Source organism: Oryza glaberrima, chromosome 1, assembly GCF_000147395.1.
Source record: "Oryza glaberrima chromosome 1, OglaRS2, whole genome shotgun sequence".
NCBI classification, from domain to species: Eukaryota; Viridiplantae; Streptophyta; class Magnoliopsida; order Poales; family Poaceae; genus Oryza; species Oryza glaberrima.
This window is the reverse complement of record NC_068326.1, coordinates 14,314,564-14,375,511: the sequence shown is the minus strand read 5'-3', so window position 1 is coordinate 14,375,511 and position 60,948 is coordinate 14,314,564. Positions and strand designations below refer to the sequence as shown.

The window sequence follows — 60,948 nt, the reverse complement described above, 5'->3', positions numbered from 1 at the left end:
CTAAAGATAGCGATATTTAGTCTCGGATTCATAGTCCCGGTTGAAAAACCAGGACTACAAGGGGTTATAAACCGGGAGTAAAAACGATTTCTCCACCTGTGTATAAGAATAAGCGAAGGACATCTTAACCGTGAAAAATTAATCCAGTGTAACACAATGTATAGCGCTGGGAATTAAAATAGCCAAGATAGCAAGGGTGTGTGTTTATAAAGAAAGACGTCGTAATACCCGATCCACTGAAAAAAAACATTATTTAGTCATATTCGTAAATTGAATAACAAAAATTCCAAACTTACATGATAGAACGAAATGACTAACAATTACAAGATGACAAAATGCCTTCTTCCTTTTCAGCCAAACAAGGAAATAAAATAAACTAAACCACTAAATCAATGAACAAAATAAACAAATTTCTGCCTGCTTGTGTTTGCATTTTCCTTGAACCACGGTCGTTAGCACTCTGGCATGTTTGGAGGACGAGGTAGCATCTGAGCCTGCGGCGTCTTGCCATCCTTCACGATGAACACAGTGTCCATCCCCCACACCACGTGACGATCAAAATGGCAATGCATGAACCACACACCTGATCAATGAACAATCAAAATAAACACAAAAAGAATATTTAAAACTGTACATGAAGAGCTATAATTCGAAATTAATCTGAATAACTGATCTCACCTGGATTGTCTGCTCGGAAGCGGATTGCGGCCCAGCCGGACTTGGGCACGGAGACAGTGTTCTGGAATGGTGGGTCGATGAGGTTGTAGGTGGCTGGGTCCCTGCGCTCGTCGAAGGTTCCGGACCCTCGTCCCACGACGTAGAAGGTGAAGCCGTGCAGGTGCATAGGGTGGTTCTCGATGGACAAGTCCTGGAACACCACCTCCACCACAGTGCCATATTCCAGCACCTTCACCTTGGTGCCACGCTTCATTAGCAAGGGCCCGCCGCCGTTGATGTCGCCGGTGGGGTTGACGAAGACCGTCAGCTTGTTGGGGAAGTTCTCCTCGTACACGCCGCGGCCGGAGCCGTAGTAGTAGGCGTCGAGGACGTCGATAGCCGGGTTCTGGAAGCTAACATTATTGAGGCTCGCCGCGAACCGGTTGCCTTGGGGTCCCTCGCACAATTTATTTGTCGCATTGTTAGCGTCGCAAGGGAGAAAGTTGATGTCGATGTCGATGAGCATGTGCTCGTCCACCTGCATTGGTACGTGCACCGGGTGGTCCTGGTTGCCTAATGACCTGAGCTGCTTGACGAACGCCATCGCCGCGTCCTCGTCCTTGATGGCCGGCAGCAGGACGGGGAATTCTGGTGGCCCGACCGGCCTCGCCGCGGCACTGTCCGTGTACTCCACGATGGCCGTGGCGGTGCTATTGTTGAAACGGATGGTATCAACCGGTAACGTGATAAACGTCCTCGCGGCCATGTAATACCGGCTGTTGGATCCCAAGGTGCGGTTGGCCTTGAGGAGCACGTCCATGGTCTGGCCTGGCGCGATCATGATGTAGTCGACGGTGATCGGCTTGGTGTAGCGAGTGTCGATGCCGACCACGGTGAGACGGTGCCCCGCGATGGCGAAGAACATGTCGTTGGTGAGCCCCGCGTTGATGACCCTAAGCAGGTACGTGTTGCCCTGCTGCACGGCCACCTTGAACGTGTCGTCCCTGGAGCTGAGGGGGAACATGTCCCCGGGCTGGCCGTTGATGGTGTTCGCGTCGGACGGCTCCACATCTCCGCCGATGCGCTTCGCCTTGTCGAGCACGTGCTCGACGTCGTCATTCCACCACTCACCTGCACAACATCATATCATCATAAACGATTAAACGATGGTTCAGATCAAAACACGTACTTACGAAGCATTGCATCGCATCGCATTGCAGGATGGAACTAACATTGTTAAACAAAATTGATTACCGAGGATGACGGGTATCTCCTTGTCTAGCTTCCTGAAGGGGAAGGTGGTGCCGCGCTTGGGGTGGATGACGATGGCGCCGTGGACGGTTGCGCGGTCGAAGTCGCAGTGAGCGTGCCACCATAGCGTGCCTTCCTCCTCGAATAGGATCACCTGGTAGGTGAAGTTGCCGCCCGGCCGGATCGGGCACTGTGTGATGAACTCCGGCCCGTCAGACCACGGGTTCCGAGGCTAGTCCACATCGTGCCTGCGCCACAGTAAAATCATCCAGAACTTACACCGTAAGTTTAATTTCGAGCCAAGGATCAATATATAATGCTCTTCTTCTCTGCAGCAGGTGGGGCAACGGACCAGTGGATGGTGATGTTTTTGTTGCCGTTGTTGTGGACGTTGACGATGATGAGGTCGCCCTTGCGCGCGTAGATGGTCGGCCCGGGGAACTGCCCGTTCACGGTGAGGATGCTCTTCTCGTGGCAGAGCCGCGTATAGTTGGTCTCCGTAATCTGCAGATAGCATCACGCATGGTTAAAAGTTAAAACTTCTTGCATTCATGCCGCCTGTACATCAACATATCCATCACGCTAGAATTCATGTAGATAATCACTTACGAAGAAATCGTAGTGGTGAGTCTTGGCTCCATGAGCGGGGTTCAATGCAAGTGCTAACACCAGGCCTGCTAGTAGGAACCAAAGCAATGCAGGTATCTTGGCTGTTCCCATCTCGCCGAACGCACACAATTCAATCGCCAACCCAAGCGTAAGAACACACACAACTAATTGAGATTCGTGTGCGCAGTGCCGTAAGCTGCTGCTTTGCCTGAGCTGAGATGGCCATCTGGCCAATGTATTTATAGGAAACGCATGCATGCATGAATGTGGTAGTTGTATGTATGCATTGCATGCTGCTGTGATGATGGTGTCCAGCCTTTGGACCAGCCGCGGAAACTGACGACGACATCTTGAAGTTCAAAGTATCTCTCCAGTCTTTCCCGGACATGCGCATCCGTTTCCTGCCCTGCGTATTTACATAATCATCATTAGATGAGTTGGTTAACTTAATTAATTGGGCATATGGAGTAGTCGAGGTTGTTAACGAACTGACTAATTAATCAACGCGGAACGAAATTGACCTTGAGCAGAGCAGGCACTCATTCGTGTTTCGTCGTACCCTGAAGCACTCGATTAAAGGTCTCACTGGGCACGTTTGCATGCATTCGGCGGCTAGGAAGATTGTCGATTCGATTATCATATATTGAGTAGGTGGTTGTCGTGATTTCGTCGTAGCCTAGCGAGGTAAGTAATTAAGCACGCACTCGATCAAAGTCTCAAAGGGCACGGTTTGCATGCGTTCGGTGGCCAGTAAGCTTCTTTTTTTTAAAAAAAAGTTAAAGAAGGCCCGCCAGGAAGATTTTGAAATAGACTATATCAAACACAGAGGCTTTGGACATCCTGTTGGCCGGAGCCGATGTTGCTCTTTATTCACCATAATCACACCAGTACAATATGTAGGGTAGCCTATCTAACTGTTGTCGACATCGCGGTCTGAAGGTCTGACTCGTATTCGACAACAGGGTAGCCTTCCTCCTCAAATCCGTGTCCGGCGAGATCAGAGATAACGCTTTCGTATCTCCTGACGGTATCCGGAGACACCATAGGGGAATAGCCATGCCTATCCCTGAAGTCGATATCCGGCGGCGTGTCTTGGTGTATGTAGGCTTGTATGTTGATTGTGTTGGGTGTTGATGAGGTGGTCGTCCTGATCGTGGTGATCGTGTTGATCGTCTCATGGTGAGTGTGTGTCCTCCTGTCCTCCTAAGGGGCTTGTATTTATACCCATAGGTTCCCCCTTGTCCAAGTATAACTAGGGAAACCAATATGGATACAATCCGAGTAGTCCTTGTCGTTTCCATGTAGAACTCTGGTTCTTTCCTCATCGGAACTCCTCCTATATCCGAAGGTTGTTTCCGTATAGGACATGGTATGTGGTGGGTCCTGTCGAGATTTAGTCAACTACTATTAGGTATGTGGTATCCATAACCATGACAACTATAATTTAATATACAAACTTTAAATTTATCGTGGTTTTGAGATTTGAAGTTGTGCCAAACAAGATTTAAATATCTTTCTCATATTTATTTACAAGTTATTGGAAGGAAGTTTTCAAATTGATCTAGTGCAAAAGTGAAGATACACAACAATACAAACGCAAGATTTTTTTTTTGGATCGAATATATTTATGTTACTATAATATTATATTAAAAAATAATTCAAATTTTCAACACGCGTTTACACTTACACTAAAAAATCGTTTCTTGCACAGTGAACAAATCAAAAGCCCTAAAAATCAACTGTAATCCACTAAAAATATGTCAACGCAATTTTAGTTTTTCCTCACAAATAAACACCGAAATTTCTATACATCTATCGCAAGATTTTTTCATCTCGGCTAGTACACCATCTCTTCATTCCGTATTCCTTGTCGAGATCCAGCAACCGTTCTCGAGCGATCAAGAAGGCGTAGAGTCTGCGAAGGAGCTTTGTCAACATTTGTTGTACTCGCCTTAGTCGATCTTGGTGTAGAACCATAGAGACATGAGTTTTCAACAAATGTCGAATAGAATCTTCCTGAAATCAATATTCAGAAAAAAATATTAGATAGAAAGAGCCCCCGAGCGAATGCTCAAAGGGTGACATGTTATAATATGTATGGTAAATTGCAAATGAATTAAATTTACCGACCAATGTTTTGTGTATGAGCGTCTTCTCTCTTACCGACTTTGATCAGTCAGTTTGTAGAGTCATACACTCTCCCTAGCCCCCAGCCTTGTCATCGGAGAATCGTTCTCGGAGGATAAGGCTCTTGGACCCTTGACATGCTTTGGTTGAATAAGCACTGATCCTAGCCCCCAGCCATGAAGTTGGAAAAGTCAATTTCCGATTACACGGCTTGGTTAATACGCACGGCGAGAACTCTTACACGACCAAATCTTACATGGTCTTTCGTCTCTGAAGAATCCGACAAGGCCTTATCGGCTCTGGGCATCCCCAGCCGAAGATCCGTTAGGTTCCTCGGAGGCTTTGTCAAGACGGCGTAAAGGGACAGCAGGATAGGTTTCAACGCTAGGTGTCGTCGTGGTAAGGGATCTCTGGGTAAAACACTTGGCGATATTGTGTACCTGCTACCAACTTACCACTTGAAGCAAATGTACGAGAGATCACTACGATCAACTGGTTTAGGACCGGTGAGTAGGTGTCCCTCGATCACTTGGAGTCGTGGTACGAGGACCGCTATGCTGCCGTAGTCGTACCTTGACCATTTGAAGTAAATGTGCGAGAGATTGCTACGTACTGGTGCGAGAACCAGTGAGCGAGCAGAATTATCTCTCGAACACCAATGGAAGTTGCGGTGTGAGAGATTGCTGCGTACTGGTGTGAGAACCAGTGAGCGAGCGGAATTATCTCTCGAACACCAATGGACGCTGCGGTGTGAGAGATTGCTGCGTACTGGTGCGAGAACCACTGAGCGAGCGGAATTATCTCTCAAATACCAATGGACGCTGCGGTGCGAGAGATTGCTGCGTACTGGTGCGAGAACCAGTGAGCGAGCGGAATTATCTCTCGAACACCAATGGAAGGTGCGGTGCGAGAGATTGCTGCGTACTGGTGCGAGAACCAGTGAGCGAGTAGAATTATCTCTCGAACACCGATGGAAGGTGCGGTGCGAGAGATTGCTGCGTACTGGTGCGAGAACCAGTGAGCGAGCAGAATTATCTCTCGAACACTGATGGAAGTGATAGAGTTGGTTTATTGCAAGTGTATCTCATGTGGCCAGCATGACTCACGTACCCAACTTATAGCATATCCGGATGTCCGTTCGCAATCATGTCAGGTGATCAAGCCGACGACGTTCGCGAGGAATTATCCGTTAACAACCTTTTCTCGAGTAGTCCAACCATGGTCGGTGCTATGAGATAGGTCGTCGGTCTTCGTTGGTAGGTTGGGTGCGATAACTCCGCATTTGTCAAGAATGTTCTCGATAATGGAGTGTACTCGACCACAACCTACTCGAGTGCTCAGTTGTTCCTGAAAATTATTTTCTAGAAGGAAAGACATAGCAGATAATATCGAGTATGTACTCAAAAACTGTGTGGATCTTCTAGTATTATCAGGATATAACGAGCAGATATAATTATCAGGCATTATGTAAACCGTAAACAAGCATGATTTATACAAAAGAAAACGGAGTGAGCCCCCAGCGTTAGACCGTAGTCGATTTAACATCGGGGACACTCACGCAACAAATATTTGTATAAAGGACATGCTCTAGGTAAACGCAATAAATTATAGATCTGACAATGCTGTATGATCTGAATAGGTACGATAAATTGCATATAAAATATTTCTGTATAGATATATGCCGGATATATCTACGAAATTAGTAGATTAATTTAAAAAATTAATCTACTAACTACCTTTCGTTTGTCCGAATAGCATACATATACATATGCCATATGGATTCGGCTGATCTGTCCATGTATGCCTATAGGTGTTCGGATTCCACGTATATGTATGCGTAACTAGTGATCATGACTCGGACTCAGTCAGCAGCAGTGCATGCATAAACAGGAAATTAAACACCAGTCGAACATACAATTAGTAGCCAAAAGAAATAATACCGATATAAGTAAAATTAAAATTAGAACGGTAAACCTGGTCGTATCAGTAGTCGATTTTTGGCGACGGAAGTCAGTTCACCGTGTAGTCAGCACGAACCGAAGTCCCGTATCTGATGATATTGAATCATTATCCTTCGCGGTGACGGTATTTTGGAGCTTGTCCGATCTCGCCGGATCAAATAGTTGATGACGATTATCCAGTCTCGTCGGGAGAGATGTATTCTGGCCGAGTGGATCTCCTCACAGCCGAAGTCGTCGAGTAGCTTGTTGTCGGAGAATCCATCTTTTAAACCCATCTCGTCGAAATCCTGAAACACCAAAATCCCCCTACCTGGTGCGCCACTGTCGACGTTTGATGTCGTCATTCTGGTATTTGCATAGTATGGGGATCGTCGGTGCTAGGATATACGCGAGACTGAGGTAAAAGAGATGGAGACAGAGATTTTTATACAGGGGGCCCCTGAGTTGTCAGGTAATAACCCTACATCCTGTTGGCCGGAGCCGATGTTGCTTTTTATTCACCATAATCACACCAGTACAATATGTAGGGTAGCCTATCTAACTGTTGTCGACATGGCGGTCTGAAGGTCTAACTCGTATTCGACAACAGGGTAGCCTTCCTCCTCGAATCCGTGTCTGGCGAGATCAGAGATAGCACTTTCGTATCTCCTGACGGTATCCGGAGACACCGTAGGGGAATAGCCATGCCTATCCCTGAAGTCGATATCCGGCGGTGTGTCTTGGCGTATGTAGGCTTGTATGTTGATTGTGTTGGGTGTTGATGAGGTGGTCGTCCCGATCGTGGTGATCGTGTTGATCGTCTCATGGTGAGTGTGTGTCCTCCTGTTCTCCTAGGGGGCTTGTATTTATACCCATAGGTGCCCCCTTGTCCAAGTATAACTAAGGAAACCAATATGGATACAATCCGAGTAGTCCTTGTCGTTTCCATGTAGAACTCTGGTTCTTTCCTCATCGGAACTCCTCCTATATCCGAAGGATGTTTCCGTATAGGACATGGTATGTGGTGGGTCCTGTCGAGATTTAGTCAAATACTATTAGGTATGTGGTATCCATAACCATGACGACTATAATTTAATATACAAACTTTAAATTTATCGTGGTTTTGAGATTTGAAGTTGTGCCAAACAAGATTTAAATATCTTTCTCATATTTATTTACAAGTTATTGGAATGAAGTTTTCAAATTGATCTAGTGCAAAAGGCAAAAGTGAAGATACACAAAAATACAAACGCAAGATTTTTTTATCGAATATATTTATGTTACTATAATATTATATTAAAAAATAATTCAAATTTTCAACACGCGTTTACACTTACACTAAAAAAAATCGTTTCTTGCACAGTGAACAAATCAAAAGCCCTGAAAATTAACTGTAATCCACTAAAAATATGTCAACGCAATTTTAGTTTTTCCTCACAAATAAACACCGAAATTTCTATACATCTATCGCAAGATTTTTTCTTTAGAGATCTTGCAATTTTTTTGACCATTGGATTTTTATTGAGATTCATGCTAGGAACCTCCCAGAAAAATGCAAACGCACGAGAGAAGGGAGTCAACCTCATAACCTCAAGGTCACACGGGTTGTTTTCGTCGGATTTCTCCCGAGTTACAGTTACCAGCACGGGCTCTCGCTCACTACTAGGAGAACGGTTTTTTCCCTACAGTCAAATCCGATTTTTGTGTGCAGGTGGGCGGTCCGCACCCACCCAGGGGTCTGCGAAAATCGTAATTTTTGTGTGCGGCAACAAAAATCCAGAAAAAATGAAAAAAAAAATGAAAACCTAGAATTCGGTGGTGGCGCCGCCGCCTCTTCCTTGTCGTCGTCCTCCTCCTCGTCATCCTCGTCTTTGGCTGAGGACGCCACTCCCGTCCTCATCATCGTGGGCGGCGGCCTCCGCACCGCCCGCCATCGGCTCCGCGCTCCCCTCCGGCTGCACCGCTGCTGACGCCCCTCCCCTCCACCGGATCTAGGAAGGGGAGGGGAGGGGAGCGCTTGCCCGATCCCGCGTGGGGGAGAGCGGCCGGCCACCAAATCCGTGCTCCCGCTGGCCTCCGGGCTCCCCTTCGACCGCACCGCCGTCGACGCCCCTCCCCTCCACCGGATCTGGGGAGGGAAGGAAGAGGAGGCGAGGGGAGCCGGATCCCGCGGGGGAGAGGGGGGAGAGGGTGGCCGGCCGCCGCCACCGAATCCATGCGGGGACGGCCGTCATTGCCGAATTCGTGTGAGGGTTGGCCACCGCTCGCCAGATCCCCCGCGCCGTCGCCACGCTGCTGCTGCCGCCGCGCGCCGTCAAGACTCGGGAGGAGAGGAGAGGAGAGGAGAGGACGGGAAAAAAGTGATAGAGTGGAGAGAGGAGAGAGGAGATGAGAAAAAGAGGAGAGGAGAGAAGAAAAAGAGATAGAGAGGAGAGGAGAGAAAGAGGGAAAAATTTAAAGTGGGTAGGAGGGAAAGAGAGAGTGAGTATTTTTGCGTGCGGCTTTCTTAAAAGATCCGCACGTGAAAATAGGTTTATTTTCACGTGTGGTCCATTAATGGGAAAATAAGCTCATTTACGCGTGCAGTCCATTAAGAGAACCACACGGAAAAATCGATTTTTCCGTGCGGTTCTCTTAAATGGACTGCACGCGTAAATGAGCTTATTTTCCCAGACGGGAACACCGTTATGGTCCGTCTGAAATCTAAATGGGTCCATATCCAGGAAAATCATTTTTTAAGTAGTGTCAGCCTCAGATCGCTTGCCAGCCATCTATCCCATTCACTGGCGTCCGCCGCCGCCGCTATGCTCCTCCTCCCTGGCCCTGTGGTCCCGCCGTCCCTCTCAACCCTCGTCCTCCCCCACATCTCATCGGCATCTTCTTACGCCACCGTCGCCGCATCCACATCCTCGGACAACACCACAGCCTCGTCCTCATTCTCCGTGGAAGACTACCTCGTGAACAGGTGCAACCTCTACCTCAATGTGTCGTGTCACACCGGAGCTCTCCACCATCAGGTCACCTTCCAGGCCCGACGCCGTGCTTGCATTCCTCGCCGAAGAGCTCGGGCTCTCTCCGCCCCTCATCGCCATCACCGTGGCTCGCGACCCCAAGATTCTCACCTGCAGTGTCGCCAGTGATTGCGGTTTCAGTTCGAAATTTCTCTAATTTCGGACCCCACCAGCAAAATCAATATATCAATTAAAATTTTCGGACTTTATCAAATGTTTGTTGAATTCGGTCAAAGTTTATTCAAATCCAGTCAAAATATGTTATAATTTTAATAATTTCCGATCTAAAAAGTGCCGAAAATCATGAAATTTTTGTAAATTTCATCCTACCGAAATCACCGAAATTTTGGCTGAAATAAAAAATGCAAACCCCGAGCGTCCCCAAGATACTCAAGCCCTGCGCAGCCGTGCTCGGCTTCACCACATTACAGATGGACCTCATCGTGGCGCGCTGTAGCGCCGCCTTCTTCCACTCACCGACGCTCCTCGTTAATGTCCAGTTCTGGCTCGGGTACCTCCGCGGCTGCGTCGACTGGGAGGCCTCACCAACGACGACATCGGCTGGTTCTGCGTCTCCTACGCCTCCAAGCTGCTCGTGGCAGCACCAGATGTAGCCAAGGCTGTCCTAGTGATCGCCGACGAGTTCGGGGTGCCGCGCAGGATGCGACCATTCAAGGACGTCATTGTCGCAGCGTTCCTCTTGAAACCGGAGCATCTCGCCTGGAAGGCGGCCTTCTTCAGGGACGAGCAGAGCTCGGGTGGACGGAGGCGCAGGTGAAGACGGCGGCAGCCAAGATACCGACGGTGCTGATGCTGTCCGTGGAGCGGCTGAGGAAGAACTGGGAGTTCCTGACCAAGGAGGTCGGGATGGACGCCGAGCGCGTCGCCAACTTCCCGGTGATGCTCAGTTAATACCTGGACGGGAGGCTCGTGCCGCGCGCGGTTCCGGGTGGTCAGCGTGCTGCAGGGTGCAGGCTTGGCGGCTGTGGCGCGGCAGGGATTTCATCAACGTCGCCACCATAGTAGAGGAAGACTTCGTGGCCAAATTTATAAGGCCTTCCTTGGTTAAAGACTCCAACTTGGACAAGGTTTATGAATCAACCATCGCTGAGAAAGAATTGAAGAACAGCAAAAGCGTGTAACCATCAAAGGCTGGAGTGTAATACACTGTGAAGCCAAGGTATATGCAAGCTAGATAGCTACTGCTTGTAGGTGAATTTTGCTCCAATTTACTAACTGTTAATCTTCATGTGTGGTCATAAAACTCTCAAAGCTCAAAACGCTGCAATTGCTATTGCGTGACTGTGACCGTCACTAAATGCTGGCAAATGACAATACTAATCTTCCGGAATGACAGTACGTTGGCGTACTCTAATCGGCAGCGTCCTCCGTGTTGCTCGATCACAGCCTAAGTCAAATCAGCTTCCGCTTCGGCCTCGTTTTCCGATTCTGCAGCAGAAAATTCTCTTCTTTAATTTACGCGAGATTTGGAGTATTTGCTAGTATCATCGTGTGTGGTTGACTGTCCATATCTGTATTTTGGGGATCACGGATGTCGCCGGCGCGATGCGAGAAGCGCGCTCTGTCGCCGCCGCGGCGCAAAATCCCTCGCAAGTGCAAGCGCGGCCGCACGGTCGGCGCCGTTGCCCCAAATGGTGCCGCGCCCTGGATGGAGTTTCCCTGGGCGTCACTGGATGGAGATATCATCCGCCTTGTCGCCGAGCACGCGCTGGCTGGCGACGTGGCGGATTACCTCCGGCTCCGCGCTGTTTGCCGCCATTGGCGGTCCAGCACCGTCAGCCCGCGCGGCCGCAGCGTCGTGGACCCGCGCTTCCATCCGCGCCGGTGGATCTTGTTCCCCGAGAGCCATGGCCTCTTCCCTGGCCACCGCAAGCTCCACGGGAGGGTTCGCTTCTTCAACGTCTCCACGGGCGCCTTCGCGCGTCTCCTCCTCCCGCTCTTCCCGGATCACTTCGTCATCGACTCGGTCGATGGCCTCCTCCTCTTGCAGCGGGATCGGGACAGTGCTATCCGTATCCTCCACCCTTTCACCGGTGACATTGTTGAGTTCTCATCCCTGGAGACCCTACGGCCGCAGGTTGAGCCCTTCTTCACCAGCACTGAGTTGGCTTATATGAGAGCCATGGAGCGAAAAGAGATGGGCATATTCTCATATTTCAATCGTATTTGCGCTGCTCTTAGCTTCGGCCCTGACGGAGTCATCACTATCATGTTCGTTGTTACCAGAGTACAGCGCGTTGCCTTTGCCACCTCTGCGGATCAGCAATGGACCTTGTCAAATTGGCAGACCAACCTCTCATGGAAATACATGGCATTCCAGGGCAAGATTTATGCAGCATCAATATGGGTAAACTTCTCTCCAAACAGAATTTTCGTGATAGACCCACCCCGGGTGGAGGCGAATGGCTCTGCTTCGTCTTTTTCCCTACCAGAACCAAAATTGGTTGCTACATGTCCAGTAGAAAAGCTGTTTGGGTTCGCTTATCTGGTGAACTGTGAATCAGAGGTCTTGCTGATCGGTCACACTGATCGCTCGTACTCGCAGGCCGTGGTTTACAGACTTGCTGACATTATCTTGGGAAGGTTCATCCCGTTAACAAGATTTGGGGACTACACCATTTTCATGGATGAAAGGAGCCTGTGTGTCTCCTCGAAGGCTGTTCCTGGCATTGCAGATGGCTCTCTCATCTACAGGCACCACGGGAAATTCCTTGCACAATACCATGTTAGAAGTGGCACCCTGTCGACAGCTGCTGAGGGTAGAATCGAGGAAGGCTACAGACTGGCTCCGTACAGCCTCATCCACCATCTTTTTGCTTGCTGTCTTATGACTTTTGGTAAGTCTCCTGGCTATGCTGTTCTTCCATGCCTAGTTCCTGCATGATTGCTACGTGTTCGTTGACCATCTATTTACTTCTTGGATTTGTAGGAACAAAGGACAACTATTTTGCTGGAATACGACGAATAAATGGGGCTATAAGGCAAAGTAGCAAAGCAGGGGTGACTCTCGAATGTACTGTTTCTTATTGTCTCTCAAGCTCAACTGCCAGTACGAACAATTATGTTCTTCTCACTCTCTCTGTGCTCTTGCTGATGCCGCGATCTCAGACTTTGTAGCCGCTGTTTAGTTAGCCCGCGTATATGCGTGAGTATCTTATTTAATGTTGTTTTATTTTTTTATTATGAACGTTTATTATATGGAGACATCTTATTTAAGGCAAAATTGATTATATAGCATCAAAAGTTTACGTTTTTAGATTTATAGCACCGAAAGTTCACCGTTTACTTTAACTAGGAAGGTGGCCCGCGCGTATGCACGGGCACTTGTATTATTGAAAAGTAAGATTTTTACTGTTTGTTCAAAAGTTTTGTCTCATAGATTAAGGGCAAACTAAAGTTCGGATATTGTTATTTTGTAATAATTTAAGGGTTCTATTTTTCTTAAGGTATCTTAAAAATCCATTCACAAACTTTTGAGTAGGAGATGGATTAAGTACTTACGACTTTTGAATCATATTTTTTTCTCGAGTAAATAATAAACTATTGCTTGTAGTTCTTGAGTAAATAACAAATGAAAAATATGAGAGCAAGATACTTAAAATTTTTGTGATTAAATCGTCTAAAAAAGGTGCATGATACAGTAAAAAAGAGAGGGAAGCCTATTCATGGAGAAAAAGAAGAAAGGGAAAAATGGAAAAAGGAGGGGGAAGCGTAGGTACCTACGTATGTAGGTGTGTACCGAAGGTGGAGATGTGGGACCTCGTAGTATTTAGTTTGTTTTAAGATCAATTTAATCCAATGGTTTATAATATTGGACCGATCGATTTAAGTGAAAATCATACTTTGCTTTTTTTCTTAGAATTTCTAATATTTTCTCTAATTTATTAGAGCACCACGTGACAGCTTATGGCATTTTAAGAAATTTTAATGGACTTACCACATGTAATTAGAATATTAACCATATAATATATATGTATGGGATATATGTTAATATTCATTTAGCTTTGTCCATGTTTATATACATGTAGAGAGAAATTAAATATGTTGCTAGCAAGCCATTAGATGTCTAATTAATATTAATTTTGACACCTATTTACAATTGTTTACAGTAGCTCTTACAGATTCATCTTACGACTTTGATTATGCGTTGATAACCAATTTACTGATCACCATGACTCGCATGGAAAAAATATGTACTACTTAGGGTGTAGAGTTTAGGACAACTGAAATTGATGAATTATCTGATTTATGTGATAGCTATTTGAGATTATAAATAAATGAATTAACTTCTAAAAAGTTATTTAAGAAAAGCACCATTTAGGAACTTGGAAAGCGTGGAGCATGCAAACGAAAACCCAAAAGATGGAATCAAGGAAAATATGGGGCCTTAAACTCCCTTATAACACTTTTATCCTAGTAAGAGTTCTATTGATATTCGTTAATATTGTGCTCACATTTATAATATAATGATTTCATTCAATTGTACGAACAAATAATACAAAATACGAATACATCAAAACACAATACATTATAATTATTATGTAATCAACTCTCGATTTTGGCTTAAACAGAGCTAAGTGTTCCCACGGTGCTTAATTCTTCTCTCACTGCATCACACCCTTAATTTTCTTTTCATGTTATTAACAAAATCGGTAGCGCTACAGCGGTCGTGATCACCTGAGATGCCTCAGACATGACATTCTGTCACACGTCCGAAAGGCAAAGGTGTAGACGTGCATTATGCAGCGGGCCAAAAAGAGAACTTTAGACACTTTAGTTATTAACAATAGATCTGATGATTTAAATAATGAGTCCACTGGTTCTAGTGTAAATGTAAATTAGTTAATATATATTTTAAATTGTTAATTTAATGGGTACACAATATAATGGTGTAGATTTTATTTTAAAACAATTCATTATTTGAGAATAATAGTCCAAAGTAATTAAAAAAATAGATCCAATGATTTAAATAATGGGTTTATCTGTTTAAGTGCATCTATATATTAGTTAATATAGATCTTAAATGGTTTATTTAATAGGTACACAATATAATTATGTAAATTTTATTTTAAAATAGTGCATTATTTGAAAATAATAGTACAAAGTAATGAGTACACCGATTTAAGTGGAAACTATCTTATTGATTTACTGGGTAAACATATAATATGTTGTAAATTTTATTTTCAAAGATTATAGAGCTAATTTATTTACGTGTGTTTATAAAGAGTTATATGATGGTATATTCTTTGTTTGTAAAATTATGATTATTAAAAAATATATATCAATTGTATAAATAGAAAAAAGAAGAAAAAAAGGAAACAAAAGGGAGGGAGGCGTACATACTACATACCCATGTATGTACGTGACCTACCTATGCACGCATAAAGAGGAGAGGTGGGACCCTGGTCAAAGAAAAAAAGAGGAGAGGTGGGGCCTATAGTATTTGGTTTATTTTAAGATCAATTTTATCTAACGGTGTATAATATTGGATCCACCAATTTAAGTGAAAATAAAGGGGTAGATGTTTTGCTTTTTTCTTAGAATTTCTAGGATTTTCTCTAATTTATTAGAGCGCCACGTGACATCTTAAGAGCGTTTGTAGAAAGTTTAGTGGACTTTTAGTATATAATAGATAGATGGCACCCAAATCTTTCCTCTGTTCCTGTTTAGAGGTTTCCGTCGCTCTCTCCCGTTTTCCGTTTTGCCCATCTCTGATTACGGGATTTGTTTTGATCTCCTGACAAAATGATCGAACCAAAAATCATCTTGTCGTCCGTCCTTGGTGGCGATGACCTCCCTCGCCATGATTGTTCTTGCCATCCCTGTTGCACGTGGCGGTGGCGGCTGGCACTACTAAAAAATCGTTTTTCTGTACGAGGGGGTTGGTAGGTTCCATGTGGGCCGCTTGTGGCGGCGCCTGCAAAAACTGCCCCCCCGGGGGCGGGTCGATGAGCCACATGCGAAGATCCATTATCGTATGCGGCTGCTTAAGACAGCCGCATGTGATAATAGGTCTATTTTCGCATGCGGCCATCTTAAGGGACCGCATGTATTAGGGCATGCGGCTGCTTAAGACGGCCGCATGTGAAAATAGGCCCATTATCGCATGCGGCTGTCCTAAGCAGCCGCATGCGATAATGGATCTTCGCATGCGGCTGGCTTAAGGTACCGCATGCGATGATCGGCCATATATGCTCTTCCAGGCCCGAGCTCGACCATTTGAAAACGAAGCTCTCTCTCTCTCTCCTAAAGCAAGCACCAATTAGGGGGGAGGTTTTCAACTCGAAATTTTTCCTTGAACTCTATACGAAAGGTGAAGAACTCTCTCTCCTCCTTCATTTGGCTCCATTTTTGTTATATTTCGTTGGTGGAAAGTGGAGTTTTTTTAATATTTTGACAAGGTTTGTTCTAGCTTCAAAATATATGTTTTGATGGGCAAATTTTGCATGTAATCACTTGTACATACTAGTTACATGTATTGTTGTAATTTTTTTGGAGGGACAAATGCATTTAAACTTTTATATGAAATACCTGTGGTCTATTTTTTTATCTGTAACTTTTTTGTCTTTATATAAATAGATGGATCGGTCGTCATGGATGTATGAGATGCGGAGAACATAGCCGATATTTATTGAGGAAGCATCTAAATTTATTGATCAGGCTAAGGCGCATGCTTTGAGGGAGAATATGACAAAGATCTTTTGTCCGTGCCGTCATTGCAAGAATTAGAAATTGTTGGTAGATCCTAGTGAAATATTGGGTCACATAATGGAGTACGGATTCACCGCCAACTACAAGGTTTGGACCTATCACGGGGAATTCGCCGATCCCGAAGATGACGATGAAGAGTTATGTTTCGAGATGAATGAGGCAGAGAATTTTATAATCGAAGACATGTCCCGTGAAAGAATGGATGTCAATGTTTCCACCGATAGTGATGATTTTGAGGGTGGTTTTGATTTAGAGGATATGCTAAGCCATGTTGAACCAGAGGTGCTAGCGGGTGGGTCACGAGGATTGGAGAATTGGCAGGCATTAGAGAAGGCATCGAAGGATCTTCTTTACGACGAAACGAAAGGATGTGATAAGGATTTCACAATCTTGCGTTCAGTGCTTGAACTTCTAAGATTGAAGGCTAAACATGGATGGTCGGACACAAGTTTTAATGATCTGATGAGTTTGTTGCGTGTGTTGCTTCCTAAGCCTAACTTTGTACCATCAAACACGTATCAAGCGAAGAAACTCATATGTCCTTCATCTCTTGGTGTAGAAAAGATTCATGCTTGTAAGAATCACTGCATATTATACCGTAAAGAATATGCGGACTTGGAAAGTTGCCCAACGTGTGGCACAAGTCGGTATAAAACAGGGAATGGGCCCATAGATTCAGAGTGTACCGATCCAGATTCTGATAAGAGTAAGCGCGGAAAGATTCCCTCAATGGTGATGTAGTACCTACCAATTAAGGACCGCCTGAAGCGTCTGTACTCAAACCCGACTGATGCTGAGTTGATGAGATGGCATCAAGAGAGCCGGAAGATAGATGGTATGATTCGATATCCCGCCGACGCTCGCCAGTGGAAGACATTTGATGCAAAACACCCAGAATTTGCTAAGGATCCCAGGAATGTAAGGTTTGCGTTGAGCACTGACGGAATGAACCCGTTTGGTGACTTAAGCAGCTCGCACAATACATGGCCAGTCCTTCTCACAATGTATAATCTTCCAACATGGATATGTCAGAAACGAAAGTACATTCTTCTCACTATCCTCATACAAGGTCCAAACCAACCTGGAATCGACATAGATGTTTTCCTTGAGCCTTTGATGGAGGACATGGAGGAGCTTTGGAAAGAGGGGTTATGACTATGGGATGAGTTTAAGCGGGAGCACTTCAATCTACGTGCGATCATATTCGTTACCATTAATGACCTACATGCAAACTTTTCATTATCTGGGCAGATTAAAGGGAAGACTAGATGTCTGATATGTTTGGAGAAAACTTCGTACAAATACCTGATGTCGTCTTTGAAGATAGTGTACATGCGGCATCGACAGTTCCTACCACAAAGACACATGTATCGTAAGATGGCTAGATTGTTTGATAACACAGTGAGAATGACACTGCCCCAGCAGCACGAGGTGGTACATACGTGTATGAGATAACAAAGAAGATTAAGGTTGTATATGGAAAGGGAAAGAAGAAGACAGTAAAGAGGAAGAAAGCTGATGGTGACAAAGATACTGCGTCGCCTTTCAAGAAGCACTCAATTTTCTTCAAATACTTAGATTACTGGAAGGACCTAGAGATTCGACATGCAATTCATGCTATGCACCTCGAGAAGAATGTGTTTGATAGCACCATTGGCACATTGCTGGACATCCCGAGTAAGACGAAGGATGGATTGAAGTCACGTAATGACCTTGTAGATTTGGCTATACGGCATGACCTTCACCCAGTAGTGCTGCCAAATGGGAAGACCGAGATTCCTCCTGCTTGTTACTCGTTGACACTTGAAGAGAAAAAAGCCTTCTGTAAATGTTTACAAGGGGTTAGAGTGCCTACTGGTTTCGCATCGAACATCAGGAAGCTAGTATCAATGAAGGATTTGACCATTTCTGGGATACAATGCGCATGACTGCCATAGGTTGTTAACGGTATTCCTACCAATTGCTATAAGGGCAGTCAAACCAGTCCATACCAAGGTGGTTATAACAAAGTTGTGCTACTTTTTCAATCGAATTTCGCAGAAGGTATTTGATCCTCTGGAATTAGGTCCCCTTCAGACATTTGCCGTCGAGACCGTATGCCAGCTTGAGATGTATTTCCCACCATCATATTTAGATATGATGGAGCATTTGATCGTTCACATCGTCCCTCAGATTATTGAACTTGGTTCCTTATACTTACATCAGATGTGGGCCTATGAGCGTTACATGTCGATCCTCAAAGGCTATGTACGCAATCGTGCTCACCCCGAAGGATCAATGATAGAGGGATACACAACTGAAGAGGCAGTCGAGTGTTGTATGGACTACATAAAGGATGCTAATGCCATTGGGATTCCTGTTCATCGACATGAAGGGAGATTGTCTAGAAGGGGTACTGTTGGTAGGAAGCAGTTCTTCGATAATGATTACAAAAAGGTGTCCGCGACACATAACAGCGTTATTTAATAGCTCGCTATCGTTGAGCCATTCATTGAGCGACACCTAGAAGAAATCAAAGCCTGCTTCCTAGGGCGGTCCAATGATTGGGTATCAAGAGAGCACAAGCGTCGCTTTCCTCTGTGGTTCAAAGATCTAAACCTGCCAGTTGGTGATTCTGTGGAGGAACTTACTTTACAAAGACTGGCATGTGGGCCTTCAAGTATTGTCAATTCATGGCAAGGTTACGACATCAATGGATTTACCTTGAGTACGACTACGAAGGACATGAAAAGCACCGCACAAAACAGTGGGATCTATGTTGAAGCGATTGACACGAGTGGTGAAAATAAGTCATATTATGGGACCATACAGGAAATATGGGAACTGGACTATGGCCTGAATATCCAAATCCCTGTGCTCCGTTGTGAATGGGTTAAAGACACAACAGGGGTTTCCGTTGATGACTACGGGCTAACCATAGTCGATCACAGTAAAACATGCCACAAGGATGATCCATGGGTTTTAGCAGAGCGTGTGGCTCAAGTGTTTTATGTGAAGGACCCTTCGGATGAAAGAAAAACTATTGTCATATCTGGAAAGCAACAGATCGTCGGCATCGACAACATCGAAGACCCCAATGATTACAACCAGTTCGACGATGTAACATTGTTTACTGATCTTCCTATGCGAATTAAGAAGGTTGAGAGTACAATCGATAAAGCGAATATGTCGTACGTTCGAGCAGATGGTGTTGCCAAGGTTATTTAGTCATAATTATTTTGTAACCTTTAGTTGTCATTGTGTTCCAAATGTACGTGCATGAATTTAAGTCCCCCTTATGTTGTACTCATTAGCATGTAACATTTGGTTACGAGTTTTGAGTGATTTTCATGAGTTTTCTTACTGCCAAAAATATTTGGAATTTTTGTTGTACCGAAATATTGGAAAAAATATATATATGTACAGTTTATTTAGACGAAAGAAAAAATATGAGTTTATTTGGTAAAAAGATCTTTCCATGCGGGCGAGTTAAGCCAGCCGCATGGAAATATCTTTTTCGCATGCGGCCGGCTTAACGGCCCGCACGGAAAAATGATCTTTCCATACGGCTGGCTTAATGGCCCGCATGGAAAGATCAGTTTCGCATGCGGCCGGCTTAAGTCGCCCGCATGGAAAGATCATTTTTCCATGCGGCCGCTTAAGCCGCCCGCATGCGATGATCTGCCCCTATATATAGGGAGCGCGGGGAGCCAAAATTTTCTAAGTCCCGGCGCCCGCGAACCCTAGCCGCCAGGCTGCCAAAATTTTCTAAGTCCCCGGCCCCCTCGTCGTCGCTGCCGCCAAGTCCTTCCCGTCACCGCCGGCTCCTCCCCGAAGTGGTCCCCCTCGCCGTCACCGTCGCCGCCGCCAGGACCTCTCCCCCCTCGCCGCGTCGCCGCCGCCAAGTCGTCCCCGCCACCGCCGGCTCCTCCCCGAAGTCGCCCCCCTCGCCGTCGCCGTCGTCGCCGCCGCTAGGACCTCTCCCCCCTCGCGTGTCGTCGCCGCCAAGTCCTCCCCGCCACCGCCGGCAATACCTCCCCGCCGCTGCCGCGCCGGCTCCTTTGGTCCAAAGTCCCCCGGTAACATTTCCCTTAAAAAAAAAATGTGAAATGTGCAATTGTGGATTGTGGATTGTTTAATTGTGGATCGTGGATTGTGAAATGTGCAATTGTGGATTGTGGATTGTTTAATTTTGAGAATGTTTAATTGTGCATTATTAAATTGGGACTTATGTTAAATGGAGATTTATGTTTAATTGGGACTGATGTTAAATTGGGACCTATGTTAAATTGTGACTTATGTTAAATTGAGACTTATGTTAAATTGGGATTTATGCCAAATTGGGACTTATCTTAAATTGGGACTTATGTTAAATAGAGATTTATGTTCAATTGGGACTGATGTTAAATTGTGACTTATGTTAAATTGAGACTTATGTTAAATTGGGATTTATGTCAAATTGGGACTTATGTTAAATTGAGATTTATGTTTAATTGGGACTTATGTTAAATTGGGACTTATGTTAAATTGGGACTTACGTAATTGGGACTTATGTAAAATTATGTTAAATTGGGACTTATGTCAAATTTTTTTACGTCAAGTTGGAAGATGTCGAACGATAAGGTTCCATCGAACGCACCAATAGCGCCTCAAGAAGGTAACGCTCCTCAAAAATCCGGTAGCAACAAGCAGCCTGACGCTTCTAGTGAAGAAACGTGGTGCACACCAAGTGACCCGTTTCCAATGGAAATAACACAAGTCGCTCCTCGCGATGATGATCCGGACTACATACCTATGGAACAGGCCGTAAGTGCTGAAAATCGTTAGCCATGTATTATTTCCTAACTATGATGTGACATGAACCTAATGGTGTAGAGAGTTACCTATTTTGTGCAGATGGTAGTCCGACGCCGCTCGAAACGTAAAGCCGCGAGGAACAGGAGAGAGGAAGAAGTTGAGATGGACACCGCTACGTCTGCACCTGAACATACGGAGACATCTACAAGTGCAGGCAGGAGTGGGAAAAAAAGACGTGGTGAGAGAAGCAAGAATAAATTACCCAAGGAAACATACAACGTGATTGCTCTCGATCAGGATGGGAAGCCCGTTGAGTCACCGATAGTGCGGTCCAAGTTTAGCAACGCCTGTGGCACTCTAGTCAGGACGCGTTGTCCCATTAATGTCAAGTTGTGGGAAACGGTGGACGACAACATCAAGACACTTCTCTGGAATGAGTTGCAGAAGTATTTTGTGTTCCCTCCTGGATCAGAGGTCAGGGGGAGAGATTACGCACTTAAAAAGATGGGAGATCGATGGCGACAGTGGAAGTCCGATCTAAATCGGGATTATGTTCAGAAGAATCTCCCACCGTTCACGGATTATGGACATATATCGCAGGCTGACTGGGATACGTTTGTTGCGGATCATATAATAGCTGAAGCATTGGCTTTGAGGAAAAAAATGTCTAAGCTCGCGAAGAAGAACAGATATCCCCATAGATTGGGGTCGAGCGGATACGCTGGTCACGTCGATCAATGGTGGGAGATCGAGCAAAGATTTGCCGCGGCCGGCAAACCCCTGCTGGTAGACCCCATGGTGGAACATAGCAAGAACTGGGTTTGGGCACGCAGCACAGGTCAAGTCTCGGATGAGGGAGACATACTATTCGAGACTCCAGACATAGAAGAAGTGACTACTAATTTGCAGCAGATAGTCGAGAAAGAAAGATCAGGACAGTTCGTCCCACAGAGGGAGCGAGACCAGCTTACTGCGGCGTTGGGGACCGCCGAACACTCTGGACGTGTAAGTGGTTTGTCCTCAAAGACGAGTTGGAAGATAGGGTTTCCACAAGACGCACCAAGTTATAAGAAGAGAGACAAATACAAAGAACAACTATCAGACAAAATCTATGCGCAAGTGAAGGAACACTTCTACTCGTTGGCAGCTGAAAACCCGACAGCCTTTCCAAGGTTATTCCCTGATGGCCAACAACCCACACAATCTGCACAGCAAACAACTAATGTACCCAGCAGTGTAGGCTCAGTGTAGACAACTCCCTTCCCTGTGGATAGTATAACTGGACCAACTCCCTGCAGTCTCGTCGTACCAATCGGCCGCGCTGGAAAGACTAAGGAGGTTGCAACGGGTTTAGCGATACCCGGACGTCAATTCCACAACACGGCAATCCCTGAGGATTACGCAAGGGTATAGGTCGCCAAGGTCCATAGCGACCACGTTTCCTTGGAACTAGACATACCTGCACCTGAGGGGATTGAACTTATCGGTGATGCAGTGAATCAGTTTATCTTGTGGCACCGCAGAGACATAATCCTGACCGCGGCCGTTCCAGCAGCAGGATCTTCAACTCCATCCTCATTGCAGGCAAGGACAGATGCCGCTCCTGCACCACCGTCACCTCCTGAACCACCGTCACCTCGACATGCGGCGTCACCACCACTGCCTAGGTCACCGCCTCGCCAACCTACACCACCACCCTCCCCATATCAATAGCCTGCTCTCCCGGCCCCGCAACCAGTTCAAGCCTCTCCCACCTCCCTAGCTAAATAGCATGTTCCCCCGGCTCCGCCCTCAGTTCAAGCCTCTCCACCTACACCCCAATCTGCTCTGGTAGAACAAGTGCACATACCAGAAAGTACCACATCCGAACCGAAGTCTAATCCTTTGGAACCTCGTCGTATAATTCCAAAGTTGATATCGACATACGACCCAAAGGAGATTGAAAAGGATAAGGAGAAGTTCATGTTTTCAGCTTTCAGGAATTCTGAGAAGAGAAAAGAACTTGCTCACATCTTGTCAGACTCCTAGAAGTCAGTATTAGCGGCCCAAGATGAAGTGCAATCCTGGTTATCTGCCGATGTGCTTGACACTTATGAGTATGGCAAAGCCATTCTTGCCAACTTATCTTATGAACAAGCTACCATGGGAAATGAGGGTAATGCACGAATGGTATATGAAGGCATCTAGGAAAGGTCTCAGTTTCATAAGCGTCGCCATCCCGGAAGGCGCTTTCATGAGTGGTCCTAATGGGATATTTTTTATCTCTTTCCGAGACCTTTACGCCCTCTACAAGCTAGATAAAATGGACGTTAATCTCGTTGCGGCGTTCTGTCTGTAAGTCTGAACTCTTTATTACATGTTACACGTATCATTCCAAACAAATAAACCAAATCCCATTTCTTCTTTGTTCATTGTACAGTATGCAATTCCACGAAGCTGATAGAACTGGAGCAAAGGTTGGATACGTCGATCCAACAAGAATATGCAAAACACAACACACCGTAGAGCTAAGAGAGGACTGCGAGCAATTGGTTGGCAAGACCCCTGAAGAAAAGGAAGAATATGTGAAGACATTGCACAAGAGGAAGAAGCTAGAAGTAGCAACATACTTGGCAATAGCAATGTTGGTGCACACCGACAAAGATGTCTTAATGGCCCCCTACGCGTTCACGTAAGCTTTCTCTTCTTTTTGTTTAATGAATTTATCTTCTTCGGAATTTTCTGTCTCCAATAAGCCTATCTTATATGCAGAGACAACTACATATTATTCCTTGTATATCAGAAAGACCAATTGATCATATCATTGGACCCCGCACACTATGACAAGGAGACATTTATGGAAGTCCTCACTATTTTGAATTTGTAAGTGATAAACATTTCATTAATATAAATTGTTTAGGTCGATCGCCAGTCTTCTAACTACTGATAAAACAATTATTTTCTTCAAACAGAGCACACAAGTACTACTGCAAAAGAGGTGGACCAGTACATATTCCATCCCAGAAGAAGTTATTCGTCAGGACTAGCTAGCCGGTACTATCAAATCTATACCAATACAACTAATTATCGAACAATACATATATACTAAATTATATCTACTGAGATCGGTCCCCCATAATTATATCGCAGTGCTACAAACAACCACCAGGAACCAACTTGTGCGGTTATTACGTGTGTGAGATGCTCAGAGTAAATGGGAGGTACAAAACAATCGGTAACCGAGTAAGTAAGTGAACTCTTCTCTACACAGAAACCCATCTAGCACACACTTCTCACTGAGTACCATTTTATTTTCCTTTCTGTGCGTAGATCCCCGAAATCCCATATATTGCACAACGATTCAACGACACTACTATCTTGAACGTGGCCGCTGACCTCTACCGATTCGTCCGTCGCGATGTCTGCAATGCAAGAGGTCTCTTCTATGACAACCAGAGTGAACTCGCAATGGACAACAAATTTAAACCTCTCAGAGAGTGGGAGAAAGAACATATGCAATGACATGTACACTACTTATACATATGATGAAAAAACTGTGGCACCTGTATTATATATTTCGTATGTAAATTACGATTGAATTTATGGTTATGTATTACATGTTTGTTACTGCGGCACTTGTCTTACTATTCCGAAATACGATAATAAATCCCTCAATAATTTAATATTAATTACGAGACACACCTCACCAAAAGGCTAGAATAAATATTATTTGAGCTATTCGGAAATTGAATTTCGCATACGGTCTACTTAAGACGGCCGCATGCGAAAATAGATCTTCGCATGCGTTCTTGTTAAGTCGACAGCATGGGAAAATATATCTTCGCATGCGGCTTCTTAAATGGACCGTAAAGATCTATTTTCGCATGCGGCCGTCTTAAGTGACCGCATGCGAAGATCGATCTTCGCATGCGGTTGGGCCGGCTGCATGCACAAATGGTGATCTTTGCAGACCATTTCGCGCATGCGGGCCGGCCAACCGCATGTGAAGATCGATTCCGCCCGTATGCAAAAACGCTTTCTGTAGTAGTGTGGCCTCGCCGTGCCCATCTCCTCTCCCTCCTCCGCCGGACGTCCCCGTCGCCACCATCGGTGGCAGTCGTCTCTGTCCAGCCAATCATTGCATGTCTTGTCTCAAAATTCTCAGGTTGGATCAGAACACCTTACGTAAGATAGAGATTAAAGTGACATGATATGTGACCGTACTTGATGTTACAAAGGAGTACAAGAGAGGTTCTATAGTTGGGTTAGATGTTGACTCAGAAGAATACTCTGTCATTGAGATGGAGTGCGACATGTCAGCCTATCTGTCTATACTTTCTACATAGTTGGTACCCACTAAAGCTAAAGCTCAACATACAAGCATGCCACATCATCACCCACTAGCAATTGCTATTCTAGCCCATTTAAAATCCCATACAAGCATGCCACATCTTCACTCACTAGCAATTGCTTTTCTAACCTATTTTAAATCCCATGCAAACATGGCATATCATCTACAATATTATATTATAGAGATCAACCAGTATGTGTCAAATCATCTTCCTCACATTATTTTCTCAATATTTTAACTTTCATCATTTCGACAATATTTAACATATACTCATCCGTGAATCCCGCAGCAAAGCATGGGGTATCACCTAGTTATGAATGGGGGAGCTACCAGGAAGCTAGCTTTTGGTATAATAAAAATGGGCAGACTGTAAAGCTTACTAGTGATGCTGAGGCCGAGTTTAGTTCCCAAATTTTTCTTTAAACTTTCAACTTTTTCATCACATCAAAACTTTCCTACACACATAGAAGTTTTTTCTTCAAACTTCCAGTTTTAGTCAAACTTCTAATTTTAGTGTGGAATTAAACACAGCCTGAGTTGCTTGGCCTACAACGGTGTACAAGAATTTTGAAGTTTGGCATGATAGTTGATAGGTCTGACCGTCTAACCACATTAATGTCAGCCTATTATGAATGGGGGAGCTACCGCTTTTGGTATAATAAAAATGGGCAGACTGTAAAGCTTATTTCCAAGTCCACATGTACATTGCAAGGAGAATGATTTTAGAGAGCAATTAATGGGAAATACTTGAAGAAATACTTCTCCAATGTTTGGCAAGATGCTTAGGAAGTTATATGGCCGGTAATTGGATTATCGCTCTAAGACCAACAGAGGCGCTGACCCACCCGCTACAAACTGTTAGTAGGAGTCCGCGCTTCCCCACTACCGCAGGTCCCCCCGCCGCCGTCGCTGCCACAAGGAGGACACGGCTTCAGCTCTAACGGGCGCCACATCCACACTACCCCCGCCGTGGCGCCACCGCTACCACAAGGGGAGGGAGAAAAAGAAGGGAGAGGGCACCGATGACGACTCTGACGGGTGCCACGCACGCGGCGCCCGTGTGAGTGTGCACAAGTGCGAGGAGACGGTGATGACGTGCGGGGGAGGCGGCAGTGCACGGGGGGAGATTGGAGATGGTGGTTTTTTTTTTGGAAAAGCCCCTTTGTTTTTCATGTTTACAGTGCTATCCCTAGAAGCAGAATTTTATCTTCTTCGCATTGTATTTCTCTAAAAGACAAGGAGTTTCCAGATAAATTACAACGGGGCGTCAAGCGTGACATATGAGATATTACGTGCAAACGTGCGGAGCTTTTTGCGAAACAGCCAAACACGTGCAAATCTCCTCGAGAATGCAAAAAAAAAAAATTCAAAAAACGAAGAAAATCAATGAGGGTAGGATGGTTATCAGCTCTCCTATTCAGAATAAATCTATTTTGCCTCCTTAATCTCTTGCTCTCGATTGAATTGCATCCCTCAACCGTAAACCGGGTATAATGCCTCCTCCATCTTACAAAACCAATGCAAATTGATTCCTAAGGAGTTTTTCTAGATGGTTTTATTCTACGTGGCGCTTAGGTGGCATTCTAGATAGAAATAATACTCCCCCCGTTTCAAAATATAAGGCACAACTACTTTATAAAGTTGTTTCATAATATGAGGTGTGCATGCATGCATGTAATTAATTATCACATTCTCTCCCCTAAATTATTATTATTTTAAATCCTACACTCACAATATCTTTAATTCTATTGGTTGCATGCATTGTATTAGTTGGAATGATTCATAACAATGATATGATATTAATTATTTCTTAGTTTTTGGATTAAGGGTGGTTGTGCACCATATTTTGGAATGAAGGGAGTAATAATAATAATAGTGGGTCCCATATTCCATGAAACATCTTCCTCCCTACGTTTTCATCCACACCCCTCCATAGCCCCGAGTCAGCGACTCCGGTGAGTTTGTGGCACTGCTGGTGTCGGCTGCCTCATTGCCGTCTCCTTTCTCAACACGTTGACACGTTGTGGCACAGGCCATCCTTGCCATCATCCCACCGCAGCGTGCCTCACCCTGCCACCGCAATCTCCTTCCTCACACGTGACCCTGCCACTGCTGTCGCCGTCGATGCGGCGGTTCAGTTGGCTCCGTCGCCCCTGTTTTAAATCGTTTATTGTTTTCAATATCCAATCAAACCATCATACTCTACTGAAAATATATGAAAAAGTGTTCAATATTGAATATATTTAGGTTATTTACTTTTGTAGCAGTGCTGTTATGAAGACTTACTTCCCTATAACATTGTTATGTTATATAGTTACTTTTAATACCACGAAGAGTTGCTTCTATCTAGCAGTTTAGTTATTTCTAACACCATAAAAGGTTAGTTCTGTTTTCCAGTTAATTTCCTCTAGGAGTGTACCAACTTTTAATATTATGAAGAATTACTTTTAATACTATGAATAGTTACTTCTATTTTCTAAAGAGTTACTTCCTATATAAAATAAATTACTTTTATCGAAAACAATAATCTATATATATGTATACACATATGGTTTACCTTGAATAAAAAAGTCATGTATTTACTTGTGTCATGGTTATGGATGCTACATATCTAATAGTAGTTGACTAAACTCGGCATAGCCCATCACATACCATGTCTTATACGGAATCATACCTCGTATATAGAAGGAGTTCCGGATAAGGAAAGACAAATAGAGTTCTATATAGAAATGACAAGGACTACGTGGATTGTATCCATATTGGTCTCCCTAATTCTACTTGGACAAAGGGACATCTATGAGTATAAATACAAAACCCCCTAAAAGGATAGGGGACAAGCCACAAGATCAACAAGACACAATATATACACAAGCCAACACACATCGCCAGATCTCAACATCAGAGATTAGCCTAGACATACCCCATCTGGTGCCTACGGAGGCCGCCAAAAAGGATCTAGCACCATCTCTGATCTCGATGAGTTCATATTCGAGGAGGAAAACTACCCTGTCGTTGACTACGAGTTGGTTATCCATGCCGCCAAGTCGACGACAACTAGATAGGTTATCCCGAATTGTGTACTTGTGTGATCCAGATGAGTAAGGAGCAACACCGGCTTCGGCCAATAAGAGTAGGGCTATTACCTGTCAAATAAGGGGCCTGAACCTGTATAAAATCCATGTCTCCATCTCTTTTACCTCAATCTCGCATATACCTTGGTATCAACGATCCCCATACTATGCAAATACCGTAGTCACAATCTCAAACGTCAACAACTTGTGAATCTACACTTTACCTATGAAGATATTTCTTTTAACACATATATGTAATTACTTCTAATGTTATAAAAAGTTACTTCCACTATAGAGCTTAGTTATTTCTACCATTTGACTAAATTATTTTTAAATATTTCAATAGTTTACTCATTTTATCATATATTTTGAGTAGAACAGACCTTAAAAAATAATATATGGTTTGAAATATAAAAGTCACCAAAAATTTTAAATATACTAGTACTACATAGTTACGAAAACTCACATTTGACTCTAAGATCAAAAACGTGGAGATAAATTTAGTACAACGTACCTGCGTATGTGATACTTTCATCGGACGATTTTAGCGGGCGTCGTGCCGTAAGATGAAACTGCACTTTCGATTTAGATTTCCCATAATATTTCATATTAAAATTTGAAAGTTCAAATAGATAAACTTTCCTTACTACTATGGGTGAAAACTTAGCCCGATCTTGGCTGGGCTGGCAACGGAGGCATTTTCGAGCGTCGGATTCCCTCTTGAGGGAGTTGTCGTGTCGTCCCAACATCCCTATGGCGTCTGCCAGGTGAAACCCAGTCTCGGTTCTCATTTGAGACCGCGATGGACGGCGGCGGCGATGCTTCTGTTGATCCACTCCCTGGAGACGTCGTCTAGGTAACCCCTCGCCGAAACTTCCTAGACAACTGGAGCAAGCTAGCTGTAAATTCCGGTCCTCTTGTGTCGGTGCCATAGTGCTGGCCAAATGGGCCGGGCCAAGGCGTGCCGACCCGAGCACGGCACCACTGCAGCCGATCTAGGCACGACACCACTGTAGCCAGCCCAGGCACGACACGACACACCCGCTCGTGGGCCGTGCCGTGCTTGGCTGATGTCTAAGCCCATGGGCCGGCACGGCTCAAGTACGAGCACGACCCGTTGGCCCACCAAAATTTTCCCTATTTTTTTCATATATTTTGTCCATTTTCTCTGATTTTTTCTCATTTTCTCCCAATTTTTCCATATATTATTTTCTATTTCCCGCTACTTTTCGTCATTTTTCTAATATTTTCACATATTTTCCTTTATTCCCTTTAATTTTCCTTTTTCATATTTTTTTTCACATTTTTTATTTAGTTTTCGGTCTCATATTCAATTTTTGTGGGCCAAACGTGCTAATGGGCTACACCGGCCCGCGTGTTATATTTGGGCTCATGCCATGCCCGTGGTCTTCCTGAGCCGTGCTTAGGCCGAGGCCTTAGCATGTGGGCCGGCACGAGCACGGCACGGCCTATTACAGGAGCCGTGCCTTAACGGGCCGTGCCGCCCGTTTGGCCAAGTATATGACGCCCTAACTTATAAGTTGACCATGTCGAATGGTCTAGAGGGAGAACGTTTTTATCTTCTCTTTTACACTCTTTCCCTTAATCCTAAAGTTGTAAATAGAGTACTGTTTTGTGTTAGTTTTAGACGATCCCGACTATAGTCTTTTATTGGTCTAGCGGCGGTCGGTCTGATACTAGCCTTCTCCTGGGTCTATGTGTTGGAGCTGTCAGTGTGTAGGTGGAGATTATTTTTTCTTTGTTTTTCTGAATTCGAGCTTACAAGGTTGTAATATTGTAATTTTTTTAATGCTCTGTCAATATGTAGCATTGTCTGTTGCGAGTCGATAAAAAAAAAAAACTGCGTAATTTTCTTCCGCCGCGTCCAGCATGGCAGCCGCGGCGCCCTCGTCGGCGCGGCGAATGTCGCACACGCAGTTCATCGAGCTCCTCCGCCGGCGCGCCTCCTGCCCTCGCCACGGCGAGGCCCTCCACGCCTGGGCGCTCAAGTCCGGCGCCGCCTCCCACGCGCCCGTCGCCAACTCCCTCATCAACTTCTACTCCTCGCTCCCCCGGCCCCTCCTCGCCGCCGCCTTCGCGGTGTTCGACGATATCCCTCCCGCCGCCCGCGACGTCGCCTCCTGGAACTCCCTCCTCAACCCGCTCTCCCGCCACCGCCCGCTCGACGCGCTCTCCCGCTTCCGCTCCATGCTCTCCTCCTCCACCGTCCTTCCGTCGCCCCATTCCTTCGCTGCCGCCTTCACCGCCGCCGCCCGTGCGGCCTCCGCGCCCGCCGGCACCGCGGCCCACGCTCTCGCTTGCAAGATCCCCTCTGCCGTATCCAATGTGTACGTGTGCACCAGCCTGCTCAACATGTACTGTAAGCTGGGCATTGTTTCTGATGCTCGCAGAGTGTTCGACGGAATGCCTCAGCGCAACTCATTTTCCTGGTCCACCATGGTGGCAGGTTATGCTGCAGAGAAATGCTCCGAGGAGGCATTCGATCTCTTCCGACTAATGCTCGAAGAGTGCCCTTCTGAGAAAAGCGAGTTTGTTGCCACAGCAGTTCTCAGCGCAGTTAGTGTGCCATTGGGTTTGCTGATGGGGGAGCAGATGCATGGACTGATTGTGAAGGATGGGTTGCTGGATTTTGTATCTGTGGAAAATTCGCTTGTCACGATGTATGCGAAGGCTGGGTGTATGGGTGCTGCGTTTCATGTGTTTGAGTCATCGAGGGAGAGGAATTCGATCACTTGGTCGGCGATGATTACTGGGTATGCACAAAATGGTGAGGCAGACAGTGCAGTTAGTATGTTCTCACAGATGCATGCTGCTGGGTTCACACCAACAGAGTTCACTTTTGTTGGGGTTCTCAATGCAAGTAGTGATTTGGGAGCATTGGCAGTAGGGAAGCAAGCCCACGGTTTGATGGTGAAGCTTGGGTTTGAGGTTCAGATATATGTGAAGAGTGCACTGGTGGACATGTATGCAAAATGTGGTTGTATTGCTGACGCAAAAGAAGGGTTTGATCAGTTGTACGAGGTTGACATTGTCCTTTGGACAGCGATGGTTGCTGGGCATGTGCAGAATGGGGAGCACGAGGAAGCCCTGACATTGTATGCCAGGATGGACAAGGAAGGTATCATCCCCAGTAAATCGACTATAGCTAGTGGTCTGAGAGCATGTGCTGGCATTGCAGCACTGGAACCAGGGAAACAATTGCACACGCAAATTGTGAAATATGGGTTAGGTTTGGGGGCCCCTGTTGGAAGTGCCTTGTCTACGATGTATTCAAAGTGTGGGAACCTTGAAGATGGCATGTCTGTCTTCAGAAGGATTCCTGATAGGGATGTTATTGCATGGAACTCAATCATTTCTGGTTTTTCACAAAATGGGTGTGGCAATGGTGCACTGGATCTTTTTGAAGAAATGAAGATGGAGGGCACTATACCTGATAATATAACATTCATTAATATATTGTGTGCTTGCAGTCATATGGGTCTAGTTGACAGAGGATGGGAATATTTTAGTTTAATGACAAAAGATTATGGTTTAACTCCTAGGATGGATCACTATGCTTGCATGGTTGATATTCTTAGCCGAGCAGGGATGCTTAAGGAAGCAAAGGATTTCATAGAGTCCATTACTATTGACCACGGAACATGTTTGTGGCGTATAGTACTAGGAGCATGTCGCTCTTTGCGAGATTTTGATGTCGGAGCATATGCTGGTGAACGGTTGATGGAGTTATGTACCGGAGATTCCTCAGCATATATATTGCTGTCAAACATCTATGCTTCCCAGAGAAAATGGAATGATGTTGAAAGGGTGAGGCATTTGATGAGACTTCGAGGAGTTAACAAAGATCCTGGATGTAGCTGGGTTGAGCTTAACAGCCGAGTTCATGTGTTTGTAGTTGGCGAACAGCAGCATCCTGAAGCAGAAAATATAAATGCACAGCTGAGAAGGCTAGCTAAACACATGAAGGATGAAGGTTACCACTCATCATCTAAGTTATCGTTTGATGAAGAGCTGGGTCCATTGGCAGAATCTCATGAAGAAGATCAACTGGAATGGATATCTGCAGCTTATAGCTGACTTTGTAAAGGATATGAAAAGTAAGTACTAATTGTTTTTACTGGAAAGTCAGAGGATAAAAGAAAAACTGAGATATAAAAAGTTTGTTGCAGTACTTTTGGCATCTATTAGATTATCTAACTCAGTGTCAATGCCAGTAGGAATTATTCATGTTCCCCTTCTGTTATGGTATCACAGAAGTGCTGGTTCTGTTGTGCATTTTTTCCCTATATTGTAAACTATCTAACCTTAACTTTTTCACATATATTTCATTTAGACTGCCGTACTAGAAAAAAATGTGATTTAAATTACAACCCTATGAAATGTTACCATTTGAAATTTTGAATTACGAAGTTCAAAAATGATCACCACACAATTTTCGTTGCAGCAGTAGAGCCCTTCTTATTATTAGTATTATACTTTCCTTGGGTTTGTGTGGCTTGATTTGGGTCTCATCTTCAGCGTATCTCAACTTGCTTGTGAGTAAGTGGCAGAGCCAGGAATTTTACTCTATTTTATTTTTGGAGAGGAAAGGGGTGGGTTTTGGGGGGGGGGGGGGGGGGGGGGGGGGGTAGCACTTGATACAGGGCTACATGTGTCATGGTGTTAGGTGCATTGCCTTCGAACCTTTCCATGCTTCAGAATGACGGATAGATGGGAAATTAGGGATCTTTTCGATGGCTTGATGCGGTTAGCTGGCTGTGATAGCCAGATGCCTCAATGGTTGGATTGCCACAGTGGGATGACAATATGGCCTTTGTTTTTTCTTCCATTGGCTTCTCTTGACTCCTGTTTGAGTATATTTATACAATATGGTTATGTAATTGGCATACTAGCGAAAGTTCTGGGGATTCAGATGTACCCCTGTGGCCCTGTACTGTACACCACGCTACTAACACCACTGGAGTAAGGTGGTTGTTGTAGAGCCCTTCTTACTCACGTACTATGTGCTTCTGAATTTTACTGCAATTTGTGTAACTGACATGGTAACGCAACCTGTTCACACGTACCACATGTGTTTGTGTGCAAAAAAATTGATGCAGAAGCTGTCTTTGTATAACATTTTTTAGCTTTGTTCCATTTGCTCATGCATATTAGAAAGTTTAATCATTTTAATCATTGTACTTGAAAACTCCATTAAAATGTCTAATTGTAAATATGCCACTACTATTGTGGTGTGGCTGTCTAAGTGAGAGATTTCCATTGTAATAAAAGAAATTCTGATTTATCCTATGTGATTTTACATGAAAACATAATTTCAGAATTTTATGATAATAAGATGACTAGCCTGTATGCAATTTGCAATTTACATTGCTGTTTCGGTGTTTCCTATTCTAAATGTTGTTATTGTGCTAGTCTTGAGTTGTTTTTCTCTACTGTGGTTGTCTATTGATATGCAGGCCCAAGAATCAGCAAAACTTATAAAGACAGCTTAATTCGGCAGCCATCTCTACATGTTTGACAAGTTCTTCATATGTGCCCAAACTACCAAAGTATGAATTAGCATAGCATAAAGAAGATTTCAGTTAGTTTTCCTACATCTCTATTTAGGAGTGCTAACCATGATTTTCTGCTTTTTCCTATATTACATAACTTCATGCTGTCTTAATCCATCAGCTCTGGTGTGTACACCAGGAATGAAGAATGATGGCGACTTTTTGATTAGCTGAATGGGAAGGCTAACCATATGCCTTGTTACACCTAAGGAACTTGTTGAGCAACTTGAACACAACTTCGCTATGTGGTTACCACTACTATTTCCATAGTGGTTGGAAACTTGAAATCCATATGAGTCATGTGTTGAAACCAAGATGATACCAGCATAATGACTTCCAATGGTCACGCTGCAGAGCTGCATCACAAAATTACAGCGAGACATTGGATGATGTCCCACAAAATTGCACCTGAAAAATGGGAAGGTCTTACTGCAGATCGTGATGCTTTACTTCGGAGTTCAATTTTCCTCAGTGAAAATAGGTGGCTTTGTAGGCTATATTTTGGTGAAGCAGGACCATAATGTAAATAGCAATTCAGTGGCAGTTATAGACAAAAATCTGCAAGTGGAAAATTGACCTGGTACCTTGGGCCAGACACTAGGCAGTAGGTGTCATACCAAGGAAAATTCTGTTTTACCAGTTCCTAGTTATATCGTGTCCAGTCAGCATATTGTCAGCTTTTGTCAGCTTTCACAAGTGAGGAATATATGACACATAATTAGTATGGTGCCACTGAAACATTTTAGCAAATAACACTATGCCAGCCTGCTCTATAGATACTACAGGTAGTACCAGAGATATCTGTTTGATGCTTTTGTCATTGGTCATCGCCACTGTACCATCAATCTGATCTGTCATATTCTACAGAAGGGGGCAGTCTGATTGGCCAATGCACACTGCATTATTCTTTTCAAGAGACTATCGTCCATGCATATCTATTCATGGGTGCCTCAAGAACAATCTATTCCCACCCCATCTACTCTTATTGTAAGTTTTGTAAGTTATCCTTGAACTTCTCAATATTAAGAAACAACAAAATCTAAATAGATAGCCACACATAAAATCAAATTAAGGTGAATATTCCATATAGAAAAGATATGGTTAATTTATGTTAGGCAATATGATAATATATTTTATTCTATTTGAGTATTCGGAGCAGGGCATTTAGTTATTTTGCTAAAATATTTGCAGGCTAACTGTCAAGCATGCGGGCTGCCTGTACCTGAGAGGATGTGCTGGGTTTTTGTTTCGGTTTGTTTCAGAGGGAAGCTAATCTGTCAGTTGTTTGTGGCCCAGTGCCAGATGAGCATTGACGTGCCTTGAAGCATGAGTTCGCTCTGAGATGACTGTAGTGCTATTTCATGAATAAAGCTCCTGCTTACCGGTTTTGGGAAGAAAAAGGGTGCTGAGGCATACTGGTTCCATGGTTTGAACTGATTTCTGAAAATTCAACCCGTACACTAAATCTCACTGGAAGGGCCATTGGGGGTGCATGACTTGCTAATGCTAGCATGCCGCACAGTATGGAGAAATCTTGGTGGAGAGGACCACGGCCAGGTCTCTCTGTGTGACGTGGTGAATTGCTAGAGAATAATGAGGTCAAAAGTAGCACATGAAACTATGAAGTGAATGTTAACAGATAGCGAAAAGATCAACCAAAGTAAGGTAACTCGTTGAATGGTTCAATCTTATAGCCATTTGGAGTTAAAGGTTTCAACTGGTCCAATTCAAACTTCAAAACTTTGTTCAAATCAGTATCATGTACTTGAGTTCTGCACCAGTTGATAGGCCTCCGATGTGGTTTTCCTAACAATGAACTACAACAGTGGGAAAACACAGACAAGAATCAGATTGAAGTGAACCTCAGACTGTTCGTTGTTTGGATCTCACTGCATCACGCATTCCCTTGCCATGTTGAATGAATTCCAGTCAAGAATCTGCTCTACCACGGTGCTACCTGCTATGAGGTAACCTGCATTATTCAACTAGAGCTTGTATAAATAATAGAAATGAAAATTTCACTGTTTACACATACATGCCATCCTGGTACCAGTAATTTTGATTAATTTCTACAATTTTATGTTGGTGGATATTGTAAATTTATACAATATTATGAAGCTACATATGAAGATAAATTTTCTGATATACTTTTCACATGGCTAATGTTTACAATTTTATTGCAGCTACTGATCTATTGGGAGGCTGGTTTGGAAAGAAACAAATAATTAAGTTGAAGCTGGCAGAGGTTCAAGGAAGGCAAATCAGAAGGTTACTACTGTTCGTGATAGATCCACCACCCAAAAGTCGAGTGGCACCCAAATCTGGCGCAGAGGACAACGATGGATAGATTGGCCGCTCAGAGTTCTCTAAAAAAAAAAAAGGTTCCACCGCTCAGCAATGGAGGGCACTAGGAGTAATTGAGAAATGACATAGATGCAAAAATACTACAGTACTTATCTGTAATGTGTATGCAGGAGACTGAACGAGTATCAGTAATTCAGTATCGAAAGTTGTCAGCTGATGGAAATAGTGATTACTCCGTAATAAACATTATTCACGCTGCTGGTTTGTTGTTGTGGCTTCTCTGAAAAGTGAGGAATGAAATATGCAGGCGTTTTGGATGAGAACGGTTCACAAAGACTGAAAAATATGAAGAGCTTGTGTGTTCTTTTGTGATAATTATATGAATTATTTTGTAATGAATGGCTGATAGATGAATGATTTGGGATAATTATTTGATGGTACAAATGAATCTATAAAGTAGAAAATTGGATTTAAAACAGTATTATAAGAAATTCGTATATAGAAAGTTTTTCTCAAAAAATAGTACTGGTTAGGAGTTCAAGAATCGTGCCGGTTAATTCATTCATCCATTAACCAGAAAGAACAGGCAATTTGACTCACTGAAGATAGAACAAAAGCTTTTGGGTACAAATTGAGACAATGCAGAGAAGTTGAATTTACACCGAGTCAAAGACAAGTCTTATGCAATTTGAGATCCTGCTGCTGTGATGAACATCATGATGCAATTTGAGATACAGGGTAAAGGTATGTCTGATGCAACATATAAGACCAGCTCTGTTCATGTCAGAGGAATATCGAAAAAGGACACAGCGAGCACACACCAAGATCCACTGGACAGCAAGTAAAAAGGTTATCAATTGTATTAAATTTGATAGCATCCATGATAAAACAAGATTTGGTAAAGAATAGATGAAGCCACATGATTTATTGTGCCATATAGGTACATCGAGAATCGAAGCTGTCCTGTTTATATAGTACCCGTGCAAGAAAACACAGCAAGTCAGCAGCTGAGCCAACTGACCTAAATAGAAGTTCATGGAGCGCTTTGACACCGACTGCACACCAAAGATTGCTCTCATATGCCACCACTTGTAAAACAACGGTAATACTAGGTCTAGCGTCATTGAAAACAAATCATTGCGGAGATAAATCTTTAGTACGGCAAGATAGTATGATTGCTAAAATAGTTTTTTTTTTTAACATCCAAACAATGCTCCTTCGAACAGCCATGATATTCACTGGGAATGTTAGAATTGGGGAATTGAGTTGTTAAACTAATTATTTAGCATAAATCCATGGAGTTTCGATTCACAAAGCAACACATTCATGTACTTATGAAGCAAACCGCCCAAACATAATTCCTGCTCCATGTTTTTATTCAATCACTTCCTCTCAGACAACATCATTTTAGAGAGATCACAAGGATCATCACAACAAGCAACACGATTTATTTTTTTTCTAGGCAGTTGCCTTCATCATCTCTATGACCTTCTTGACAGACGGCCTGGCCAACATGCCATCGATCCAAGCCTTCACAAGAGGGAACTCATCGAGCATAGCAGCATGAGGGGTGGCCAGCAGGTAGTACGCAGTTGGGAAATGGCTCAGATCCGCAAGGCTCAGGAAGTCTCCAGCTAAGTACCTGAACTTGCACAGACGCTCTTCATACACCTGAAATGTCTTCTTGAGCTTCTCCAGATTCTCTTCCACAACCTTCGCATCGGTTTGTCCACCGAAATACACAGGGAGGATGAGGCATTGGTAGATGACCACGGACATGGGCTCATCGAAATGGTGTGACTCAGCTTCCAGCCACACATCAACCTTGGCAGCGTCAGAAAGGTTGTGCTCCTTCAGGAGTTCAGAGTTGTTCTTACGAAGCACGTACTTCGAAATTGCACGTGACTCTGTTGAAACAGTGTAAAATTGTATGGATTAAAAATAATCAAGAACGAAAAAAAAGTAGTGAAAGCATTTTTTCCCCTCGAGGGAATGTCTTCTTTCTTTGCATTGTTATCTAATAGTTATGAATATTTTTTAAAAAAATATTTTGATAAGATGATAGATACATATGCGATATCATAAATTGATCTATCTTATTAATTTTTTTCATAACTATTTTGGTAAATGCAAGAAATAAAACATTCCCTCGCGAAAAAAAAACATCTCCGAAAAAAAAAGACTTTGCATGGTGGGAAGAAAAAAAAATCTCACCAAAAAGAATTAAATCACCATCCTGAAGAGCTGGGACTTGACCAAATGGCTGTATGAGGGGGAAAAAGAGAGAATGGAATCATGAAAAATCAACATAGTCGATTGATCCAAAAGTTCAGACAAATGGAAGTTATTTTGTCCATGAAAATTGATGGAAAAAAATGGAGAGAACAAGTTGTAAGAATAACTTACATTACGTGAAGTATGCTCTGGGCTCTTGTGCTCAGCAGTTGAGAAATCAATCGGAACAACTTCATATTGTTCCCCAGCTTCCTCCAAACACACCAGTACGCGGGCTACATTGGTCGACATTGGCAGCCCATACACCTTCATTGCCATCTCCCTGTGGAAAACCTGATTACGAATGAAATGAAAATGTTGGAAGCTATGAATTGGTGATAGATGACAGCTTAAGTTGTGCCTTTATATAGGACGACATGAAAGACAGGAAAAGTGGGGAAGTGATCAGTTTCTTCATTAAAAGTAAACTTTTGAAAAGATCTCACATGCCCAAAATTTATGGAAACAGTAAGTGTGCTAATGAAGTTAAGTGCTGCTAAAGATGCTTAACTTCCAAAGTTAGACTACTAGAATTATTGAAAAGTCTATCTGTGTGCGAGAGAGACAAAAATAAATCCAACCGTTTTGCAAGATTTATGGAGAGAAAAGAAAGTGATATAGGACAAATACTTCCAAAGATAATTTCGCTCCACAATTTGATGAAAAGTGTGTAACACATGAAAGAGATAGATGCTAAATCTACTTTATGTATGGAAGGATTTAAGGAAAAAAGTAAGAAGTATAGGGTAAATTTATTTCTATCAATAAACTTATTTGCTCCCAAAGAAAGCCTCCTTCCAAAGTTAGTCCAGAAACTGAAAAAAAATGGAGTAAATTTCACAAAACTACATATACTTTGATCAAATTATCACAATTTATAGTGATGTATCACAAAACTACATATTTAGCACTAAATTTATCACAAAACTATAGAGTTAAGGTGGAGTATCGCAAAACTACAGAGTTAATAACAAAGTTATCACAAAACTACATATTTTAGAGTTTAAATCCTTAGCACTAGTGTTATGTTTGAGTTATACACGTGTAAGTTTTATGATTAAATTATCACTAAATCTGTAGTTTTGTGATAATTTTATTGCTAAATCTATAGTTTTACGATACTCTACCTTAAATCTGTAGTTCTATGTGAAATTTAGTGTTAAATCTGTAGTTTTGTGATATATCACTCTAAATATGTAGTTTTGTGATAATTTGGTCAAAGTATATGTAGTTTTGTGAAATCTCTACTATTATAAAAATTGAAGATGTTTTTGCCAGTAATTTGGTACGTCATCTGCGTATGAGTCGGTTTTTAAGTTCGTTTGCTTTTAAAAATACATATCTGTATTTGAGTCAGGTTTTAAGTTCGTTCCTTTTTGGAAATACAGAAGGAGTCATATAAGAAATCTCTTTTTTAAAAAAAACTCGCATGCTAACTTGAGATGATCGGACTCCTAATTGCAACTCATGATTTTCTAGAAAACTATATATCCAAGCGAATTCCCACAATGAATTTTACCTTAACTAGATTATATCTCTACTCTCTGCTATTATAAAAAATCAAATATGTTTTTGCTAGTACTTTGGTACGTCATCCGTGTATAAGTTGGTTTTTAAGTTCATTCGCTTTTTGAAATACATGTCCGTATTTGAGTTGATTCTTAAGTTCATTCGTTTTTGGAAATACAGAAAGAGTCGTATAAGAAATCTCTTTAAAAAAACACGCATGTTAATTTGAGACTATCAGACTCCTAACCGCAGCTCATGATTTTAAAAAATAATACATCCAAGCGAGTTGACATAGTGAATTTCACCTTACCTAAACCATATAACAATAATATGATTAAAATAGCCTTCACCCGTTGCAACGCACGGGCATTTTTCTAGTTTACTTAAAAAAACAGAGAACTTGTGTGTGGTTTTTTTAGAGGGATTGAGAGAGAGCGAAGTCAACTACTCCCTCTGTCCCTGATAAGTGCACTTCTACTATTCAAATTTGTCCAAAAAAGAGAGCAGTACTATTTTTCCCTCCAACCAACTTTCACTCTCAACCATAACTCATTTAAGGGGCATCTATTTTGTTTTCTTACCCTCCATCTCCCTTATTGTGATGTAGGAGAAATCATATATCTTCTGTAAAAAAACAATGCTTAAAAATTTTTTTTCCAAGAGTGATTTTATATAAGAGTGAAGTGCACGAGCGGTCCCTAAACTTGTTTGGGTGTGTCATCTAGATCCCGAAACTCTCAAAATGCATTTTCGGGTCCTCAAACTTGTTTTGGAGTGTCATATGAGTCCAAACGAGCTCCAACCCCTTCCATGCGCTGATGTGGCATGCCATGATAGTTCATACGTGTTAGTTGGACACACGTGTCAGCCACATAGAAAAAAATATAAGTAGAAAAACATATTTTCTCCTCTCTACCTTAGAATTTTTATATTTTTTCTGTCTACCTAATAGGAGAAAATATGGTTTTTAATTTTATTTTGTATATATGCTTGACATGTGGATTCCACTAACACGTAGGTGTCACTGTGGCATTGCCACGTCAGCGCATCGAGTGGGTTAGAATCCGTTTGGACCTATATAACGCACATGGCAAGTTCAGGGACCTAAAAATGCATTTTAGAAGTTCGGGGACCTAAATGATACACCGGCAGAAGTTTAGAGACCGCTAATATACTTCACTCTTTATATAATGATCCATGAGTAAGTACCATTTTTAGTGTAAAAATGGTGTCTGTCAGAACCTCAAGTACAAAGGTACCAAACTTTACGTTAGAAAATATGACGCCTCTAAGTAAAGATTGTAAAATTTCTCGTATTGCAAACTTGTATGAAAAGTGAACATGTATGAAAGAGATATATGCCAAATGACCTTTTTCATGATTTATGAAGAAAAGAGTGAAATATAGACGAGCAAAATTTCTTATAGACAAAAAGTTATAAACCTTATTGCACATCAGTACTAAAACTAAATTGTGACTATATAAATTTCAAATCTGTAAAATGGGCTACTACATAAAACGACATGGAAGGGAGAAAAAGTGGGTAAGTGATCAGTTTCTCCATTAAAAGTAAACCTTTGAAAAGATCTCCCATGCCCAAAATTTATGGAAACAGTAAGTGTGCCAATGAAGTAAAGTGCTGCTAAAGATACTAACTTCCAAAGTTAGACTATTATAATTATTGGAAAAGTAACTGTCTGTGTGTGAGAGAGAAAAATAAATCCAACCATTTTGCAAGATATATGGAGAAAAGAAAGTGATATAGGATAAATGCTTCCAAAGATAATTTAGCTCCACAATTTGATGGAACTGAAGTGAGTAACGTATGAAACAGATAGATGCTAAATCTACTTTACGTATGGAAGGATATATAGAAAAAAGTAAGCAGTATAGGATAAATATTTTTTTATCAATAAACTTATTTGCACCCAAAGAAAGCCTCCTTCCAAAGTTGATCCAGAAACTTAAAAAATGAGAAACATATGTGTTTTTTTCAGAGGGAGCAAGTAAACTACTCCCTCAGTCCCTAATACTATTTAAATTTGTCTAAAAAAAAATAGAGTAGCGCTATTTAATTAGGGGCGTCTATTTTATTTCCTTCTATCAATCTCCCTTATTGTGATGTAGGACAAATCACATATCTTTTTTTTAAAAAAAATAATGCTTCAAAGAAAACATTCTTCCAAGAGTGATTTTATATATGATCCATGCGTAGGTAACATTTTTGGTGTAAAAATGGTGTCTATCAACACTTCAAGAACAGAGATACCAAATTTTATGTTAAAAAATATGGTATCATTAAGTAAAGATCATGAAATTTCTCTTATTGCCAACTTGTATGATAAGTGAACATATATGAAACCGATATAGGCCAAATGACCCTTTTCATAATTTATGGGGAAAAGTGTGAAATATAGGGCCAGTAAAATTTCTTATAGATAAAAATTTATAAACCTAATTGCACTTCAGTACTAAAACAAAATTGCAACTACATAAAATAAAAAAAGTTGGAATTAATTGGTACCCTTATATATAGGGCGACATAAAAGGCAGAAAGAGAGGGGGGAGGGGGGATGATCAGTTTCTCCATTAAAAGCAAACCTTTAAAAAGATTTCCCATGCCCAAAATTTGTAGAAACAGTAAGTGTGCCAACTGCCAATGGAGTAACTCCCAAAGTTAGACTACAAGAACTATTGAAAAACAACTATTTGTGTGTGAGAGCGACGGAATCAACCATTTTGCAACATTTATGGAGAAAAGAAAGTGATATAGGATAAATGCTTCCAAAGATAGTTTTGCTCCACAATTTGATGAAAAGTGAGTAATGATGTATGAGAGATATAGATGCTAAATCAAGTTTACATATGGAAGGATTTAAGGAAAAAAGATGATAAATATTTTTTTTATCATAAACTTATTTGCTTCCAAGAAAGACTCCTTCCAATGTTAGGCCAGAAACTAAAAAAAAGAAACATATATGTCAATGTTTCTTTTCAGAGAGAGAGAGAGAGCAAATCAACTTCTCTCAGTCTAGTGTCCAACGTGACCACCACACGCATTTGGATTAGTGGGATCCATACTCGCATAAATAGTCACTCATCCTCAGTGTATCCATGATCGCAGTTGACACCTTTCAATATATTAACCACGATATCGAGTAGTGAGTAAGAGAGATATTCGATGGAATAGCTTGTTAGTTGATTTCGACCAAAGATATGCCCCATCAAACCATTCGAAGGTGGCGACCAAATGTGTTACTCAAAGGACTTATTCAAACGCTATATTCCACGATCATCTCAATTACTCAAAACACTTACTCATGCTTAGCTAGTTCCCAGGAAAAAGCGACTAGCCTTGCACTTTCGTCTGCAAGCAATTGATAGCATAACAAGTATTTAATAAAATTAAACACACAACAAGGTAAATATTACACAATAGGGTTCATAAGCCCTTCATACATCACAAATATAGTGGCAGAAGTCTCAACCCATGGTTAGCCAATAGCCCACAAGGCAACCAACTCAGCTACTCACTACCCTCGCCACCCTTGGCTGGATAGTAGTAGGACACATCAAAGTCACCGGTATCCTTATCTAAAAATAGCAACATGGGTACGAATAGTACTCAGCAAGACTTACACAATATATAATATTACAAAGGAATATGTAAGCTTGTATATCAAAGGACCATAAGGGTTCAGATTTTGCACAAAGCAAGTTTTGTTGAGCAAGTAATAAGTTAAAACTATAAGAATTTGCAAAATAACACAATCTGAAATTTATGTACAACAAGTATATAAATCTGAATGTGAACAACAAATGAGCACAACAGGCTCTAAACATCGTCCATGGACCACCCTTGCTCAAGCAACCATTAGCCACTTATCCACCAAGATTAACCGTGACTAATACCCACCATTTATCCCAGGTTTGATGCTAACATAAACTGACTAATACATCAAGTGATCATCCTGTAACCATGAACACGGCTATTCGAATAGTCTTACTCGATCAAATGCTTCACACGCACATAGGTGTGACCTTCAAGTGATTCAAGCTCATAACATATTCTTTCTCAAGCTCAGCCCCAACCACCTAAACCACGCCTAGGCCCTCGATAACTTAGCCGCGGGCATGTGCGTGTGACTAAGTTAGGATTACCATCGTGGGAGATACCCCCTACCAACCTATGCACGCATGGGTACCTCCAAGGGAAACATCCAACACGAATGACGAATGGGCATAGATAACCACAACCTCACTCGGTACTAAAATAAGCCATCCCATGCCTAGCAAGTGGAAGTACTTAGGGTGCTTGAATATACATCAACATGTTCCGTCCTTGGTGACCAGACATGGCTACTTGCATCGGGGAAAACACTATCCCATCATCGTCCTATCACCCGTCCAAGTCATGTATATTCTCAAATTTAATCGAATGTCATATTCTTAGTACTTGTAATTATTCTGGACATGAACACCAATCAACTGATCAGTTTAGGAAGCACGATCGTTTGGTAATTTCTACTATCTATGTCCCAAATTAGTGGTCGCTTTGACTTTTTACTTGCAACGTTTGACCATTCATTTTATTTAAAAAATTAGTGCAAATATAAAAATAGGATAAGTCATATTAAAGTACTTTTGATAATAAAGCAAGTCACAAAATATAAATAATAATTCTATAATTTTTTGAATAAGAGAAATGGTCAAATCTTACAAAGAAAAACTCAAAATGACAACTATTTTGGGTCAGAGGTACGTAAGTATCCTATTTTACTGCTTGTTTCTGAAGAACTTTACAATATGTGTTGTTAGTGTACGAAGCAAATAAAATGATTGGGCTAAAGTTACTTAATTCTCTCAGGTGTCGGAAAGTTTCGGAGAGCTGCCCATCATGGAAAAGCTGTCGTGGTTAACTGGCTCTCCTTGCTAATACTAAGTCAATAGTAAACCACGCTTTATTTTGACTTCTTCCATGCATGGGTTCGTTTCCATTTCTTATACTACCTCCGTTTAATGAGCGACCAGATAACGACTTCAAATTATCTGTGCTTTCTAGTGGCGTTTGGCTAGCCAGACTGGAGTGGATATGATGCAAATAAACTGTATTCTCTTTGACTATCTACCTAGCTAGCTATCACATATATATATAATATACGTAGTGTCATCATACCAAGAAAACCGCAGTTAAGCATGTGAAACATTTTATCAATCGGGTGAGTTTCTCTGAAGAAGCTGCCACGGTGATGCTGATGCCTGCCTATTTATATATGCTTTTAAAATCAAGGAAACAACTAACGTTCCTATCACAGTACTATCACTCTTTGATATCGTCGTTAATTATATTAGTACAGCACTACAGCTCCTCTTCTTGAACAAGCAGCAGATAGCTATCCTGGTCCATTCCTAGTGCATGCATGTCTGCATGTCTTGGTCAGCAAGCTCTTGCCTCGAACGTGTCCATCGATGCCAAGGTGTGCACAAGAGTGCATAATTTGAATTGTACACGTTTCCTGATTTAAGTTAAACTAAATATATACCGAGTATTAACTGACCATGACCAAGTTTCAGGTCAAGTGATAGCGACATTATAATTCAAGATCATCTCTCGATCCTCAGAGTCAGAAGTCAGAACACTGCAGGTCTCTCTCTGATTCTCTCACTTGCAGCTTGGTCGCCAAGCAAGTAATTAAGCACGAAGCAAGTGTGCAGCTTCCAGCTTAATTACCTCAGCTGCTCGCATGCATCCTATATAAAGCCTCCAGTAACTACAACTCCTTCAGCAAAAGAAAAACATTCCGTAGCCAGTTCGATCGGTGCTCATCAAGTAGCTAAGCTATTTAAGCGAGCATTAATAAGACATACACACGGTCACTTACGTACTAGTTGAGCTAGCTTTGTTAATTCCCCTCGTGTTAATTTGATTATTAGCCATGGGAGGCAAGAAGAAATCCGGCTCTGGTTTCTGGTCGGCGGCGGCGTCTTGGTTCGCGTGCTTGGGCGCCTCAAAGGCGGCGGCCGCGGGCTCCGGCTCGGGCGGCCCCGCCGGGTATGATGCGGCCGGCGGGATGGTTGGGGCGGCTAAACATTTCTCCAGTTCTCACAAGATAAACTTTGGTTAACTGTTAATGGTGCATGTTATCATGTTTGTACTTTGTACATAATAGAATTATTATCTGTTCAATTACTGTAGCACACATATGTGTATATATTTAGGATTCATAAGGTCGTTGTTAATTTGTAAAAAGAAGTGTTCGATTAAGGCCCGGTCAAATAGGTCCTGAAGTTTCTATTTCGAATAAAATAGAAAGAGCCAGGTGAAGATGTGAATTGGGCTCTTAAATCCGAAATATTGACTTATGGCAAACGATTTTGTTTACCCAGGAACTATTGCGCTGCCGCTGACCCTGCCTGAGAAAATGCATTCTAAACTGAGTACAGCCATGGGCTCAAGCCTCAGCAATTTTTCTCTTGCAACAGCTATTACACACCAACTAGAATCATTAAATTTAAACTCAATTCAACAGATAAGCTACATCATCGTACAACGCAACCTACAACTATATATACATCAACTCAAATAATCCTCCACTACTATGTATCAACAAATCTTCATAACAAGACAACAAATTATCCACAACTATGCATCAACTCACAACAAAATAATTCACCATAAATCAACAAATTGTATATTAACTTGAATTCAACAAAGGCCCTGTTTAGATCCTCCAAAATGGTAAAAGTTTTGCCATTTTGGATCTAAACACTAGTAGCAAAAGTTGGCAATTTGGCATTTGGCATTTGCTAGTCCATAGTAGCAAATTGTGCCAAAAAGTGCTTTGGGACCACTCCCTCTCTCTTTCTCTCTCTCACTTTAGTGCTAGAATGGCAAAACTTTAACATGCATCTAAACACCAACTAGTACTTTTGCAATGCCAAAACTTTTGCCACCAAAACTTTTGCCATTTGCCATTTGCCATTTCAAATGGATCTAAACAGGCCCAAAGATCACATCGAGCCAACAGATCCATCGGTAGAAATTGTTGCCTCCTCACCCTCGGGTCCGTCAGCTGCCATGGCCTGGATCCACCGATTACTATGGCCGCCCTAAGCTTCTAAAAAAAGAACTATACGTTTCATATATATAGAGAGAGTGGTGGTGGGGGGGGGGGGGGGTGGGCGGGGGGGAGGAAGGGGTAGATCGAGGAGCGGGCTTGTGGCTGTGGAGGTCGGCACGTCCTCAAATCCACCAGTGTGGTCGACATCTTCATTAACGAGGAGCCTCCTATATGCTAGCCCCTTGCGTTCATCCTCGGCTCCGAGCGATCAAATTCTCCACCACGGAGGCCGTGGCTGCTAGATCTAGTGAGCATGGTCATCCCTTCACAGGAAAGGGAAGGAGAAGTGGATGGTGCTCACTATTATAAATTGGCATAACGCGGGCAACAAGAACATTTTCTCATAGGAGGCCAGCCGCGCCGCTTGTGACTAGATAATATAGGCCGGTGAAAATGGACCTTTTTGCTAGCGGGCAACCAATTATCTATGAGAAATCATTTTCGTTGGTAGATGACTTAGCCTAGCCACCTATGATGATTTTGCACCAATTTTGAATTTCAATTACCATTCATTTTTTTCTCTGCAAATTTTGAATTTATTATTCAGATTACTTACTATAAATAGAATCAATGGGGATTTGATTAGGCAACAATCAAGATACAATTGGGATTTCACGCGTTACATATAGAAATTAATAAGATACAATATGTCATAATTAAGACAAGCTATTAATATTGTTATACTCCCTCCATATTAAAATATGTATGACGCCGTTGACTTTTTAATCAACGTTTGACCACTCATCTTATTCAAAATTTTTATGCAAATATAAAAATACTTATGTCATGATTAAAGAACATTTGATGATAAATCAAATCACAATAAAATAAATTATAATTACATAATTTTTTTAATAAGACGAAAGGCCAAACGTTTGTCAAAAAGTCAATGGCGTCATACATTAAAATACGGAGGGAGGGAGTACAATATATATGCTAATATGCACACACAGCAGGCTCACGTGAAATATCTTACATTACGATCCATAAAAATTATATAATAATAGTCTTGGTCCATAATTAGAGACTCGTATTTCTTGTCTGGGTAGAAATGATGTACTGGGAAGATCTTATTATTTGGTCCCACTCGTAGAAATGTTGTATTGGGCAAATAGTTTGTATTATTTGGTCCCACACGTAGAAATGTTGTATTGGGCAAATAGTTTGTACAGTAGTATCTATGTCATTAAATTAATAGTATAGACATGATACACATATAGTGTCTACTATTGTTAGTGCTCTAAGCAGTCTCCTCTTACGTTTCTGTCTTGTCCGACCAATGCAAACAAACAAAAAAAAAGAACCCACACTAGTATTGTAGCTTCGTCACAAATCAAGCATGCTAAGAAATCGATGTAAGGTTTACAATATGAAAAAGAAAAGGTCAAAGCATGTGAGCTCTATAGGAATCGGTGAGTTTCTCTGAAGAAGGTGCCACGGTGATGAAACGACCATGTAACTAACTTCCCTATCACTGTCTGATAAATAGCTTCTTCTTCAAAAGCAGCTATCCAGGAACATTTCTAAGCATGCCATGATTAGCATGTTGCCAGAAGATTAAAATAAAAACAGCTTGTATATATGATTGTATCAATAAAGACAAGGAAAAAAAAAACGTCGACTTATGTCAAGATGTACAGGGGGTAATACACAAAATTCAAAGTACACGTTTCCTGCTTTGGGTTAAATTTAAACTGATGAGGAATACAATGACCATGACCATGTTTCAGGTCAAGCGAGAGTGACATCAATGCACAACACGGCACAACCGTGGACTCTCTGACTCTCTCTCCTCATTTGCAGCTTGGCTGCCAAGAAAGCTTATAGCATGACCCAGGTCCCAGCATATGCATACCTCTGCTCCAAGCCTCCAATGCTATATAAAAGCCTCCAGCTGCAAACTCTTCCAACAGAATAGCACAAGAAACACAACGACACAGTAGCTCATCAAAGTTGAAACAAACTAGCAGAGGAAATCCGGCTCCAGTTTGTGGTTCAGTTCATCGATCACACAGTCGTTTTTGTAGTAACTGTTTAGTCATGGGAGGCAAGAAGATGAAATCCGGCTCCAGTTTGTGGTTGGCCGTGGAGTCTTGGTTCGCGCGGTTGGGCTCAAAGATGGTGGCGAGCTCTGGCTCCGCCGGTGGCCGCGCAGGGTATGATGCGGCTGGCGAGATGGTCAGGGCGGCTAAACATTTCTCCAGCGCTCACAAGATAAACTTTGGTTGAGTACAATAGTACTCAAATATCACGTTTGTACATAATAGATGGTTTTCGCTTTGATTTTATTGTAGCACAACTGTACATGTATAGTGACAATGCATTAGATTTGGGGTTAAAAGTTGTTTGCTTGGAGCACCTGTAATTAATTGTTTGCTGTTTAATGGACAAATAGGTCCTCAAATTACTACAGTATTTGTGATAAATAGAAAGGCACCGATGAAAAACTTAAATATTATAGGATTTCAGATGCACTTGGGGAGCATCATCGGAGCGAGGATTGCGTGTTTCACACTGATAAATAAAACATTTCTCCAGACGAGTGATAACCCGATTATACACCCCCATACAAAAGATATCACAACATCCCGTAAAAAACCTGGCATATTTCTTCTTTTTAGAAATATAGTACAAACGTACACATGTGCACACTCTTCAATTCCTGGTTTGTATAATTTGTCACAAAACTATATATTTAAGAACTTGTTTCATAAAATTATAGATTTAATATCTTCATTTATCACAAAACTACAGGTTTATTGTCTTTATTATCACAAACTACATGTTTTAGCATTGTTGAAACCTATAGTTTTGTGATAATGGAAACACTAAATCTATAGTTTTGTGATAAATGAAGATACTAAATGTGTAGTTCTGTGATAAATGAAGACACTAACTCTGTGTGATAAATGAAGACACTAAATCTATAGTTTTGTGAAACAAGTTTTTAAATATGTAGTTTTGTGATATATTGTGCAAAGTATCTATAGTTTTGTAATAAAAAAAGATACTGAATCTGTAGTTTTGTGATAAGATCGTGTAAAGTATATGTAGTTTTATGAAATTTACTCTAATATCATTGTTATCAATTGCGGCAGATACATATCAAGTTCTCCAGAATTTCCTACGCAAGTAGTACAACCATAGTTCTTCTTCACAAGTCCAGAACCTGGTGCGAGACTTGTCTTAATCCATGGCTTGACCTCAAGGCCTAATTCGCAAGCCATTTTGGCAACTATAGCAGCTCCCAGCATTACAATTGGATTCGAATCCCATGTTTGCGATTGTAGCCCTATCAACCTGCAGTGATAATTAACTCATGCCTCCCCCGTAAAATTCAGCAAATTAACCGACAAAACACCATGTTTCCTATCAGCCTGAAGTAAACATTCGCGAGTTAGGAATAACTAGGAAGATAGCCCGCGCACATGCGCGTGTACCTTATTTAATATAATTACGAATGTCCATGTATGGGTGACTTTATATTAAAATATTCTTTTACCATATCCAAATTATAATTGAACTTATTTAATGTGCTAGAAACATTGGTTATGGTTTTCTTCTAATTACCCATGCAACACATAAATTCTAAAGTAAAATTACTTGAAACTATATAGTTTTCAATTTATAACAAAATATTATGTCGAAATAATAGATGTAGTTTCTATGAGAAAAATTTAAGTATTTCGACTCCCCACAGGGATATCTTTTCCCTGCCAAAAAGTCCAATTTTTCTGTTAGATTCTATTTGAAATTTTAGATATGGTCATTCTATTAGTCCTACTAAAATATTTGAATATTTATATTTAGAATGGGTTTTAAACCCAACGATTATTTTTAAAAAACTACATAAATTTTGAATTCTTTTTTCTAGCCATTTTTTAAAATTTTGGAGAATTCCACTCTATGAAGCATCTTTTGATTTGATCTCTTCAATTTGGGTTAAAAATATATGTGGGTTGAGCCTACAACTTAACATGAGTAAAAGTCATATGTTATAAATTATCTCTCTTCAAATGAGTAAGAAATATTAAAATAGAGGTCATATAATTCAAATTCTGCTGTTAACAATAATAAATACACATTTCTAGACTATTCTACGCTAAAAGTTAAGAATTTACGATGTAGCATAGCAAGTTTTACCAAAAAGAAATAAATGAACATGGTCTTTAATTTTCATATGGAATTGACTCACTATATTGGTAAGGACACCTTATGGTTGTTTCACTGCTAAGATTCCTCGGTGCAACCCACATGCTTGGTACGAATATTATGATGTTCAACTGAGCGCGTTTTAATTTTTAAAATGTTGTCTATAACAAATTAATGCTAGATGGGGTACGCATTATGACCTAAAAATTGATATCATTCAAAGATTTTTCTCTAATTTATTAGTGACTTCATAAATCATATATATAATTTGGTATCCTAAAACGATCATTTATTGATAAAAGCATCAAAATGAAATTGTATTGGTAAATAGCCCCATATACATGTTGAGAGAAATTAATTAAGTTGATAGAAAGTTGTTAGTTGTCTAATGGGATATAAGTAATGGGTCTACCGGCTTTATTAAAAATTAAGATGGGATATTTTGATTTTTAGTAACGAATTTTAGTATTTTTTTTATTTAGTGGAGGCCTCGGAATGGATGTGGGTCCGGAATATAATTTTTTTTGTTAGCATTTAAATATAGTCAATATAGATATTGAAGTATTGATTTCACTAAAAAATATAATAGTTTAAACATATCATAAGTTGTATGACTTAAAAGGTTATTATTATTTTATTTATATTGTTCCTATAAGTGCTAGCAAGAGGAGAAAGAGAAGAAAAGGGGCAGTGGGAAAGCTGGCTAGACCTGATATGTGGAGGTCCATTTGTGGTTTTTCCCATAAAGATAATTTTAATTTCAATTATCTTTTCTCTTGTCATAAATAGAAAAATAAGAGAAAATGAACGACGCACACCGCATGGGGACAGGGAGGGTGGAATGCATTTTTCTTTAAAAAATTATTTATTTAATGATCTAAAATAATGTGTTGGATGTTTAAGTCGAAACCAACAATGAGATGTTTTGTTTTTTCTTATAATTTTGTATGATTTTTTTAACTTAAGAAAGACCAGTAGTGGCTTAGAAATATTTATAGGACGTTTAATATACTTTAAGTCTTTAACATTGTAGGGGCATGGGGGGAGGAAAGGAGGTTTGGTAGTTTTTCTTAAAATATAAGACTAATAACAACTATATGATATGTTCGTCAATTTAAGGCGAAACCAATGATTGGATGGTTTGTTCTTAAACTTTTACGAGGATGGTTAACAGGCTTTAACGATGCATGGGAGCACGAAGGGAGGTTTGGGATGCTTTTCTTAAGAAAAAGATATATTTAATAACCTAAAATAAAGTAAATCGATGGTCGAAGGTTTTATTTCTTTTTAGATTTTGTCTAATTTAAGAGTGCTATATGGATGGTTAGAAATTTCTACATGATGTTTAATGGACTATTTATTAGGAAAGGATAGAGGAAGAGCTAGCTAGATCTAGTAGATTGATGTGCCTTTTAGGCCCATAATTTTTTTATTTCAATTTTTATGGGGATGAAAAAAAAGAGAAAAAAAAAGGAAACGGGGTCAGTACGTAAGCTGCGGAGGGATCGTACGCACGTTGGTACGTTGGACGGATGGAGATTACTCAAAGATAAATCTAACGATGAAAATTAGTGGGTCCACCAATTTAAAGAAAATCGACAGTCAAATTTTTTTCTATTTTATTAGAGTGGCATGTAGCGGCTCGAGAGCGATTATAGGATGCCACATGGCAGCTTAAGAGTGTTTGTAGTAAATTTAATGGACTTTTAGTAATCTAACGATCAAAATTAGTGGGTCCACCAATTTAAAGAAAATCGACGGTCAGATTTTTTTCTATTTTATTAGAGTGGCATGTGACGGCTCGAGAGCAATTATAAGATGTCACATGGCAGCTTAAGAGTGTTTGTAGGAAGTTTAATGGACTTTTAGTATATAATAGATTAACAATTTGCCACTCTTACAAGTAGCAATTAAGGATTTATCATTGAACCCACGTATCATAGACACATGAGGACCCAAATGTTATAGATTGCGAGTGGCAAAAAAGTTAAATGTCCCTGTTAGGACCAAATCTGTATTCCTCATCTTCCATGTCACTCTAACTTGAAACCGACAAGCCCTGACAACACTATGCTCATTGGCTGCCCATGGCCAAGCATTGCAGCTTCTGCCTTTATACCATCAACTCACCCATCAGCAACACCGGCCAAGGCCATCTGTCATAGTTTGTGCGTGAGTCCATTTCAACAACGCGATTTATACCTCTTTAAAAGAAGACAATGGTTCCCATCACCACACTTATCAACAACATATAACTGGCCAAATGGGTCATGCCAAGCCAGGCCAGACTATGACTTTTTTGTACCAGCCCACGACACGACATGGCACGGCACGCTGGCCTGTGGGTTGTGCTGGCACGGCACGGTTGTCTACGGGCAAGCACGAGCACGACCTGTCTGGCCCATCTATTTTTTCCGTATATATTTCCTAATTTTCCATTTTTTCCTATTTTTATTAGTCATATTTTTCCTATTTTCCCTTACCTTTTCCCATTTCCTCCATATGTTTACTCATTATTTTCCATCCTTTTTACTACTTTTCCTATTTTTCCCCATTTTTCTCCTCCACTATTTCTTTTTCGCTTTTTATTTTTCCACCTCAAATTTCAATTTCCACAGGCCATATGTACTGTTGGGCCTATCATCGACCCACGAGCCGTAACAGTAGTCGTGCTGTGATGGCCCAGCACAACACAGCTTGTCCTTGAGCTATTCTTGGGCCGTGGCCTTGGCACATAGGCCGACATAGCACAGCCTGCGACAGGTGTCGTGCCTAACGAATCGTACTAAAGCGGGCTGTGTTGCCAGTGGACTCATGCCGTGTTGGGCCGGGCCACCTGTTTGGCTAGCTATCAGTTCTCATATGTACTCCTTAGAGTTAAAAGGTAAAAGAAGAGAGTAACAAGAATAGCTTTTGTTTGAAGCAAATAAAAGTGGGTAGTTACATAAATGTATTATTTGATTCTAGAATAAATCTAAGAGCTTTTTGGGCAATTTTAATTTTTCAATCTCTTTTCATGATTATTAAGATCAGCTAAAAGTCTACCGACGGTTATTGTTAAAAGTCAAAGTACAAAATTATTATATATCGTCTTAATATATAATAATGCAGCCATATACCCATGTTAAGTCTTGTGCGGTTAATCCCATGAAGAAGGGATCAAAGGAAATTGAGGGGATAGGTGTGGAATTAATTCTCCTGCAATCCCCTTGTTAGTGAGATTAACCAAACAAAGTCTTAACATGTAATATCATATGAAGTTTTTAAATCCTGTATCAAAGTAAGTACGGCAATTCTGCTAGTCAGGGTAAAGGATCCCACCACCATTGTTAAACTCAAGTCTGCCCAGATATTCAAGGTTCACCTAATGCAAAATTCCAGATCCAGGTGGAACAACAAGCTTTTTTTTTATTAAAGGTGGAACGACAAGCTAAGCATATTACTAAAAGCAGTTGAAGTGTTGAACCCCATTTCAAAAATCCGAACCGCTGCTTGCTACGATGGAACTCTACCTCCATATTTGCCTGAACAGCATTTTCTGATCTTGTCACGTCAACTTGTACTGAATGATCCATAAGGGCTGTGTTGCCGGACCTCACATCCCTCATGGGCTAAGGAATGGTGATAGACACAAGGTTCACAATGTTGTAACCTCAAGTGGGGTCCACAAAAATAGTTTTTCCTTTTTTTCCTCCACCTTCCCCCTTCTCTCTCTCACTCTCCCTTTCCTCGAAACCAACACTCTCCTCTCCCCCTTTCACCGCTCTAGCCACCACCACCGAACTGTCCTTCCCTCTTCCCTTCGGCCTCCTCCCTCGGCGGCCGTTGAGGAGCTCCCCGCTGGCACGACTGCGTGGCAACGCAAGGAAGATCGAGCCGCCCCGCCGCCCACCACAACCGCCCCTCCCTCGCCCGCTCCGGCCACCACCACTCTTCCTCTCCCCTTGTGGCCTCCTTCCTTGGCTACCCCAAATCCACGCAGCGGTGGCGGTCGAGGAGGCCCCGGTGGCGCGGGCGACGAGCTCGCTGGCGGCGCAGCTGGATGGTGCAGATCAAGCCGATGACGCCCCTCCCCTCCTGCTTCGGGCACCATCGCCCCTTCATCTCCCCTCCGATTTCCTCGCTCAGCACCCTTACTCCTCTCCCCTCTCCGGCGAGCTTCTCCGACGCGGATCGAAGCAGGTGGGAGGCGTGGGCAAACGAGGTCCCCGGCGAGGGCACCTTCGTCGGGGTTGGACTCGTCGCCACTTCACCACCTCCGCACCCCTATCCGGCTTTTCTCTTCAGTCAGACACTTTTGTTTCCCCCCTCTCTCTCTTTCTCTCTCTCTCCACGCGCAGATGACCACTTTTTCTGATCGAGAACTGCTGCAAGAGTGGGAGGTTCTAGTGACCAACTATGGTCACGCGAAGCCGGTGAAGGAACGGTCCCCACTCCCCTCTCTCCTAAACGCAAGCAATTTGTCTATGTGAACAAACATTGTCACACGTTACCTGTGTGCACTGTGAATGACCTAACAAGGTCTACAAGTACCAGAGGATTATTTTTATTTGGGTCACTGCCTAGTTTGCTATAGCATCCACAAACATGGAATATATCATTCCACAAAGATGCAAGTTCAAAAACATTTTCTATAAGTTTTAACAAAATTACAAATTTATCTGCAAATATATGTAAACTCGTTATAATTTATTTATTGCCTATATATTATGCATTAATCTATCTTGTCAAATTTTTTAAATTTTTTTCAAAACTATTTAGTTGACATGCATGCAATAAATGGTGGACATCCACCCGGAAGATTTAAATCCATCTCCAATTCGACTTGCTTCGTTGTGCTGTTCTCCTAGTCCAGGATTTTCTCAACGTCCTTACCAATGATGAAAGGGCCAACTTTGTCAAATTTTTGGAAGGTATGTGAAGCTATCAAAATTTATGCTACAAAATGTGATACCTCATAGTATCTTCTGATATCCTCAAATCCACATCAAAGGGTAAGCCCAGCTCTTCTGAGATATTAGAATTCTGCACCAAGAGATAAACATTGCCCTTGAATTAGGGACTTGGGTATAAAAAAGATATAGGCAATACAGACAACCTGAAAGATAAAGATACCCCCTGCCTGGTGATAAAAGCTAGCCACCTAGTCTGGCTGAACAGGTAGCTTGCATTGCATTGCTTTTCGACTCGGCACATGATTCTGTCTCAAGATTGCATTGCAGCTGCGCAATGCAGCGTGCAACAACCTGGTTTTCTGACCAGAGAAGCTTTTGCTTATGTGATGAGATGACAGATTCCGCCCTTGCCTTTCAAGCCACCTGGCTGGAGATGTCTAGCAAAATTCTTTCATGTTTATGCCTATAGATTTTTTTTTAAAAAAAAGATCATGCAACATCATTCGGTGTTCATAAATAGAACCTCTGCTTCTTGTTCGTAAAGGATTGGAAACTGTTTTACTATTGCAAATCAGAAATAAATTGTCGACAGTTTGGCAAACACATCTCATGATTGTACTGTTTTTGTATAATTGTACGGTATACACAATGAGAAAGGCGGAAAGAAAACCATGTCCCGCCATAAACCACACTCACACTCTCAGTCAGACGTCAGTGTCCGGCCGGCTAACAATGCCGGCGTGGCCGAGCAACGCCCACAGCACGGTGATGAACTCGCCGCCACGGCGGAGCGCCTTGGAGTGCGCCGCGACGTTCTCCGACGGCGCGAGGTAGACGACGAGCTCCGCCCAGAAATCGGCAAGCACCCTCCAGGGCAACTCCTCGTCGCCGCCGAGCTCCTCCGCCAGCTGCCGCCCGAGCTTGGCCGCCTTCCTCAGCGTCGCGTTCGTGCTCCCGCCGAGGCACGTCGCCGCGCGCTCGTAGCGCACCACCGCCCCGGCGAACCGCGCGAGCACCCTCGACACCTCCTCCACCACGCCCTCGTACAGCTCCTCCGTCCAGGCCGGGTGGTCCGGCAGGAGCTCCGGCTTCAGCGCCACCAGGTAGGCGCAGTACCGCGACAGCCGTGTCGCGACGACCACCGTGTCGCTGTCTCCGCCGCCGTCGCCGTCTCCGTCGTCGTGTCTCCCGTGAGCGCCTTCTGATCGCTTGATCTCGAGAAGCCTGGTCGCCACATGCCATACCAGGATCTGCTCGGAGACGCTTCTCTCGTCGCCGGCGTGGTGGCACGCCCAGGCGAGCTTGTCGGCGACGCCGTTCCGCTGCAACGAGAGCACGCCGTTTCCCAGGTTTCCCTGGTTCGTCCTTAGCGTGTCCACGACGGCCGTCTTCACCGCCGCCGGCACAGTGGCCGACGACTTGGCGATCCGGTCAACCTGCCGGGAGACGCAGCCGCAGTAGCACGGACGGAGCTGAAGGATGGACGTCTGCCCGAACCGGTCGTCCCAGCGCTGCATTGGCTTGAGCGGGAGAACTCGGCCGACGTTGCGGCGAGTCCACGGCGACTTGCGCCATGACGGCCGGCGCGCGTACTCGCAGATGGCGGACACCTTGATCCAGTCGGAGCGGACGTAGGTGGCGATCTCCCACCCCTCCGTGAACACGATGGCGATGATGAAGGAGACGGTGACGAGCACGTCGAGGCCGACGATGATGTGGAACACGGTGTCGTGGTTCTGCAGGTACTTCCTCAGGTTGTCGTAGTTGCTGGCGAGCGTCGTGCCGCGGCACGCCATGTCGTGCACGATGGCGCCGCCGGCGGCGAGGCAGCTGACCCACGTGGCGAACACGAGCATCGAGTTGAGCACCGGGAACCACCACCCGCTCGCGTAGAAGACGGTGAGCTTGGAGTAGAGGAAGTCGGCGAGGAAGGACAACTCGGTCTCGATCACCCGGAACACCCGCTCGTGGCTCTCGCCGAGGAGGCCGTCGAGCACGAACGCCACCGCACGGCGAGAGCCCGCCTCGGCGATGGGGCACCCGACGAACCGCCGGAGCTGCAGCTTGAACAGGGCGAACGAGAGGCATGTGTCCTTGATCTGCGGGTTAGAAGCGACGAGTGGATCGCCGGAGGAGAACAGCCGGCATATCCGGTCCATGGTGACCACATGCCCGGCGTCGACGCACAATGGCGGCGGCGATGTCCGGCCAATGCGGTATCCCTGTGGCCTCGCCTCGATTTGCAGCTTCTCCTCGCCCATCACCAACAGCGGAGGAGCTTGCACGTCGTGGTCTCCTTGGTCTTGCCCGTACAGCTGTTTCATGTAGTCGGAGATGAGGTAGGCGTTAAGGCCGACGGCGAACGAGTTTTTGGCGAGCTCGGCGGCGACGAGCCGGTGGACGAGCTTGGCGAGGCTGAGCACCCACAGCCACAGGAGCACCCCGGTGAGCTGCGGGCTCCCGGCGGTGCCGTCGCTGCTGACGATGAGGAACGCCACCCAGCCCATCCTCGCCAGCTGCTCGACGGAGGGCCTGAACTTGCTGCTGCCGCTGCCGTTGCCGATCGTGGACGAGGACGAGCGGGCGGTGTCGATGGTGTTGCGCAGCATCTGGAGGAAGACGGTCCAGGCGAGGAGGAGCGGGACGCGCGCGGCGTCCCACTTGGCGGCGGCGGAGACGGCGTAGGAGACGAGCGGGAGGAAGAGCGTGGAGGCCGCCCAGACGAAGAGGCGGAGCGCCGGGTGGCCGGAGCGGCGGCGGTAGGAGCTGAGCACGACGAGGAGGGCGAGGAGGACGATGCTGACGATGGCCGCCACCTCCGTGAGGAGGAGGTTGATGAGGCTGCTGGCCATGGCGAATTGGCGACCAACTCGATCGAGATAGTAAAATCAATCAATCTATCTGAGAGTGATCGATCGAGCAGATGAAGGAGATGGCATGGCGCATGCATGCGTACGTGCTATTTGGAAATTGGAGTTACTGATGATTAATTAAGATGCCATTGCAGATGGAGGCGTCATGTGTGACAGTGGAAGGTTGCACTACAAGTCAAGTAAAAGACAGCATATACAGTTTGTGTGAAGAGGTGAAATTAAAGTACAAGATGAAAGGGTGTTAATTAGAGGGTTTTTGTTACTGACAGACCAATGGAGACGATATTTGTCGCCTCAGAAAAAGCACGAGGCTACCTATCGTGTTAACTTCAGCTTTGAACTCATATATGTGGCTTGGCGTGTGATCGACAAAAGAATTGAGTAAAATCGGAGCATCTTTTGTATAATTCGTCAAAAGGATTAAAAATATAGCGGATTTTTTAGGCTAGATTTTTTATTAAATATAGATTTTATACAACTCATATCTCTATTTCCATATATACAATTGTATTTGTATACGATTATATCGATATATAGTCGTTAGAATTGGTCACTGCGATCAAATTGGTGTATATGTTCTTCATTTTGTGTCCAGTTGACATGATAATACTACTTCCGTTTTTAATAGATGACACCGTTGACTTTTTCTCATATGTTTAACCATTCATCTTATTCAAAAAAATTTACGTAATTATAATTTATTTTGTTATGAGTTGTTTTATCACTCATAATATTTTAAGTGTGATTTATATCTTATACATTTGCATAAATTTTTTTGAATAAGACGAATGGTCAAACATGTGAGAAAAAGTCAATGGTGTCATCTATTAAAAAACGGAGGGAGTATATTACTACACCTCCAGAATGAACAAGACACGTCTTGATTTTTTTTAAAAAATCTTTAATTGTCATGAATTCAAACAGTACAATAGATTGAGTAATGTTTTTTTCACTGAATATTCTTTAATGTTAATGAATATAACTCTGCATGTTTTGCATGGCAAGCTGTGAACCTGAAATGAGGCTGATGTCATGATTAATTAGTCCGCATATTTGCATGCCCATTTTGGTAGTTTAGCATGTGTAAAAAAGGTAAATTATGGACGATGGTCTGTATATATGAAAAGGGTAATTAACATTAATTGATTGTGTAGAGAGGAATCGTGCGCTGTTTACAGTTTTTCGTGTAAAACCTTGTGAACAGGAGGACCGTGGTCGTTTCTCTCTACCACGTGTACAGCAGCAGGTCAGCTGGGCTGCATGCAGGCTTTATGAGAAAGTGGCCGCGCGACCAGCTAGTTTGCGTGCCTTATGAGTGCACGAACCACGGAACCAGCTGATTTAAGAATCTTTGATGCATGTTTTGTTTTCATCACCACTATTACAATACGGTTTTTTTTCGTGATATTTTAAATAGGTTTTAACAGGCTGTCAATAGGGTCACCAGAGACCAAAGGCCAAAAAAAGAAACATAATTTTCACTGATCGATCAAGTTTTCTCGAAATAAATTGCCGGTTACGTTCAGCATCTCCAATTAATTAAGGTGCACGTACAGATATCTATAAACGCGAATATTAGAGAATGGCCTAATATTAAATAATTAAAAAATATGAGACTTTGAACTCAGGTCGTTTAGCTCACCATCTTGTGGAGCTAGCTAGAATATCCCTAGGTATTTCTAGTACATATCTCTTGGCACTACTACAGAATAGGGATTCGGTGCTGGTTGGGAAACCCCCTTC

At 42.7% G+C, this 60,948-nt stretch overlaps 5 protein-coding genes and 1 pseudogene across 8 annotated transcripts; 3 read left to right on the top strand and 3 right to left on the bottom strand.

Moving 5' to 3' along the window:
• Window positions 1–452: 452 nt before the first annotated feature.
• On the bottom strand, window positions 453–2,628 carry LOC127760617 (putative laccase-1). Its single transcript, XM_052284906.1, is given in 5 exon segments — window positions 453–583; window positions 679–1,788; window positions 1,912–2,156; window positions 2,261–2,412; window positions 2,518–2,628. Coding segments are annotated over 5 exon segments (1,749 nt in total).
• A 6,760-nt stretch (window positions 2,629–9,388) lies between these two features.
• LOC127772614 (uncharacterized) lies at window positions 9,389–10,737 on the top strand (annotated as a pseudogene).
• A 309-nt stretch (window positions 10,738–11,046) lies between these two features.
• On the top strand, window positions 11,047–12,979 carry LOC127760517 (uncharacterized). Its single transcript, XM_052284792.1, has 2 exons — window positions 11,047–12,453; window positions 12,546–12,979. The coding sequence occupies exons 1-2, from the start codon at window positions 11,148–11,150 to the stop codon at window positions 12,731–12,733; spliced, it is 1,494 nt and encodes a 497-aa protein (XP_052140752.1). The 5' UTR covers window positions 11,047–11,147; the 3' UTR covers window positions 12,734–12,979.
• Window positions 12,980–30,379: 17,400 nt separating this feature from the next.
• On the top strand, window positions 30,380–37,074 carry LOC127763151 (pentatricopeptide repeat-containing protein At2g33680). 4 transcript variants are annotated; one of them, XM_052287792.1, is made up of 6 exons: window positions 30,380–32,622; window positions 33,982–34,074; window positions 34,217–34,862; window positions 34,945–35,064; window positions 35,269–36,044; window positions 36,261–37,074. In XM_052287792.1, exon 1 carries the CDS (start codon window positions 30,395–30,397, stop codon window positions 32,600–32,602), a length of 2,208 nt encoding a protein of 735 aa, XP_052143752.1. In that variant the 5' UTR covers window positions 30,380–30,394; the 3' UTR covers window positions 32,603–32,622; window positions 33,982–34,074; window positions 34,217–34,862; window positions 34,945–35,064; window positions 35,269–36,044; window positions 36,261–37,074. The 4 variants fall into 4 exon arrangements, with proteins under 4 accessions (XP_052143752.1, XP_052143736.1, XP_052143760.1 ...); XM_052287776.1 differs by having other exon boundaries at window positions 34,217–35,064; XM_052287800.1 differs by having other exon boundaries at window positions 34,217–35,073.
• A 610-nt stretch (window positions 37,075–37,684) lies between these two features.
• LOC127758357 (glutathione S-transferase 1-like) lies at window positions 37,685–38,970 on the bottom strand. Its single transcript, XM_052283912.1, has 3 exons — window positions 38,788–38,970; window positions 38,596–38,644; window positions 37,685–38,288 (listed from the first exon to the last, which is right to left on the bottom strand). Exons 1-3 carry the CDS (start codon window positions 38,932–38,934, stop codon window positions 37,840–37,842), a joined length of 645 nt encoding a protein of 214 aa, XP_052139872.1. The 5' UTR covers window positions 38,935–38,970; the 3' UTR covers window positions 37,685–37,839.
• Window positions 38,971–56,876: 17,906 nt separating this feature from the next.
• On the bottom strand, window positions 56,877–59,688 carry LOC127759164 (uncharacterized). Its single transcript, XM_052283962.1, has one exon. The coding sequence runs from the start codon at window positions 59,182–59,184 to the stop codon at window positions 57,037–57,039; it is 2,148 nt and encodes a 715-aa protein (XP_052139922.1). The 5' UTR covers window positions 59,185–59,688; the 3' UTR covers window positions 56,877–57,036.
• Window positions 59,689–60,948: the final 1,260 nt, after the last annotated feature.

Excerpts from the sequence above, each read along its gene's own strand:
- LOC127760517 (XM_052284792.1), top strand. The coding sequence starts at position 11,148 with ATGTCGCCGGCGCGATGCGAGAAGCGCGCTCTGTCGCCGCCGCGGCGC. Across the intron at positions 12,454-12,545 it reads TTGCTGTCTTATGACTTTTG|GAACAAAGGACAACTATTTT; the intron begins GTAAGTCTCCTG and ends TTGGATTTGTAG.
- LOC127763151 (XM_052287792.1), top strand. The coding sequence starts at position 30,395 with ATGGCAGCCGCGGCGCCCTCGTCGGCGCGGCGAATGTCGCACACGCAG.
- LOC127758357 (XM_052283912.1), bottom strand. The coding sequence starts at position 38,934 with ATGGCAATGAAGGTGTATGGGCTGCCAATGTCGACCAATGTAGCCCGC. Across the intron at positions 38,645-38,787 it reads CAGAGCATACTTCACGTAAT|CCATTTGGTCAAGTCCCAGC; the intron begins GTAAGTTATTCT and ends CCCCTCATACAG. Across the intron at positions 38,289-38,595 it reads TGGTGATTTAATTCTTTTTG|AGTCACGTGCAATTTCGAAG; the intron begins GTGAGATTTTTT and ends CTGTTTCAACAG.
- LOC127759164 (XM_052283962.1), bottom strand. The coding sequence starts at position 59,184 with ATGGCCAGCAGCCTCATCAACCTCCTCCTCACGGAGGTGGCGGCCATC.